At 38.9% G+C, this 71,547-nt stretch overlaps 5 protein-coding genes across 6 annotated transcripts in view; 1 reads left to right on the forward strand and 4 right to left on the reverse strand.

Annotated features, from left to right (window-relative positions):
- The window catches only part of tomm40 (translocase of outer mitochondrial membrane 40 homolog (yeast)), a 7,260-nt gene extending 1,059 nt beyond the window's left edge, over positions 1-6,201 (reverse strand). Inside the window, exons 1-7 of the mRNA XM_059339375.1 lie at positions 6,127-6,201; positions 3,822-4,054; positions 2,828-2,988; positions 2,376-2,477; positions 2,152-2,257; positions 1,105-1,227; positions 840-916 (exon numbers count right to left, since the gene is read on the reverse strand). Of these exons, the coding sequence (XP_059195358.1) occupies positions 840-916; positions 1,105-1,227; positions 2,152-2,257; positions 2,376-2,477; positions 2,828-2,988; positions 3,822-4,035 (783 nt within the window). The 5' untranslated portion in view covers positions 4,036-4,054; positions 6,127-6,201. The remainder of the gene's footprint in view (positions 1-839; positions 917-1,104; positions 1,228-2,151; positions 2,258-2,375; positions 2,478-2,827; positions 2,989-3,821; positions 4,055-6,126) is intronic.
- Positions 6,202-7,245: 1,044 nt separating this feature from the next.
- On the reverse strand, positions 7,246-18,178 carry ddx61 (DEAD (Asp-Glu-Ala-Asp) box helicase 61). Its single transcript, XM_059339342.1, has 13 exons — positions 17,994-18,178; positions 15,692-16,497; positions 15,222-15,285; positions 14,935-15,039; positions 14,135-14,264; positions 13,607-13,753; positions 13,223-13,317; positions 13,014-13,136; positions 12,796-12,924; positions 12,075-12,255; positions 11,883-11,984; positions 11,112-11,333; positions 7,246-9,337 (listed from the first exon to the last, which is right to left on the reverse strand). Exons 2-12 carry the CDS (start codon positions 15,847-15,849, stop codon positions 11,119-11,121), a joined length of 1,449 nt encoding a protein of 482 aa, XP_059195325.1. The 5' UTR covers positions 15,850-16,497; positions 17,994-18,178; the 3' UTR covers positions 7,246-9,337; positions 11,112-11,118.
- Positions 18,179-18,301: 123 nt separating this feature from the next.
- On the reverse strand, positions 18,302-40,782 carry bcl3 (BCL3 transcription coactivator). The gene is made up of 9 exons (XM_059339577.1): positions 39,807-40,782; positions 37,838-37,955; positions 28,590-28,698; positions 22,500-22,701; positions 21,137-21,225; positions 20,938-21,015; positions 20,369-20,536; positions 19,879-19,978; positions 18,302-19,791 (listed from the first exon to the last, which is right to left on the reverse strand). The coding sequence occupies exons 1-9, from the start codon at positions 40,306-40,308 to the stop codon at positions 19,673-19,675; spliced, it is 1,485 nt and encodes a 494-aa protein (XP_059195560.1). The 5' UTR covers positions 40,309-40,782; the 3' UTR covers positions 18,302-19,672.
- Positions 40,783-45,073: 4,291 nt separating this feature from the next.
- cblc (Cbl proto-oncogene C, E3 ubiquitin protein ligase) lies at positions 45,074-67,730 on the forward strand. Of its 2 annotated transcripts, none has more exons than XM_059338779.1 (13): positions 45,074-45,215; positions 45,453-46,259; positions 53,942-54,088; positions 54,196-54,352; positions 55,290-55,411; positions 58,204-58,341; positions 58,430-58,517; positions 58,666-58,797; positions 60,730-60,912; positions 62,625-62,777; positions 64,576-64,631; positions 65,301-65,356; positions 67,280-67,730. In XM_059338779.1, the coding sequence occupies exons 2-13, from the start codon at positions 45,883-45,885 to the stop codon at positions 67,399-67,401; spliced, it is 1,731 nt and encodes a 576-aa protein (XP_059194762.1). In that variant the 5' UTR covers positions 45,074-45,215; positions 45,453-45,882; the 3' UTR covers positions 67,402-67,730. The 2 variants fall into 2 exon arrangements, with proteins under 2 accessions (XP_059194762.1, XP_059194763.1); XM_059338780.1 differs by having other exon boundaries at positions 60,733-60,912.
- A 435-nt stretch (positions 67,731-68,165) lies between these two features.
- Positions 68,166-71,060, reverse strand: LOC131975944 (trypsin-like). Its single transcript, XM_059338781.1, has 6 exons — positions 71,018-71,060; positions 70,734-70,890; positions 70,202-70,300; positions 69,899-70,062; positions 68,424-68,560; positions 68,166-68,333 (listed from the first exon to the last, which is right to left on the reverse strand). Exons 1-6 carry the CDS (start codon positions 71,055-71,057, stop codon positions 68,181-68,183), a joined length of 750 nt encoding a protein of 249 aa, XP_059194764.1. The 5' UTR covers positions 71,058-71,060; the 3' UTR covers positions 68,166-68,180.
- Between the last annotated feature and the right edge of the window lie 487 nt (positions 71,061-71,547).

Raw genomic sequence — 71,547 nt, forward strand, 5'->3', positions numbered from 1 at the left:
TTTTCCAGTATCTTACACCTGTTGTACATTGCATGTTTTAGATGAGTACTTACATACTAAAAGGGGGAGATTTCACTTAACCATACCAACAGCGATGGTATTACACTTTTAGGAGGAACGGTCTTCATTTCAGATAGGCTACTCATTGTTTTTTACATTGAACTTGTGATTATCTATAGTCTATAGATGGATATAGTCAGATTGCAAGAGAAATACAGTTAGCATTTCAAGCATTTACAAGCACTTTATCCAAAATCCAAGCACTTTTTAAACCTTGAAAATACAACATTTAAATTCAAGCATTTTCAAGGATTTCAAGCACCCGTACGAACCCTGTACTACTTATAGAATCAGATACCAGAGGTTGCTGCATTGGATTGTTTCTGACTCGCTCCCCGTCGTCAGGTGACTTCACTGGGACGACATTAAGATGGTAGCTCAGGAAAACAAACTTTCAGTTAGCTGCTTTAGCAACTCAGATTCAGCCATTGCAAACACTGGGGGTCTGATCCAAACTCTAAGTCAGATCAGTAAACTTTCTATTGCTTGTAATACCCAGCGCTGCTGCTGGCCACCAACCTGTTGAGACCCCTGCCATGAGATCTGCAGAGGCTAAATTTGAGTTGATACAGCGAAGTCTCCTGGGGGTCTAATCATTTTTCAATGACTGTACATACGGGGAAGTGAGGACTGTTATAAGACAGACTTTAAATGACGTATCTTTTAAGTTAATAATCTGAATTTTAACCAAAATGCTGCATTTGAGCTGTCTTGGAAGATGAACCAAGACAGATAAACCTAAATACTTCCACACACACACAATTACAAATGTTAGGTACCTGATCATTGGCTTTGTGATAGTAGGTAGCATGAGCTCCTGCTCCTCCCAAAGTCAATGTAGCAACGTAGTTTTCACCTGAGGAGAGAAAAGAGATTTTAACACCTATCAAACAGAAAACAGCGAGGTGGAATTGGGCACACACAACAGAATTGTTATTAAAGTGAGTATAATGTTGGAAATTGATAGCCAAATATTACATTATGAAGATAAATTGTAATACATGCATTTAGTAATGTTTCAATAAGCACACAGTGGAGATTTACCTGTGTACCTGCCCAAGAGGGAGGTGACCGCTCCTTCCTCCCCTGGTCTTCTGTGGTACACTAGCTCACCACCCAGAGCCAGAGCTGGTGTGATAGACTGGAGGTAGTGGCCCACCAAAATGCCTGAAAGAAAATATTTAAACAGCTTCTATTATTTACTCAGTACGATCCCTTATCATACATATTTGTAGTAAAGATATCTCCCCCTCCATTTCTCCAGCTTTTCAAATATTTTCAAGGTACTGGAAGCAATATGCCCTGAGCACTGTATTAAACATGGTCATTTAAAATCTGGCCAGATTCATATTGTTATACTCATTCATTAGAATTTAAATAATTTAAATTTGACGAAATTTAGATTATTATATTAGGCATTAATATAATGTTGGTTTAACATTGAAAAAACGTTGCGTCTTTTGTTAAAGAAAAGCACATGTAAAACTATGGTATTGTTACAGAAACTCGGGTTTTTATATGAGCACCATTCCAAAACAATTTCAAACAAAACTCAGCCACACTTTAACTGTGGGGATCACTTTCTGTGTTTTCTATTTACTATCTTAGAGGGTCTCTTTTGAAACATGTTTAGTTCAGTCTTTTAGACAAAGTATTTTTAATGCATAACAGAAGAAAGCAATTAATTTGATTAATAGTTTACTTTATCTTATTAACATGTAAAAACCTAAAGATCTTCAGCTTGCTATTAGTTAATTATTAGTTAAAATATGTTTGTTATATAGTTAACATACTGCATTTCTGCTTGAAACATGGCAAAAGACCTTGTCCTGCCAAACGACAAATCAACTGATTGTTTCAGGTCTAACTGGATTAAACATCTACTTCAGTATTTTATATCTAATTTGGCATACATTTCCTACAAAAAGATGTTGATTGATGGCCTAAAAAACAATCCTTATTAATATTAAATATAATATATCAAATTCAGAGGGCTACCTCAGGCCACTTTGTCAGACTTAGAATCAGTTATAAGAAATTACTAACATCAACAACAAAACCTCCACTGCAATTTTGCTACATAAAGCCTACCAGATCCAACAAGTACGTCTGGATTTCCAAGCGTCACGGCAGCAGTGTAGTCTTCACCGCGACACTCCAAGTCACACTGCCAGTTCACAAACTTATGCTGCTGAGTCTGCAACAAAAAGTATCACAAGAAACGTTTTGAGACTCAATGACAATGTCAGTGATACAAAAAAATGGCAGAAAAAAGACAATATCAGAGAGGACGTTACCTCAGCAAGTCTACATACCTGGATGGCTATTTTGGAGCGCAAAGAAGACGTGAGCTGGTGGATGATTTGGGCATTCAGACTACCAGTATTGTCCATGTCTCCAACCATGACTGGGAATGACTATGGAGAACAAAAACAGACATGCATCAGCTTTCCAGTCATGTGGATAACATCTGAAACCTGATTGCCAAGAACAAAGGTGCAGAGCCTTTGGCTGTATAGCTTATTGACCATCAGTTTAAATTTTGGGGAGCTGTATTTACTTGCTTGTGTGGTTCTTGTGGTGCTTCAAAATGCATTTGTCACATTAACATAGAATATATTTATTGTTTTTTTACCCCCATTCATGGATCAATGGAGCAACTAAGAGACAACATTCAATCTCCTATGAGAGGAGGAGGATTTACAACTCAAAGTCCCAAGTCAACATCAATTAAGTCATTTTAAAAAGATGGGAAAAGGATCATTACCTCTGCTGGTCCAGTCTGTTTGCTGCCCACATAGGTGGAACCAAATCGATAACCAGAATCACCAAGAGTGCTGAGGGTAACAGTATGGCTGACCTGGAAGTGGTTACTCAGGCCCTTGTTGACCACTAACCGCACCCCTTCCATCTGCAGAGGAAAAACCTCTGAAACAGAGAAAGAACAAAAAAAGATCTATGTAGCATAATATCAAACAAAGATATAAGCCAATAACAATATGACAATGATATTTTTTTGACATACTATAATTATTACTTCAAAGTAGGGCCAGGACTTTAACGCGTTAATTAAGATTAATTAATTACACAAAAATTAATGTGTTTTAAAAAATTTACGCATTTTAATCACACTTATTTTTGCACCGCGGAACGTTTCTCACTGGATGAGTTTCAGGCAGACCGATTATACTGGAGCACCAACTAGCGTTCATGAGTTCAGACAACAAACCACAGTGAACATGAAGGAAGAAGCTGATGAGACCACTTTGGTTGGCCCCGTGGATGATGGGACATTTTGTTACTGGTCTGTTGGACTTGAACAAAAATAAACAATATTTTTGTTGCTTAAGCTTATGTATTCAGTCATTATTCAATGGTATACAAAAAATCCATGTGAAAAAAATTACTTCTCACTTTTCTCAGGTCAAATATTTATATGCGATTAATTAATTACAAAGCCTCTAATTAATTAGATTTTTTTTTTTTTTTTTTTTTTTTTTTTTTAAATCGAGTCCCGGCCCTATTTCAAAGCTAAACAAATATGAACAATACTTCATAAATTACTGAAAGCACCTCTATTCAATTCAATTTAGTTTGATTTATATATCCTGAAGTCACAAATTTGCCTCAGACGGCTGTATACAGCATTGTCTGTCCTTTGACTGTCACTATGGATCAGGAAAAACTCAGTCAGAGCAACAGAGGAGGGATCCGCCTCCCAGGACAGAAAGACATCACAGTGTAATGGCTGGTTTACTAACCTTTGCATTTGCGGTGGCACTCTTCATATGTGCCTGGATTTGGGAGTGCATCTGCATCTTCTGTCTGCTGGTCAGATCCAGATGTTGCAGGGACGGAAGACACTGAGGGCATACCAAACCCTGGAGGGACGGACAGCAACCCTGGGGCCCCTTGACTACCTCCAGCTGCAGCTGGGGCAGGACTGGGGGAGGCGGCAGCCAACACACTGCCCATACTCTGAGACTGTAACAGACTAGGACAGAGATACAACAGTGGATGAATAATTAATTAATTTAATCACACAACTGCAGGTTACTGGCTGTTAACATAATCCTGAGGAGATGAAAGTCAAAACTGGACAAGTATTTACAATATGATTGAGGTTTAATATAAAGAAATTAGTGCTCTGCTGAGCCTATAATCCCTGTTAGAAATAATCTGTTATTCTGTCTCTGTGCATGGGGATCACTATCTAATTGACTAGGTCACTATCTATGCATGCATAATTCACTAACTGTGTGTGTGTGTGTGTGTGTGTGTGTGTGTGTCTCATTTATAGATTAATTATGGGAAATGCTTTTGATACAATGATCACGTACTAATATTGTTTTAAAACTATGATTACTCTAGATAAATTTATTTGATCTGCCTAAACTTTCTGTGTCCTATAGATTAAGATTCTATAATCACAAAAATATATACTTTTTGTTTTATATCTTATGTGAACATTGCAAAATCTGTCCCCCCACTATCATCTCTGCAAGTCCTAACAAGGCAGGAGGTTGTGTCTTAAAAATTGTTCCAGGTCAAGGTCACGGACTGGGTGTGCTGAAGCTGAAAGATAACAGTCTTCTCTGCTTGGTGACATGACGTGCCTACAATATTGATTAAAACTGACAAATCAAGGGTTCGAGAGGGACGCACCTTCTGGAGGTGCACCTTCTACCTACATTCTTAGTAAAACCTCTGTTAGGTTATAAAAGAAGGTTCAAGGGACAGAACTTCATGAACTGATCCGCATTTTTTGTGTAAATCAGGGAAGTGTAGTTTGAACCTTGAGACTCTGTAACAGCACATATCTTTACGTATCATAATAAAATTATGTTAAACTACTTGCTTGTTATCTGTTGGAGTCAGATAATTTAATTTGAAAGGTTTCCTCAATGCATTTCTCAACATCCCCCACTCCTCATGCAACGCATTTGGGAACAGTTAGAACCAAAAATGTTAGCTGAATACTTGGAAGTGAGCTGTCATTAACTTGACTAGCTACAGCGGGGATGGGCAACTGGAGGCCTGTGGGCCGCATACAGCCCGCACCCTCACTTGAAGTGGCCCTCAGTACAACTACATGCATTTGAGCATGAAATCTTAAAAGTGCAGTGTAAAAATGCACAAAATGACTTCTTGCAATTAATGTTGGTCTGCTGTACTGAAAAAGAAATCACAGTAAGTGGTTATTTTTTATTTGCTTCAAACCTTTTGTATTCCTATTTATAGTTATACACTGCAAATTATTTGGTTCTTCAGATAAAACAAACTTAGATTTAGAAGTGTTGGATGATTTATCTTGTTTAAGAGTTAATTTCTTATTTTAAGTGTTCAACATGCTTATTTCTAGATTTAACAATCTTAATTTAAGAAATCTTGTCAAGTGAAATTATCTGTCCATGCAGCAAGATCATTTCCCTCAGATTTCGTGTTTTTTAATCTTGTTTTTAGACACCGCTTTTTTGCAATGTACATGCATTTGAGCATGATATATGTTAAGTTACTGCACTGTAAACATATTTAAAATTGCGGTTTCATCATATCTGGTGAAGTGCCCGGTCCTATATGTGGCCCTGTGGTAGTTTCGATGAAAAATTGTGGCCCCCTCCAGGATTTAAGTTGCCCATCCCTGAGCTACAGTGATCTCCCCTAGTGTCCTGGCAGTACAGCAGGTTGGCTGGTTGTAGCTCAGGCCCAGTTTGGTCAGACTCTTGTATATAACGTTATCAAATTGCCATGCAATCTGGCAACCACATGATTTATACAACTGCAACGTGTGGTTTCGTACAGGGGCCACATTTGGAGATAAACCAGCTGCAGGCAAAACTATCCGCTAGCAGCGTTTAACCTGTGAAGGCTAATGCAAGCTAACAGGGTCGGCTGGCTGGCTAGCTAAGTTAGCTTGCTAGGTAGCCATGTGGAGTCGACCACGAGATCTATTCGTCTTCATAGAGAAAACGCGATAAGTGGGACTACGATATATAGCTTGTTAGCATTCTCAACCATCCTCTTCTTCAACAAGAACTCGTGTAATTTAATGGTTTAGCTACTCACGCTGACGGTTTGGGCTCCAGGGGTAGTTCAACACCGGCAAAGTTAACCACAACGTCCGTGACCGTAGTTGACAAGTATCCGCCTATTTCCCATAACTCGCCCACCGATTGGCTAATGTATATCTCATGTCGTCCGCCATTGGCTGAGACGACACCTGGGACAGCCCTCTCTCGATGACGTTTCACGGGGTTCATTCGCTTTGCACTCTTTTCATTCAATCTCCTGCTGAATGACATTCCAAGGGTACACCTATTTTAGGGGCCGTAGCGTATGATAACATTTACAAAATGTATGTACAGTCATGGGAAACAATATTAGGCCACCATTGTTTTCTCCTTGCTTTCTTGTTCAGTTAATGCCTGGTACAACTAAAGGTACATTGTTTTGGACAAATATGACAACTCTTCAGGCCATCTGCAGTGGCTCCCTGTGGCTGTAATAAAAAAATAAAAATGTTTATTTACTTTACATTTAATTAACTAAAATGTGCTTCATAGCTCATAAGCCTACAGGCCTGCCCCGTTACCTCTAAATTATGCCAAATTCAAGTCTAGTTTTGAGTTTGGCCAGCTTTAAATACCAAATCTCCTGAAATATTTCTTTGGTTTCCAGCCTCTGATTTGCACTTGGGTCCTCGCTTCATTTTGACAAAATCATATAAACAAATGCTCATTATGACCTATTATTAGTGTTAATTTAGACTTAGTAGACTGTTTAATGTCCATTCTAAGGCACCATATTTTATATTAATAAATGCATGTACATTTTTGTGGACATGAAATAGCCAGAAATACACTAACCATATTTGGCAAATGTTCTAAACCATAAAACACAATATTACATTTCATGCAATTAATATCTCACCTGTGGTTTAAAACTGGGTCATGTCTCAACAAGTAATAACATGAAGTTAGCAGGATAAAAAAAATTGGAGAAAAGCCGAACCACACCCAAACTTGCAACATGGATCAAACTCAAAAAAAATAGAACTAGGTTGCAAGTTTGGATTACACATTATAGTATCCTGCTGAGACAGCAAGACTCCTGACTAGCAGTGTATGAGACCAATCCAATCACCACTTTGTGTACATGAATAAAACACAAAAAAAATCAAACAAAGTAATTCAGTTGGACTTTAATTGGGTTTCGATCACTGGCATTGACACATTTAACAGAAAATTTTTGCCTGTCTGTAATGACGGTATTCATTTCTTCAGAATACAGTGATGGGACAAAATGGTCTCAAGTTATAAACCCACTAAGAAAATAGTAATGTTTTGATTCAAGTGTTGCCTGGTCTGAGGCTAAAAAATTGGGGAACCAAAATCAATCAACAAGGGAACTCCAGAGTCAGACATGAAGGAAAGTTAGGGATAATTACTACTTCAGATGCTTTAGAGAGGGCACACACAAACAGGTTCTTTCCCTGCTGGTGCTCGGCAGTAATGTAATAAGCTGGAAATTTCACAGTATTAATGATTTAAATTTTAAATGCATATCTTTTGTGACATTGTGCTGAAGTCAAGAAGTCCAAGGCTGCAATATATTCAGACAGTCGTATTTACAATTCCTCATAAGACAAATGCATTTCTTACAAATAATGAAAAAAATGCAAACCCCTTCAGACGGCTTCTGTGCTTTAAAAACTAAAAGAATTGTTGGGGTGCCATTTTACCACCGATACAAACTTGGGATGAGCCTCAGCAAAAGTAGAGGTTTGACAGAAGGCACTTGGAGGGAAAAGGGGACACAGAATCGACAAATGACAGAAAAAGTTGGCCGGTTTCAACAAGGCCCGCCTCATCCTGTCTTGTTTATAACCCATAACCCCAAGACCTGAGAAAATACTGCCTGCTGCTATGACTTTAAAGGGATCAAAAAAAAATTTTCACAAATACTGACCGACTGGATGTGTGCTTGGACAACATGCACTATAGTGTCACTGACAACGCACTGTCATCTTTACACATCTCATTTCAACAATAAACACTTTAATATAAAAGTAGTAAGTTCACCATAAGCGACAAAGTTTCAGGTGCTCTGTACTGGAGCACCATAGCAGCCCTCTTTAAACATCTTTTAGAACAAAGTGGTCATTTTGGTTTCTGAAGCAATCTTATTTTTTACTTTTTGCAATTATTTGTCTACTCTTCCACCTTTGGTTCCCCTTTGAAAGATGGTAATTTGGTTACACTATGGATATGTGTAAAAATCTGCCTTATTTTACCAGCCAGATGTCAGCAATTAAGTTGGTGGGCGAAGGATTTTTATAACCAACCTGGAATGATGGCAAAAGTTACAAAAAAAAAAAACTACACTCAGTGGCCACAATATTAGGTACACCTGCTTATTAGTATAACTTTCTGAAGGAGAAAAAAAAATGGTCCGACTGGTTCAAGCTGACAGGAAGACAGCTGTAACAGCTAATCATGTGTCACAGCAGAGGTATGCCGACAAAAAAACTGAGGCTCGAAGAAACAAGTTCACCAACATTGCAGATGATTGGAAAAATGTCACCTGGTCTTCAGAATCTCAATTTTAGCAGCAAAATGCAAATTCTGGTGAATCAAAAACATGAATCCATCAACATCTCAGTCTGACAGCAACTGTATGAGCCCATCATGTCAACATGAACCAGTCTCTCAGGAATGTTTCCACTACCGTTTTCATTTCAGACCACTAGGGTCTGATCCAGCACGAGAAAGGTGCAGCTAGTATAGTAGCCACTGAGTGTGGGTTGTTAAAAAGGATAGGTTTCCTTTAAAGCATCTGCTCAAAAAGGCATGTCAGCAGGATGTGCACAGTGCCATATGTAGTTCATCTGCACAGCAAGGATGTGAGCTGGGCTCCTTCCTCTCAGTCTACCTTTGGTTTCACATTTTCATTCTTACAGCAAAGTAGAAAAAAAAGTCAATGGCAATGTTGGTCTATTGTTGAGAGTTCAATGACAGACTTAAGCAATAGCCCAAATCACATGTACAATGAAGAGAGCCGGCAGAAAGCTCAACTGATTGAAGTGGCAGTGGGATGATACCAGTTTACAAACATATACACAGACGAACAGAAGACGGCTGTAAACTCAAACTGGAAAATGAAAAATCTAAAATTGACCATTTTGGTGGTGAAATGGACAACAGAAATCTCCATCACTTGGAATCTTGTGTGATACGTAGCTCGTTTTGTGTGATGAATGCCAGTCGCTGTATTTCTTCTGAAATGAAACAGAAAGGCTGTGTTAAAAAAAAAAAACAACCATGAGTGAATGAGTCGCTGCTGTAGCAAACCTGCAGAGCAGACAGCTGGCTGCGGGTGCTGAGCCGCTCTGTGCAAATCTATGTTGACTGCTGTTGTTCAGCCTGAGGACGACAATCCTTATGCCCTTCACCTTTAAATCCTGTAAAACTTCCGTTAATCTTCTTGATGAAACAGGATATTATCCATTAGTAAGGTTGCTAGTATTTGCTCTTCTGCAAGCTGCAGGGCTCAGACGTTTCCAGCTCTATGAATACACCATGTACTCATTTATTGTCTACCAAAGTGCTCTCACTCTAGTGTTTCCATTGTGTGTGTGTGAGTGTGGATATGAATAGTTTGATTTTAATCTGCAACTATTTACCTGTTTACCAAATACAATAATTTGAATGGTTGTATAAAAAACATTGGTTTATGACCCACAAAATGCCACCAGTCAATCCCTGGACTGATCATTTAAAGCTGGGCAGTGAAGTACATAGTGAGAACTAGCCTCTTCTACGTTGGCCATAGATGAGAGGGCTTTACACCTTCTTAAGTCCAGACCCACACATGGCTAATGCTACCTATACATCAGAAGACTTTGAAAAGATTTGGAAAACAGTCCCGGAAAACTAGAAGCTCACACCTGCTCACATCTAAAGACAAGTGTTAACAGTTTTTAGTCTCAGCCTAGTCTCACACTGAGATTTTACAAAGACTCCAAATCTTGCAGGGTAACTACAACTAGAATCTTTTTTCCTACCATGCTCTTAGTAAAAACTTACAAAATGGAGGAGAAGCAGCTTTTGGCTCTAGTGTGTGCAGTGGTTTGTGTTGAAAACAAAAAGAAGAGGAGAAGATGCCACAAAATGCCCCCTCACAAAGCTGAAAAGGGGTGTTTTTCTGACATGAAAAGTTGCCTTTTTTTTTTACCATAAAAATAGATATAAGGAAGAATAAAAGGAAAATTTAGAAATTAATTTAAGATATACATTTGTCCTATTTAATTGTGTTTAATTGAATAATTATATTAATCAACTCTATTAACTTTCATTGACTTAATCATACATTAATCGTCAATTATTTATTACTTATTTATGTATACATTTATTCATACATTTTAACTGCGTCTCCTTACTGTTCTCTTTACTAAGAAACAGCACACCGAAAAATCCAGCGTGTGGTCGTAAATATATGACATCACTATATTTTTTATTTAGGACTGAGCTTACTAACATTATTGTGATGTTACTTTTTCCTGTGGAAGTGGTTTTACTGGCCGGTCTGGAACCGGGCACCTTTCCCCCGCTCATCTATTGGTTGTTGATTGTGTTACGTCACTGCGACTTGAGATAATATCAAACGTGTTTGATATGATCGGAAAACCCAAGACTAGGAAAAGACTGATAGGAAACTGCAGATTACTACCTTAAACTTAACGATGGAGATGACGGGAACGCCGTGACTCCAGTAAAACTCCTAGATTTACTAAAGACTTTCAGTTTTTAGTCTGGGACTGTGAAAATCTTTTGGTGTAAGCCCAGTATAAGGCATCAACACCCAATACTACTTTGGTGACCAACTTAAAAAGAAGTTGAAAATGTGATCCGTGTAGTCAGTGTTAAGAAGAGCAGAGAAACCCCCAGCTGTGGACCAGCACTGAACACTAAACTGGTTTCACTGGGTTTATAAAGCAAAACATTTTATCCATTTCCAAACATGACTGCTTTTGAGGTGTTCAAAGAACTGACCGTTTACTCAGATGTCTAACAGATCCTTGTTTTTGGCTTCGGTGTCGTTGTCCATGTCATCATCTGGGTCGACCGAGTGGAACTCTGCCACATACAGACTCTTGTCAATGCTGCCGGGGATGGGCTTAATGTCAGTGATGAGTTGATCCTCAATGTTCTTCAGGTTGTAGCGGTCATCTGAGGTTATCAGATTGATGGCCAGACCCAGATGACCAAAACGCCCTGTGAAAGAGATATTGTTTAGCTAGTGTGCACTGTATGCAGTAGTTTTATGAAATTAAGCTGGGCGTGGTGGATTTTGACAATGGTAACTGCAAACAAAACCTATTCAGGGTTCGTACACTTTAGCAGTGGTCAAATTCAAGCATTTTTCAAGGACTTTCAAGGTAAATTTTCAAGCTTTTCCAGTATCTTACTGTTGTAAATTGCATGTTTTAGATGAGTACTTGCATACTAAAAAGGGGGAGATTTCACTTAACCATACCAACAGCGATGGTGTTACACTTTTAGGAGGAACGGTCTTCATTTCAGATAGGCTACTCGTTATTTTTTATGTTGAACATGTGATTATCTATAGTCTATAGATGGATATGGTCAGATTGCAAGAGAAATACAGTAAGAATTTCAAGCATTTACAAGCACTTTATCCAAAATCCAAGCACTTAACCCTTAAAAATACAACATTAAAATTCAAGCATTTTCAAGGATTTCAAGCACCCGTATGAACCCTGCTATTGTTGAGTGTGAGAATTTATAAATGGGTCATCTTACCTGATCTGCCGATGCGATGCAGGTAGGTCTCTGCATTTTTGGGGAAGTCGAAGTTGATGACAACGTTTACTGCCTGGATGTCGATTCCCCTGGTGAACAGGTCTACAAGAAAATATGTATATTAGTCAACCATAACCATTAGTAATTTAAATTTCCACTTTGCATTTTAAAATTAGAACTCTCTTGACCTACCTGTGCAGACCAAGTTTCTGCACAATCCATTCCTGAAGTCATGGAACACGCGGTTCCTGTATTCCTGCATCATCTTTGCATGAATGTAGAAGCACGAATAACCCAGTTGGGTGATTTTCTTGGCCAGAAGCTCGACCCTCTGGGTGGAGTTACAGAAGATGATGGACTGGTTGATCTGAAGCTGTAATAGAAATTTGTTGTTGTTGTTATTATTATTATTATTGATGACTAAAGGTAGTAACCCATTTTTAAAATCTTAGATATTGTATGGGTATAACTAAGCTACAGTTAATTCTTGGGGGGGAAAAACTGCAGCTTGCAAGCTTCATGTAGCTCTCCTGTTCTTTGTCTGTTTACATGTGGCTTTTGTTTTCTTATCCAATATCTTTGATTTTTTGGAAATAATATTGTATGTTAATAATTGGCAGAATATAAAAGCAGATCTCTTAAATTACTGGGGAAAAAATGCACACTTCAGAGAACTAATCACAAACTCTAACTGATGGTTTGCTATTAGCAATGTTGATAAGATCCTTGACCAAAATATAGCTAAATCAATACTTACCTTATAGGTTTCAATATACATATGATAACATAGTACATTTTCTGTCAAATCAGCTGTAAAACTATCAGTCTTGAATCTTTCAACCAGTGACGCCAGAGCAACACAATATTTCAGCCAAACGTATCTAAGCCTTAGCATCGAACAGGTCATACTCACCCTAGAAAAGAGTGTGTTGAGACAGTGGACCTTCTGTCTTTCAGTCACATAGGCATAGTACTGAGTGATGCCCTTCAAGGTCAGTTCCTCCATCAGGTTGATTTCATAAGGCTTCTTTAGGTGCTTGTTCTGGAAAAGACATTCACAGAGTTTTATGAAACAATGATCTAAATTTCTTTAATTCTTCAGAAAAACAAATGGCTGTTTTGAGTTCTCACCATGAATTTCTGCACACTGATGGGGAAAGTAGCCGAGTAAAGAAGGATCTGTCGATCCCTTGGCATGAAGCTGATTATATCTTCAATCAGGACCACAAAGTCCTGGGAGAGCAGCTTATCTGCCTGAAGAACGACACAAAGAAAGCCAATTTATACACACTGTGAACCAAATGGAAAAGTTAATTCAGAAATGAAAGCGCCAAACTTACCTCATCCATCACAACCATTTGGATCTTATCCATTTTGGCCACACCCTTCTTCATCAGGTCAAGAATCCTGCCTGGTGTCGCAATCACTAAATGCACTGTTGGGAGAAGAGGAGGAAAAAACAGCACATCACAACAAGTTCTACTGAGAAAAGCTGCAAAAAGGACATTGCCAAACCGGGATGAACAGAAGTGTTTTACTCAACTTTGGACATATTTTTGAAAAAAAAAAAAAAAGGTAAGGTCTTTTAGAGTATAAATCTCATGTGCAAATTGGTCATGACTTTATAGTGACAGGATCAAAAAAGTCCCATTAAATACTAGCCAGTTAAGAATTACATATTGATAATCTCCTCTCATTATCTTGAACAATAACAGCACAAGTACCTGTTTCATCAAGACGCATGATGTCATCCCTCAAGTTGGTGCCGCCTGTGGTAGCCATGACTTTGACCCCTCCGAGGTGCTTGCTGATCTGAATGCTGATCTGGCTCACCTGCAGGGCCAACTCTCTTGTTGGCACCAATACTATGGCTGGATTGAGACGGACACAGGAAGCGTTGATGAGAAATTTAAAGTGATGTATACAAAGATGTAGATATTCAGACCAAAAACATGGATTTGTACATAATGCCCAGAGAATTTGAACCAAAAAAGGAGCCCGAGACAGCTGATATTTGTGCAAAACAACTAAATGTGTGGATGACAAACCAGCAGACCGAGGCTTTCCTTAAAAATCTGCTTCAGTTTAAAACTGAGTTTATCGTTTATTGAGCATATTACAAAATAGAAACTCTAGAACTTCACTATAATTCTGTAAAAATACAGTGTACAAAATCAATGTCTTCATATACTGTATCTGTAAAAAAAAAAAAAAAAAAACAGCACTGTCAAGCAGATGCAGCAGAAACTCACCCTGTATATGATCCTTCTTCAGGTCTAACCTCTCCAGGAGAGGGATGAGGTAGGCTCCACTTTTTCCTGTGCCATTCTTGGCCCGGGCCAAAATATCTCTGCCTGACAAAGCAATGGGGATGCTTTCCTCCTTTTGACAGGAAAGACAAGTCCGATCAGTACAATGGACAAGATTCATGTAACTTACTTGAAAATAAGAAAAATAATAATGAGAAACAACATGCAGAAGACCATCCTATTCCTAACCACTCTGAATCCACAATGGGGCTGCATCACCATCATTTCACAGTATACACTACTGGGAAAAACATCTATGGCTACAATTACACAGGCTAAAATTGAGCAATCTGTTGTCCAGATATTGCAGGGAAAATGAGACAAAAACATTTTTTTGCCACCACACCCACTCAGACTGAGGAGTGGGTTGTAGAAGTGCAAGTAACATGATCCTGTGGCTGGTTAGAGGGGGATCCAATACACGCCTAAAACTCTTTCATTAGCATGCACTTGCAAGAAGACAAGGTCAGCTGTTGGCATTGTCAAATGTCTTCGTCAGAGCAGAAAATAATCTGGAATGAAATTGCCTGAGGTGAATGACCAGATCGTTTTTGTCAGTGAAATCTGGAACCTTCTTAAATTTCATGTTAGGACCGGAGTAACAAACAACTCTTCTTTTATAATGCTGATTCACAACAAAGGTCTGTGGGGACAGTTTAAAACAGCCTAAAGGTGATTTATATATATTAAAACAGAAACATTTAAATTTCAATTCACATAAAAAGGCACAATGTCTTCATTACCTGGACAGGGGAAGGTTTCTCCCATCCCATTTCAAAGATTCCCATTAGTAGTTCTCGCTTTAGGCAGTAGTCTTCAAATTCATTTCCCTTAGTTGATGTCACATCCTAGTAAGGACAGAATAGAAACACGAGATCACAGTTTAATAAGATCCAGAGGTTGATGTGACAGCAATTGAGAAGCAACATTCAGTGAGTCTAAAACATGTCAAATTCTACAGAAAATGTGACTCAGAGTTATAAAAATGGGTGTGATGAATTACATCCGCCAACACTAATGGTTACCGTACCGAAGTTTTCATCCTGGTGTCTCTTGGAGGAAGTTCCAGGCACTTTTTCCAGTCATCACCAAACCTAATTGTGAGAATTTGCATTGTTATTTCTGAATAAATTACACACACACAAAAAGGAGGGCCTTGAAATACAGTCAGCCCCAGAACTGTTATTCCATGTATAATACTCAGACTAGGGAAAAAAAATATGTATTTTACGAATAATGGAATTCTGAAATGTCCAATAAATTGCACAATAATAACATAAATATGACCAGACATGAACTCATATCTCTTAACAAAAGCAGTTTGTGGTCAACTTTATTGTGCAAGACATACATATCAATAGGCATTGCGTTTTTTGGATTCTAGTCACCAGTGTAGCGGTTAATCACTTCTGTAGTCAAGCTACATAATTAATTAACTGACACAAATACAAATATTTCTTTCAATGCAAAATTGAGTGAATATATGGAACTGGATCTTACTTGATGCCCCCACTGCTTTGGGGAATGCTGGTCCTTTTCTGGAGGGCATTGGGCTGTTGTGCAGGAGCAAGGAGTCCTGGCTGTGCTCTCAGCTGCCCATTTGCTGGTTTAGTCAATCCAATCATTGGTGCTTGGTTTGCTGTTCTTGCCGTCGCCATGGGTTCAACAGTGACTGGGAGTTTTCCACAGTTGCTTCTTTTTCACTGATCGGTTTTGCTTAATGCACCGTGTGTAAAATTTGAAAAACTAAAAATTCTTCTCTTTTTCTTAAAGAATGTATTGTGTACACAATCTGACAGTCAGGCCTCTTGAAAAGAAGAGACCTGCGTATGAATTATGTCTATTTACAAGACAACTCTCCAAAAAAGGGAGAAATTAACATTCATATGAATAAATAAATCAAATATGTGACCAAAACATACTCTCTTCATTCAAAATGGATGTGTGAGTACTCTTGTCCTTGCTGTATTGATGATCCAGATTTTTCTTTTTGTATTCTTCAAGTTTCTTGGCTTTTCAAGTCCAAGTGCTATGTTTGTACATTCAAAATGGCCAGTAGTAAAAAAAAAAAAAAAAGATCTGCTTGGTCAGGTCCACAGTATGGTCACCTCTCAAGACTATTCTTGTGAAAAGTCTTTGCTGGGGCTCAATGCTGGCTCAAAAAAAATTATCACAGATATTCTGTCCTTAATGGTCAGTCCACTTTGTCTGTGGTTATCTTGCTCCGGTTTCCTTTACTTCTTAGTTGAGATGACAGTCTGCAAAGTGCTTGGGAATTGCCGATCAACAAAAAAAATCCAGGTTACCTGCCAGGCAGCAAACAATGGTGGGTGATTATTTTAGATCATTAACAAAAATAACATAGTTTTCAGATGTTATAAACAGCTATCTTTGATAAGCTGTAACACAAACAATGCCATGTTACACAAAACCACCAAATACCAGCAATAACAGCTAACGTCTGACGCAAATCTACTTTCTAAAAGATCACTGGTAAAAAATTAATCATAATCCAAATTAAGTACATAATCCAAGCGAAGGGCGACAATATGGAGTCAACCGCATATTTTTTTGACATCGTCACACTGTTAAAATAATCGCCAAAGTCATTTTCTGTCAAAATTGTTTTTTTGGCCTAAATCATCTCCTCATGACGCCGGCCACCTATGGTAAAATCGCCTACATCCTCAGTTGATCAGATCATGTGATTTTACCCCTTTAAGATAATGGCCTATGTCAAGTGTGTGACTTAAACGGATTTATTATGCCTAAATCGAAATAAAATGTGACTTATGCAATTTTTTGAACATGCCTTTGTGACTTAAGCAACATATGGTAACACTTTATTTTGAAGGTGTCTACATAAGAGTGACATGAGCGTGTCATAAACATGACATGGGATGCGTCATGAACATTATTGACACTGAAGTAACATTAATGCTCATGATACTTGTCATGTCATGTTTCTGACAGGCTCGTGTGACTCTTATGTAGAAACCTTCAAAATAAAGTGTTATCATATCTTGCTTAAGTCACAAAGGCATGTTCAAAAAAATGCCCAAGTCATTTATTTCTCTTAAGTTACATCATTTACACACAGTGTTATTACTATGCCAATAGCCATCCTTTGTTACATCCTTTTTGAGTGAAATGATCAATAAATGTCATATGTTACACTTTTGGTTTAGTTTTTTTGTGTTTCATCCAACACTTGAAAAATAAATTCGGCGATTATTGCAACAGGGTGACGACATGAAACTGCAGTTACCTGTGCCAAGTGCGGCTTTGTTGTGATGCCATAATTAAGAGCTAGCCTAATGCTAATTTAAGCTAACGTAGTTGCGAGCTAAAATCAACGGACGGACAAAGTTATGTTCAAAGTTAGCCAGTTAGCCACTCGACTCTTTAACCTTATTGATCAAATACAAAGTAACGCCAAACACCAGGGTACTGTCCCGTGTGTATCAAACACTTCGTTTGAAATGTCGACAGCAAAGTTAGCTCGAAAGAAGTTAAACAGGTCGCCTGCCTGTGAGCAGCGTTAAAACTTTAAGCATAGCAACGTGGCTTTGGTTATTTAGCTAGCAGGCTAACGTTAAGTCTTTTGCCCGTTTTGTGAGAGGGATCCTATTTCGTAATTGCTTCGAGAAATAATAAGCACAAAGCAAACCTGTCTGTATCGTTTCAGTTCACACCAACACTTTTATACAACCTAAACCAATCGATTAAGTTAGCGCGCTACGTGTTAGCTTAGCCAGACGCTGTTAACATACACGGTAATGTTTATGAAATAATTCTTTACCCAGTCGGAGAAAGATGCTACTTTCACTTTGCTACATCTACCATTTGTCTTCTCCGTTGTTCTGTTCTTTAACGTTTCATCGACAGTTTAATTAAGTTTGGTAAATAATAGTCGCTTTTTCGAGAAATCCACCGAGTTTCACTCTTTTGTCTTTTTCTTTCGGGATATTGACAATTCAACATGGCCGCGCGCTCGTTTTTGGGCTGGTTGTTTGCCCCAAAGGCCCTCCCACCGACCAATCAGATCACAGCTTTCAAACTCACAACTGTTGCTGTGGGACAAGCTCACAAAACCAGCACAAACATTAATCTGTTGGACTTATTTTATATAAAAAAATATACAACTTTTGACAGTGAAGAAACAACAAACACATATGCATACAAACATGTGAAGGTACTATGGACATTGATTAAAATAGAAGGAATTAAACTGTGCAACATCAAACCCCCCCCCCTCCAGTTTATTTTATAATATTTCATATTGTACTGAGTTACTTTGTGACAATAATGATGAGCCACACTGTTTGCAAAATATTTCTGCACAAAGAATATAAATTTGGGCTCATAATTGCAAAAAGACATTCATTCATCTTAAACGCTCATCTGCACTCGGGTCGCGGGGGTCTGGAGCCGACCCCAGCTGACATTGGGCGAGAAGCGGGGTACACCCTGAACAGGTCGCCAGACTATCACAGGGCTGACATATAGATATAGCTCTCATTCACACCAACAGGCAATTTAGAGTGCATGTTTTTGGACTGTGGGAGGAAACCGGAGTACCCGGTGAGAACCCACGCTGACACGGGGAGAACATGCAAACTCCACACAGAGGAGCCGCAGGCGGGAGGCGAACCCTCTTGCTGTAAGGCGAGAGTGCTAACCACTACACCACCGTGTAGCCCCCCCTGCAAAAAGACAGGGAGATGACCTATGACTACAGTACTCCAAGTCACACGTTTCTCTAAGTGTAACTGTCATAAAGGTAATGCTAAGTCACATACATCTATGAGTTAGCTTCGTGTTAGCTCCTGTATCTTACTGCATTAGGTAACTTGGGGTCTCATGCCTTCAGTAAACTATTAAATATCATAAAAATGCCAAAATACACTGGAAGGGTCTTTAAGCAGGTCAAGTTACATTGTCAAGCCTTATAGTAAGCAAACTGAATACAATCTTTGAAAGACATAGGGTGTCAAAATACTCTATTTGTTGCCCTTCATTTCCTGCCATCTATCTACAGTCCTCTTAAAGAAAAAAAAAGAAAAATACTCAGAGTTCACTGAGCCCATGTCCATCATTTACTGACATCAGGCAGTTTTAAAACAGTCCTTTATGTCAGCCTTGATTGCATGCAGTGGCACGTTTCTGTCCTGCTGATCACTGCAGCAGCTTGTCAGTTGCCAGCTCATTATGTGGATGCCCGAAACAGCAGCTGGGTGAGCAGAGTGGTTGCAGGGACTCCGTCCAGGCAATGAAACCCAAGGAGGGATGCCAACTTTAACTGTCCTTTGTCATGGAGTCCAGGAAAAGAAGGCCAGCCTTGAGGGAAGACTAAATTCAGATGCCCTCCTTTTTGCTGGTCTGTTCGCTGAACCTTCTGGATATCCTTCTGGGCACTGAAGTCTTTTGTTGGTTGGCTATGTGGAGGTAGTTGCAAGTCGCTCTGGACCATAACTTTAGCTAGTAAAATGGAAATACAAGCGTAGATGGAGTCTTTGGAGAATGGGAGGTGCTATTATAAGGGGTGTGTGGTGTAGTTGAAGGTGAACATCCACGACTGTGGTTGGAGGATGGGGACCCTAAAGGAGGGGCAAAGAGAACAAATGAAACACTGATTTAAGTAGCTGTGTGTACTTGCATGTGTGAACCTGTGTGCAATTTCTTACCATTTTCTGTTAAACTGCTGCCATGTGGTGAGACGGACAAAGAGCGTTGATCTAGAGCTCTTATCTGATTGGAGCCTCTCCCTCGTAAAACATCTGCTATCTGCAAAAGATTCACAGTCTCTTAAAAACTTGTGGGCACAAGTGAGAATATTATATTGGCTGATAAGACACTGCACCATTCAGGTCTGTCCTCTAGAGGGAAGGATACACACATTTACTTCCCATTTCGAGCTCCAACCATTCCTTCCTACTGTACTAACAAGAGCTGAGTCAAGTAGATTTAGCAGTTGTTTGCATTTTCTGACGTAACTAAAATATAGGTGGGATTTTCCATTGTAAAATTACAGTGACTAAGTAAAAATTTGGACAAATTACAAGAAATCTTCCACAGTCAAATTGGCAATCTTTCTTCTTGATTGTCTTAGTTGTCTTAAACAACAACATCAGCAAAGTCTGGATAATTATACACATTTTCATCTGTAATCCTCACCTTCTTGTTTTTGGCCACCATGACAGGTGTGTCGTTATGGTAGTTCTTGAGGCTGCTGTCTGCGCCGCTCTTCAGCAGAAGCCTCACCGTGTCCACCTGACCTCTGCCACAGGCGCTGTGCAGGGCTGTGTTCCCACTGTATGACTGGCTGTTGACATCACAGCCACTCTGCAAGAGAAAAACAGCAGAAGTTGACACAGATGTGATTCATAAAGAAACTTAGAAGAGACTCAGTTAATCATAGATAGTGAAACAGAAGTTAGATCCATGGAGAGGGTGAGTTAGATCAGATAGGAGAGATGAAGAGAAGAGAAAATGTTTAAAAGGGAGTGATTAAGGAAGGAAAAAAGATAATTCTGCCTCTGTAAAGAGATGCTAATCTCTGATAATAAAGCAAAACTATGAATATGTTGCTCCAATCCTTTAAAGGTCTTATCTATAAGCTAGAAAAGAATGGGAAACTCAGTATGTAGCTTACGAGTTGGAAAAAGAAAACAAGACTCATCAAATACAGCTGAGTCACAACCCTTCTCTCCCCTCCTTCCTCTCAGCCCACACACCAACTTTACCTCAATGAGGAAGTGGACCATGTCTGCATTATTGCTCTCCACCGCGTGCATGAGAGGACTCTGGCCACTTTTAATGTCCTGGTTAAAGGGAGAAAGAAAACACCATGGGAAAAGTCAGAGGATGCACAGACGGTAAATGTAAAATTTGTGATGTCATGAAACTTAGTCAGTGCTGAATCAGTGCAGCACGCAGACTGACCATAGCATTGATGTCAGCACCTGCATCCAGCAGCATTCTGGCCAAAACTCTATGGCCGCGCAGCACCGCCAGATGGAGAGGGCTCAAACCTGAAACAGGGACCAAGTAGAACCTTAGTTTAGAGTGACAAAATGCAGACATAGATATATAAACACATACAGTGTGCACAGATCCAGGTGAATGCATGTACACACTCCTGCATGAACCTGTTTGTACACATAGAGACGTAGGCAGTATAGCACATTTTCTACACAAAAGTATTAAATGATGTTACCCAGGAAGATGTGTTTAAGACATTTAAAACACATAAAAGGACTACAACACTTTAAAGCAATTAAAAACATGAAATAAATAGACAATGCAAGATGCAAGGACATCTTCTGGAAGTGTTTTTCCAGCAATGCGAAGCAAAATTGCTAAATGCTGCTTCTCTTTGCTTTGCTGGGACTGGTTCACAGACTTTCACCAGATGACCTGAGAGGCCGAGAGGTTTTTTTCCACTGAAAGATTTGTAGACCAGCAGGAGCATGTTAAACTCAATCATGTGGCACACAGGAAGCCAGTGGAGAGACATGATCATTGTTGTGATATTTTCACTTTTTGTAATCTTTGTTGGGACTTTTGAAGCTGTGTTAGAGTTGCTCAAGAGCATTTTTTTGGAATAAACCTGAGAATATGCATTTAAAATAGTCAAACCAGTTAGACATACAATTGGTTTGTTGTTCAGTTGCTGTTATCTTGTTAGATCAGATCCCTACATACACACACAGCTCCACTAACAGGCCTACTCACTGTAGGAAGAGGAGTCTGTGTGTATTTTGGGGGCTTTTTCCTGTACCCAGACTTGTTAGTTTCACACAAAAACTGTCTGCCGTGCTGTGACATCACATACATACTGTGGAGATGTGGCAATGTGACAGACCAAAGAGAAAGGACATGTCCTTTTCTCTTTCCGCCCACATACACACACCTACTACCAGCAACTCCACCCCTACCAAACAAGAGTTCACATTTCTCATATCCCCCGACAAACTAGCAAGGTTTTTTGTGTGGGTGTTTGGTTATTTCACCATGTTTCTGCTTGCCCATGTATTGCAAATTACTCTATATCACATTGTCTGTAATACCTTGATGTAAACTGGGTCACAAACATAGCAATTTATTAGATCCAAATGTATCAAATACTCTTAATTTGATAATGACTTGAATTCATTAAATTAAACACAGAAAGGAAGAAATGGTCAATCACAAGGCTTTATCAGATTAAATAACTCAATAAGAAGAGCTAATGACTCATCCTTGATGTTTCATTGTTGAGAACTACTTCATACAGACCAAAGAGCTTCCGTAGTCTAGAACTCACCCTCATAGTTTCTGATCTCCAGACATGTGGAGGCTGAGGAGTGCGAGAGAACAACTGACAGACAGTCACACTGGTCATATTCACAGCAGAGGTGAAGTGCCGTTTGGCCGTTACGGTCCAAGGCAGCAGGGTCAGCTCCATCCCTCAACAGAGCCTCCACCATGTTTGCCTGCTGGGTGATCACTGCCAGATGAAGGGGAGTCTGAGAGGGAAGATGAGAGCAAAAGTGATAGTTTAGACAAAACAGTGTATTCAAGGTCCATAACCACAAAAGGCAATATACTGTCTTTTAAAATAGTTTGGATTTTTCACACAGCAGCTTACACTAGGAAGCATTCAGAGAGCGTGAACCCCCCACTAAAGCTGAACAATGCCCCCACTCTCCACTATCCTCAAGGCATCCTTACTACTTCTTAAAATTGGAGATGAATAGATGTCTTACCATGTATAGATGGCATTATTTCAAAACAAGTATCTACTGTATTTTACGTCATTGTTTGAGTAAATATGCTTGTCTAATAGTGGAAATCCCATAGCTTGATCTCCATTAAATGCAATAAAGTCGTCCATCCCAAAAGGCTTTTTTTTGTTGACAATCTCTGAATTGGAAATCCTTAAAAGGAACAGTGGGGCTTTTTTGGAAGTCCACTTATGTCTGTTTGTTGAACAGGAAGCAAGAGCCAGGAGACAGTTAGTGTAGCTTAGTATAAAGACTGAAAACAGGGGTAAAACAGTTAGCATGACTCTGTCTGAAAGTAACAAACCCACCTAACAGCCACTCCTGAAGCCAACACAGAAGTGGAAAAAACTGCAATTCCTTGAATGACCTCTTGAGGCTGACTGCAAAAGTGAGTCGCTCCCCATAGACCCCCACGTTAAAATGCCCGCCTTTACAGCATGAATAAAAATGTTAACAGCCTGGGACAAAAAAAATGGTTTTGGTCTCAATAGCTAATATTATCTTAGATTAGATTCAACTTTACTGCCATTGCACAGAGTACAGGTACTGATACAACGAAATGCAGTTTAGCTAGAAGTCTAACCAGAAGTGCAAAAAGGCAGTAAAGTGCATATGTACAGTAATATATGTGAATATCATATAATATTTCCATTTCTGACAGCTGTGCATGGGTTCAATTGAAGTTTGAAATATACTGAATCTTAAAGTTTTGCTTAATCAAGTCCATGACCACTTTTAGTAATAGGTGGATGCTGTCGCAGGCTGTATGTTTTATCAAACAGCCTTAATTCGTCCTGCCTCAGCTCACCCAAGCTCCACCTCTTTACCCATTGTTGGATACCCGGAATGAGGTGGGTCTCACTTGCCGAAATGCCCCTAATTTGAATATGACAACAAGCACCGGACAGTCTGTGCACAGTTGGCGATGCCGGTTAATTCATGATCACGATGTTTGTGATCAGCGGAGACGCTGTGCATAATTAGCCATGCTGCTTTGTTTATGATCAGCTGCTGACGTTGTGCACAGTTAGCGACGGCTGCCACAGTTGCGTCTCCCGTGTTTAATCTGTCGCATATGTGATCACGGTCGAAACTGTTGCTAAGCGATTACGCGACCATTGAAAACCATACGTCACCTCCGGAGTCTCCTAAATCCCTCTGGGGGCCTTTTTGTAATGGAGACACGCAGAGTGAGCGGACATTTGAGAGGGTGGCCTGAGACTTTCCCGTTGGCCACTCTTCCCCCTAAACGGCTATATACTGGCAAGATGGAAACGGCCGGAGCCACCACACTGAGCTTCACAATGGCTCTTTAAAAACCAATAGGTGACATCATGGAGACTGCATCCATGCATCCCAAGGCAGGTTTTCTGAGACATTAATTCTTCTGCCATAAGAGAAAATTAAGACCAGAAAACCAGACAGGAAAAATGACATGATAAGGTATTTAAAAAATGTCCAATCCCTACATGTTGGTAAGGGAGGTTGGAGGAAGAGTTCTATTATTTCTAGTAAAGGCCTCCTTTCATCTCGAACCAGTTTGACAGGTTAAAGGTCAAAGGAACAATAGACACAGTGCCCGTAAGGACGCGCCAACGCCTCACATAAGTAAACAAGGAACCATAAGATTATTGTTATTACACATCATGTGATACAGGCACGTGTGTTATGCACTTATACCCGTAAATACACAAACACAACCATCCCATGCATGCACACACACAAGGCCTGAATTCATAGTTGTCAGCAATCAAATCAAAGTCCAAAAAAACAGCTGGCAAAGTTGAGACCTTTGCACCATACATCACAGAGCAAACAACAACAACCCTAGCATGAGACTGTGTGATTAATCCAGAATGAGGAGGAACCTGTTCCAAGAGACAAACAGCCTGAGAAGGCAGGAAAAACTAAAATTACACAGAGTTCACCAGGTGTTTGCCAGGATGAAACTACTATGTACTGAATGGAGCAATCTAGGATGTTCCATTGGGTGAGGTCAGCATGTATCATCCTGTTGATAATTATGTCAACTCTTGTCAGAGAGGGCACTGCACTGATAATGGTCTTAAATAAATAAATAAAATAAAGCAACAGTTCAGTCATAAAGGGAAGGGAAGTATTTGAACCTGGAATTTTTAGCTGCTATTAATGTTACACAATAAACTCAGCAATCAGGAACAGATTGTTGTTCTGAGTTTCACTTTTGCTGCATTGTTACTGTACTGTTGTCTGTGTGTGTGTGTGTGTGTGTGTGTGTGTGTGAGTGTGTGTGTGTGTGTGCGCACTAGGGGGTTGTTCCAGTAAAGACTATTAAAAAAAAATAGTCTAGCAGTGGGAGAGCGTCTTTGTGGAATTCCTCCAGTGTGTCAATGCCAGTGTTCCTCCCTTACGCTCCCGTTTCCCTGAATTCTGTGACTCACACACACACACACACACACACGCGCACGTACGCATACATATGCAAACACACACGCACACTCACACACACACACACATACATACAAACACACACACCACGCACCATATTCCCCAGTAAACTTTTTTTTAAATCCTTTAATCAGTAAGAACATTGTAAAAAAGCATCAGTAATACTATTCTGATGCCACACAGCACGTAAGAAACGTGTTTGGTAGAATAACTTTCCGCACTAAGGCCTTTTAAGGCCTTAAAAATAGACCTCTGAGAGTTGGCACAGTATAGCTGTGGCTTCCTGTAAAGGAATTCAGAGTGACTAAAACAAAAATCCAGCAAAGATAAGAGGAAGGGTGGGCAGGGAGTTGAGGGGGGAGAGACGGAGGAATGAGGAAGAAATGGAAGCAGCAGAGGGGAGTCCAGGGGAAAGACAGGATAACAAGGGAAAATCCCTTCTCTTTCCCTTGGGTTTGTCCTTGCACACTTGCATTCCTGCAAAATGAGCGGATCAACATGAAGGAGGTGAAAAGATGAGAGGAGTTTTGTGGGCATGAAGAACAGCCCCGGGCTGTAGGCAGTGCCCAACACAAACAAAAGGTGCAAGGGAACACTAAGACGCACAGACTGCTCTTCTGTGGTGAACACTCAAGGCTAAAGCCAGCACTTTTAATAATAAACATCACAGAGTTTTACGTCAGTGTTGTTGACAGTTATACTGATAGCATCAGTTATGGTTAAACCCTGAATTCTCTTAAGATAAATGTAGCGTGATATGTGAAAAAAGACGGCAGTGAGAGCGAGACCGATAGAGACAGCACGAGAGAGAGAGAGAGAGAGAGAGAGAGAGAGAGAGAGAGAGAGAGACACGCGCAGTAAGGGAAAGTCCCTGCAAACTACCCTCTGAACCAAGGTATGTAGAGAAACAGCCCAGAGCAAGAGAGGGGGGGTTGGTCATGTGACTTCTCGGAACAAGGATACTAAAGTGCACACAAACACACACACACAGATGTCTTACTTGTGCACACTCACATTAAAAAAAATTAAATGGCACGTTAACGGCATGCACATAAACAAAGTGAAAATGAAAAAACAGTTTTAACATTATATTACAACATTACATTAATTGTGACCATTTGGAGGCCCCTTTAAAAGAGACTATTTTTGACTTGTTACAGATCACCTGCATACTGCATGGTAGAAGTAACACATGCACTTTAGTGGATGTCTCTAATCTAAAGCACATGACCGTTAGTGCATGCTTTAGCGTGGGTGGCCCCAGGAGATTCAGTCCCCAAATCCCGCTAGTTTCAGTGCCACTCAATGCACCATCAGCTGTGGAGAGAGCAGCGAAAAGTTTTACTACTATAGCGTGTGTTTGTGCATGCCCTGATAGCATTGCCGGTGTGGGAGTATCAAACAGCTGTGTCTACCATCATAGTAGTTCATGTAGTGGAAGGCAAGTCAAGCACTGACACTTGCACTATTGTTCAATTACGGTACTGATAGTAACACTCTGTCAAAAAGTTCCATATACAAAACCACAGAAACTCAGGATTTGTCATCAATATAGGAAAAGCTGTATTTTTTTCTTTGTCTTTGGGAAGTAAACCAATGCCAGAAAATGTGTTCGGATCTGTCTGGTAAACTTTATGTTTTGAAATATAAAAAGTTCCCTTTTGAAGTGAGTTCTTTATGCCTGGTTTTCAGTTAAAACCACACAATCTGGTAGGCAAATGACTGTGACGGGACCTGTGCCTGAGAATCTCCCCTTTTGGTTGTAATTACAAGTGGCATTATACATGCGAGTGTGTGAAAAGAGAGTTTGTGTGTGTGTGTGTGTGTGTGTGTGTGTGTGTCGCGTGCATGCATTTTCAAACACAGGGTACAGGATATCACAAAACCTATGCTGACAAGCCTCAGCGATGAGGAAAGACAACAGCCGATGATAGCACCAGCGTTATTTCTGGTAAGCGGGCCTGTGGTGTCCTGTGTGGTGTGAAACCCCAGTCTTGAGAACTAAAGCTCTGCACGTCTCAGGTGCTTTCTCTGCTGAAGGATGAAAAAGAGAAAGCTGGCAGAATGCAGAGCAGGAGGAGGGTGAGGAGGTGGAGACAACTGAGCGGAAGAGTGTTGGCTTGAGGCCAGTGGCTGGGACAGCCCTGGATTGGGAAACACTAAAATAATATTCCTTGTACACATTCCAGTAAAGTACACCGTAGTTTGCCCTTTATTGTTGAGGTTACTATGCAGGAAGTTGAAAGACAGTCACTTTTTCAAGAAATACTGGTCAACCCTGTGGGAGTTCATTGAGTTCATTTGCCCTAAACAAAAGAGTGTCAGTCAGACTCTTTATGTGCAAGAAAAGCAAATTATGCGCTGGAATACTAGTTAAAGGTGACAAGTTTTCAAGTTTGTCATTTTTCCCCAGCTTGTTAATGGGTTTTAGTTCAGGCCAGCCATGAGATATGAGAGCAGGTTTCAGGAGAGTTTACGAGAGTAACACTTTGCTTCTCTCAGTCATCTTGGCTCCCGCTTCTAAGTTTCACAACACGGTAAACCCAACATGCAAACTGAAAATCCCTTACTATAAGGAAACCGAACACTAGAAAACCATGCATTAAATAAAGCAAAAATACTGGAAAGCAAATGCAGTCCTTCCCAGCATGTGCATGACTTTGGCTTGTGGCAAGAACAGGTGGAGAAACCAGGAAGGGTGAATTCCAATGCATAACCAGAGGTGGCCATGACTGAGAGAGTATGCGATAATACGGTGCAAAGCAAAGAGGAAACCAAGGAACTTCCTCTTTCATTCTTTTCCATGTAACTGTTATCAGAAGGGTGAGGCAGCAGGGGAATGTGTTATACATGCTGTGGTTGTCAGGGCAGAAAACCCCATCGCATTTCAAGTCTTCGTCTATCTTTCATGATGTTATACTGACTGATGATGACGCATTTTCATATGTGCAATGAAATACAACTAAAAACACACACACACACACACACATATATATATATATATATATATATATATATATATATATATATATATATATATATATATATATATATATATATATATATATGGATTGGATGGCTGCCACATTTTAAAGGACCACAATATTTTCTCTCAAATGTAAAACTATTGATTAGAATTCTGTATTTGCAAAAGCAGCTGTTCGTGCATGCATGTGGGCATCTAAAATGTGCATTTGTTTTACCTGGCGGAGGTTGTTGTAGACATCGAGGCTTCTGCGTGCCAACAGCAAGAGTTGGATCAGATTGCAGACGATGGCGTACTGCCCCTGCACCACAGCTATATGAAGAGCTCTGTAATGAATGGGACAAATACACATATAACGTTTTGAAAGAGAAATGTTGCAGAAGAGTTCAAACAGTATTTAAGTGTGCCATGGGTTTTTACCAGACATTGTGACCCACTGACACTCAACACTTCTTCTTCATCTGATAACTAATCAGAACTTAAACCCAATGGTTCTGCAATAGATACTAGCGTAACTGTATCCCAAATCGGACACCGTTCGGCTAAGATTCTATCAAAATGTCACATTAACTACTAATATATAATGATCATATTATGCTTCCAACTAATTAAATTGTGTGAAAAACGAGTCTAACTTCTTATCTTTCAAACCGTATATTGTTTTAACCATGTACGCTAGCCTTGGGTTTACCAGAGTCAGCAAAAAGATGCTAACGACGGTGAATTAGCTGTGCGCTAACTGTATCCCAAATCGGACACTTGGATCTCCTCGCTGTAAAACAATCAGACTATATCACAAATGAGATATAGTCTGGAGACCACCTATTCATTTTTCCGTAGAGGAGGCGTGGTTTAAGATCGTCTAGAGACGCTTATTGGGCGGTAGGAATGTCTATCATAAGCATCTGTAAGTAGCTCTTAGCCAGCCAATTATACCAGATGACGTATGTAGAGCGACAGAAACGACCACAGCAACCGCTAAACCCCATTAGCTAAGCCACTAACGGGGCTAGTTGGTAGATTGGGCTTTTGCCAAATCCTATTGGAAGCAAGGCTAAAACATCCTTTTTGGTGGTGATAAAGGAGTGTAAAGCTAAACGTTGTTCTTCTTTTAAAATAAACTTTCGCTCTAAACTAGCTAGAACACTGTCTACAGCTAGGAACAAAGAGAGCTTCGCGTCTGCTGCAGCCATGTTGGATCCGTAATCAAACTACAAGCTTCCATCTGTCGAACAGTACGCGTCATCGTCTTGCTGTCCCTCCCCGTTCTGTGATTGGATACCAAAAGCAGCGCCAAGGAATCGGCCATGGACACCATGCCGCCTTGCAGTTCGAAACGAAATTGAGCATGCAAGGCAGCATGGGTATAGATGTTTCTGGGTAAGCCAAATAAATAACCATCTTTATCAACATAGCCGAACGTACCATGTATTTGACAAGGAGGTGCAGGTGCAAAAAAAACAAAAAATGCCTAGGCATGAGTCTTGTTGATGACATTCTTATGGAAACAGACAAATCTATTGTATGATATATTAACATGACCTCAATAACTTTTTCTGAGCTCGATAAGTTGTTATTTTAATTATAGTAACAAGCCTTGTAGGCAGATTTTGTCCCTTTTGGTCAAAGTCAGGTTAACTTTGCTCTAATCTAATTTAAACAACTATCAAACTATGGCTTTAAATAAATGAATACAGTCTGTAAAAGTCATTTGGGATGAAAAATCACACATTCTCTTTACAGCATTCAAATCTAACCTTCGAACGACTTTCGTTTTTTTTTTTGTCATCATAAGTAGCTTCTACTTGCTCCCTTGAGCTAAAGTATCTCACAGGCAGTTGTACCAAGGAGCTCCTTAGATGTACAGGCATGACTCACACCCCTCTTATCACACCCTTATCAAGACTAAAGGGGAAACCACTATCTGTGGTCTCTATGTAAAGTGAAAGAACAAACGCAGGCCAAAGTTTAGGACATGGAAAGGCAGGAAACTAAGCGAGGGGGGAGGGGCATGTTATAGAAAAAACATATACTAGTTTTCACATATTTCTTTCTCATGCTGTCAGAAGTAGCAACTTCCAGTAAGAGCCAGACAGGTTTTATGTCACTTCCTGTTGTCAGTAACAATGGCTGCATTCTTTATCTTGCTCTGTGTGCTGTGAAATTCAGCCATTAAGCTGTATGGTTTCTAACAGGGGCTTTCTGTAGGTTCACTCAGTCAGCTTTATCCATTGGATAAGTCATAATCAGACTTACAGTACAACAGTGCGACAGGAAACAGTGGCGCTTCTTTAGAAGCTACCCTTGCACAGAATTTGAGGTCAGAAAATAACTTCTTACAATGACAAAAGCACTTGCAAAACTTCCTCTCAGAGATGTGTCCCACTGAAATGGAGCCATTAATGACGATAATTTCCTGCCTAAAAAAATAGATTGAAGAACTCTCTGAGCAAACAACAGACACTCCGACATATAGTGCTAACTTCAACAGTTGCACACAAAAACAACACTTTCATGCACATTTTATTGAAACTGGTGTGTGGTTCAGGGAATCTATCTATCTACTTTATTGCAGTTTCATATTACTCTTTTTATCTCTTCTAACCAAACATAAACCAGGCAGCTTACATAATCTCTATGTTCACAGTCGAAACATTCTTTGACAACTTGATGAAGGCATGTACGAACAGAATAATGCCTGTGGTCTGTTAAACTGAAGGATAAGCATGTGCCAACCTTGACTTGGTGATTGCAGGGGAAAAGTCATTATCTTTAATGTCTGTGTCTATAATTTTACAAATTGTGGATAAAATGTGTGTGCATGTGCACATATACATACATAATTGCATATGCATGAGCCAGCATGAACATCAACTAGCAAACTAAATGTTGCTGTGCAAGAGCATGTTGGAACTGCAACTGTAAAAACAATCAGATGATGTGCTCCTGACATCAAACACGAGAAAAAGCAGAAGTGTATGTTGGAACAGGAGCCTGGTGGTTCTTTCCTCAGCTGGTCCCTGTTCCTGTAACTGAACACAGTGTACAAATATATGCCAGCAAAGATATATTAATCATATTTACTGTACATGCTACTGTATCATCATCTCCAATCACTTGCCTTAAAAATCCCCTGCAGTGGCTCAGCAATAAATCTTACAGTGATTGGAGGAACCGATCATGCTACAGCATCCACAGTCAGAAACAGCTACTCATCTCTCTAAGCATTAAGCCCCACTAATGTATCAATAGGTGTCTCCATATGGGCCTAAAGTGGCTTTATCTATCTTGTTAAACTCTTTTCAGTCTGCATCCATCTCTCTCTTTTTCTCTTAAGATGAAACTGTACTGTTTCTAGTTCCTGGAAGTGGGGCAGACCACAGCCCCAGATAACCCCAGGCACAGTAACACTGACGCAGGCAGGAGTCCCAAGCCTCTTGCATTAACACTGACAGTCCCTGTGTGTGTGTGAGAAAGAGAGAAAAAAAAAAAAATTATACGAGAAAAAAAGAGAAGGCAGCACCGTGCGGTATCCTGTTTGGTATGGAGGGTGAGGACGCAGCCAAACTGAATGATCCGACTGAAGCCTGACATGTCCTGTGGTCTGTGGACCAGCTGAGCAATGAGGTGATGTGTCGGTGTGTGAGAATAGTAAACAAAAGAAAAGCAGAGACACGCCACAGTCCAGTTAACAATAAATTACGTCTGACATCACATCTTCAAAGGTATTTATGGGGGAAACCAGGATGAACAAACACTAAGTTGTTTTGTGGGATCTGTTTTTTTTCGCCCAGAGCTTTTCTACATTCATCAAAAGGGCATCATCGACCTGTCAAAATCCATCCTTTCACAGCAATGCACTCAGTTTTAACCTTGAGTCAGTCAGAGGTTATCTCTTGCATGAAATAAACTGTCTGTACAGTACATTATTCTGTGCAGATATCAGGTCATCAGCGTACATAGAAAACTTGGCCTTGCAAATGTAGTTCACAGCACAATCTCACAGATAGTATTCACTCTATAGATCTGTGTTGGACAATAGTAAAACAGGCCGAAGGAGGACTGTGGACCCAGGTCATATAACCTACAGTAACCTATTCACACCCTAAGCAAACACTGTATTTTCTGACTACAGCGTAAAAAGGGAATAAGTGACTGCCTGTCTGAGTCAATACCATTACGTATGTAATGAACAAAAATAATGTTATTACTGTCATTACTAAGAGTAGATGGTTAGATTAGTGTCCTGAGGGAGGTGTGAAAGCAGTCAGAACAGACACTACACAAATATACAGATAATGGTGTTTTCATGGTCATAATAGTTTTGTAACTCCACGGATGGCAATGCTGAGATGAATCCTGATTACTTTGGTGATCAACTGACTTGTCATCCAAAACCACCATGAAGTCATGGAGCTATTGTGTCAGATGTCTCCATGACTTTGAAATGAATTGCCATGACAATTGGGAGACACATTCATGTCCCCCTCGTAGGTGAATTGCAATAACTTTTTTGCATCATGTCAATTTCATTATTTGTTTGTTACGACAAAACACCTAAAAACAAATTACATTTCCATTAACCTGAACTGATTTTATGTTAATTACCAGTTAGCAGATGCTAACTATAGGGCTGGGAATCGGCAGGCAGTATTGAAACTTCTCCAGTCAAATGCATTTCTTTTTTTGTTTGTTTGTTTGTTTGTTTTTGTTTTTTGAAAAAAAAAAATGACTATGGAATGGGATGCTTCATACTACACACTACATACTCAGGGTATTATTTACTACATGCTGCATACTCAAATAATGATACTATGAAACTATGCTATTCTCACACTGAAGTATTTTCGAGCGCCACCATGTCCGGCACAAGGTCAGCTACAGGCAGCAATGAATTAGTTAGCCCCCTCACCCGGAAAGTCGGGACAAAATTTTTAATAAGGCCGTCTAGATCTAATAAAGGCCACAAGTCAGCAGCTGGGTTGTCTAATTCCGGCCATAAATGAATATCAGAAGTACATTTTGTTTGACTGTTAACATTTAATAAGGGAAAGTTCAATACAAACCAGCCACCGTGTTATTATGTTTCAGATTGGGGAAACAGCAGCAATGCATTATGGGATATCTTGAGTGTGTGAAGTCTCATGGCCAGCAGTGTAAACACACTACGTACTTGTTTCACGCTACATGTAGCATGATTAGTATGTGTAGTACCTGATTCCGAACACTTGTTTGTATGGTATTGCTTCTTCTTTTTTTATACCCAGCCATAATGCTAGCACACTGAGCTATGTTGTTGAGCATGGTAAACATTACTCACTAAACAGCTGCAGGTTAGCGCTGTAATTAGGATCATGTTGTCATGCCAATATTAGCTTTTCATTCAAAGCATGTGTAGCCTTGCAGATCAAGTGGTGTGGCTGCAGACTTTAAATCTAGTTTTGTGTTTATGAATGTTTACGTCAGGTTCAAGGCATGTGCAGAATCAAAAAGTTTATATGTTGTGTCTGGATGCCATAGTAATGTGGTGTGATCTAAGTCAGGTAAGTAAGATAACATTTAAAGTTAGGTGTTTACATGACAGTTGCAATAATCCGAGTACTGCTAAACTCTGCATAGAATGGTGCTATTGTGCAGTTAAATGCACTGACTGACTGACTGACTGACTGAAAGGACGTAGGAATTCATTTGTAGGTATGAGCTGTACAACAATCAGCACATCTACAAATTTCATGTACGAATGATAGTGGGGATAAGTAGTGACGCATAACACAGAAAGAGAGAGAGAAAGAAAGAGAGAGAGAGAGAGAGAGATGAAGCCGATAGAAAGAAAGCGGTAAATGAGGAAGTGAGAAGCGGATGTTTGGGTTTTTTGAGACCATTCATTTAAAAACACAGAGAAGAGAAGAGAGAGACACAGAGACACCTGAGAAAAACCGCAATCATGTTTTAAACAGAGCACTCACTGGTTTTCCCGAAACTAAGGGGTTCAGAGGCGTTGCGAACAGACCCCATTGACGTAAGAGCAGGCGCATGCTCGCCATCACTCACATTGTGCATACACACACACACGCACACACACACACACACACACACACACACACACACATACAGATACAGACAGTGTGAAAAGGATAGGGGGGCTGAGAATGTTTCTTTCTGCAGAATTCACACAAAGTTTCAAACAACCACAGAGCAACAAAGTACGACACAAGCCAGACAAGATCTCAGCTTCATTATCAAGGGGTTAAAAGTCTCTGCACTGCTGGTTTCTCACTGATAGTGTTAAGATGATGTTCATATCAGTTCTTCTTCTTGGTTTTTGTCTACACTGCACATTTTGATGACATGGATGCTTCAGAAAGGCGTGTCAGCAAATTATTATAATGACAAGTAAAGGTGAAAAAAAAAAATACTTTGCAACAATAAAAAAGAAAAAGTACTTTTTCTCATGGTTATTGTCAGTCAACGTACATTGCATTGTCTTTTTATTTCCTTGATGCTATCTGTTCATAATATGTGTCAGTGTGATAATGAGTCTCTGAAGCAGATGTGGAACAATAAGCAGCTGTTGCATGTCACGGGACTTATGGCTCCGCAGCATGGTGGTCATCACGAGTTTTGTTTCGAATGGATGCAAATGATGCTGATATTTTTTGAAACCGCATCAAAGTCATTTAATTCTTGGACATGCTTTCACGTGTTCAGTCATATGAGTCTGTTTGTGTTCTCGTATGAGTTTGACATTTCAGTTAGTGTGTGGGTGGGTAGGTGTAAAGACTTTACACAAAGTAAAGTAACCATGCGTTAAAGTTTTATAATTTGCATGTGGTGTTGTGAACTCCTCCAGTGTCCTGTGTGCAGTATTCACATTCCCAACCCCCTATCCTGCACCCCAGGAGACTCAAATTATAGGTTGTTCTACACATATTATACATGCAATTTCTATTTATCCAAGCAGCTTGGCCCCAGGTGCTATAGTTTCCAGGTTAGTGTGTTAGATCAAAGTCTCATTACCACTGTGAATCATTCCTGATCTACACTAAACCAGTTTCCATTACAGGAAGTGAAACAACAGCAAAGAATTTCGTTGGATATGGGGGGTGCACTGGCGGTACCTGTTCAATACGTACAACCAGGTGAGTCACATAGAGCATAACAAATAAAGCCAGATGATATTACAAGCTTCTCGCAAACCACATCCAGGTTGCGCAACACTAAAAGTTTTCTGTGTCACTTGTTAAAGCTGGAGTTGTTTGGGTCCAGCCCAGTGAATCACTTGTATCAGCTTGTTATTTATGGGGCCATCTCAATTTCACTTTTATGACAAAATTTCCCTTTGAAAAAGAGTCAAGTAGTCAAGTAGTAAAAGTACCAGGCCTGCAGAGAGGCTTCGTGCAGCTCTGCAGCCTGTCTTTGGCTGGTAAGGAGCTATGCTGCAGAGTGAAATGTCAGAGGACTTTTTCATGCAAGACATTTTTAACATTTAGGTAAAAGCTGAGGGGTAAATGATAATATCGCTTATTCCTTTTGTTTTAGGCAGGGGTGTTGGACGGGGGAACAGAAGATTAGAATGAATAGCCAGTGGAGCAGGATAGACCTTAGACCACTGGTAAGCTTCACAGAGGGCCGCAAGAACTGTAAACTGAACCCATAGGTGGTTTTCATTCAGTCCAATGAGAGTTGCACACCTGTCGCATATGCCAAAAAAAGATTTCTAGCTTCCAGGTTTACTTCCTGTGGTATGCAGCCCACTGAATATGCACAGCAGTGTTTCTCTCACTGGCCCCACCCAGGAGTTCTGACACGGCCCATTACTGACCAATTATTTGCATACAAACATTCACAGTGTGCAAAAAACGGTCCGCCAATAAGAACACTGCGATCGCGAAGATTAAAAAGATTATTTTCTCTCTGACTTTTACCTTTATTTTACTTTTCACTTTGGGATATCCAAGTATGAAAAAATGTACATGTAAAAGTATTAAAAATAATAATGTAAAGTATATGTATAAAGATTTAAGATAAAGACTTATTATTACCTTTTCGGTTTTGGTAGCCCACAGCACAACACAGCATGTTCAGTTTTTTTTTTTAGAGTTTTCAGTTGTGACAGTTTTCTCATGTATTTAAGCTTCTGATTATTATCGTATTGACTTCTTCTTTCTGCAACTGGCATGCATGTGCAATTGCATGTGACGACAGACTGACGATAAGGGGTCGATTGACCTACTTTTGAAAAGTCACAATTTTTATTTATAATGGTGGTCTGTGGTAAAAAGTGTTTATTTTAGGTCGTAGAGGGAATTTTTGCTCCAATACCACAAGTGACGACCGAACAAAACTGGCTGCAAGGCTGAGCGGTAACACTGTACTATCATGCATCTATGGTTGCGAGGCCTTCTTTATTCTAAGGATGTAAGACAAATGTCGGCTTATATCTCATTTCATTGATTTCTGTGATAAAACTGAATTAAATTGTTTAGGATAGAAACTTAAAAGAAATCTCACAGGATAAGAGCACTATCGAGACCTTTGTTCACGGAGCCTTCGCTCTCTGCTAAACAGCCTCTTCCCGCATTAACAAAGTATGAAGTTAATGAATGAGTCAGAAAAGAGGTTTCTTCTCTCTATCATAGATAACGTCTTTGTACAGGGTCCATAAATTTGTTCTACGTCCCTGTTTTTAAGGTCCTGGTATTGCACAGTACTTGCTGGCTCACTCTCACATGGTGAAGGCTTATTTGATTATTTGAATCCCAACTCCTACAAGTTAAAACGTCTGCTGTGGAAAAGGCTTGTTGGTCCACGAAAAGATACATTTGAGAATTTAGCTCTCAAGTCAGATATATCAGATCCATGAATCAGTTACTCACACTTTCTATCATCTGAAGGTTTAAATGTTGCCGGAGGTTATGATATGTTTGAACTTGCTGTCTATTTATTACAGAAACAATAAAAAAACACAACATGCATCTCGTTTAGACATTGCAATTGTTCTTTCTGTGGAGCATTTCACTTTTTATAAGTTTAAACTGAGAGTCTGACTCTCTATTTGGCAAGTCTGCAATGGACGAGTCACCACTTCCAAGAAGCTATTGGAATGTTTTGCATATTAAACTATAAATCTCAGGCTCATAATAATATTACAGTTGGTCGTTAGTTCAAACATTTGGTCTCTTCAGGTGAAGATGTGAGTCTGTGTCTGCTCAGTCTAAAGAAAATTTAAATGAATTCTCTCAATACGCTGGAAACCCCATGAATATTTATGAATGTGGTAAGACTTCAAATCTGAGAATTGTGCCAAGTTTCGACAATCAGCACAGCTGTCTGACTAACAAGGCTGATTATGAAATGTGTGAGGAAGATGAATCATAGCAATCTTTTAAGTTCACTGAACGCATCAGTGGCTTAGATATGTGACACGATTCCCAACCTAAGCCACTTAAAAAATCATCAACATACGTGTCTCCATCTTCATCTTGACGTGTAGCCAGATGGATAGCAGCCAGCAGGTTCTCGGCGTGGTGGGTCGGGTGGTGTGGCTCTGGGACGGGGGGCAAACAGTACACTGGGTATTGACCTGAATGACACAGAGAAATATAGAAATATAACAGAGAGGAGAGGGGAGGGGGAAACAATAGAAACTGATGAAGATATCTTATCTCTATAAAGCAAGAAGTGTTTGTGTGTGTGCGTGTGTGTGTGTGTGTGTGTGTGTGTGTGTGTGTGTGGGCATATCTCTCTAACCGTTAGTCAGACTGACCTCAGATTTCGTATGTGGCTTTCGCATGGCACGAAGGTGTGCATCCTCGATTTTGAAGATTTTTGAATTCATTTTTCAAAATATCATTATTTACGTAGGACGTGCTGCGGCATTGCACTGTTTCCAATTGGACGCCTTTTAGCTCCGCCCCATTGTGTGATAGGCCTAAACCTGGTCAGTAACACAATTCACTCTGGATTTCCACCCTGACTCATCTCATCTGTAAATCTATTTAGCCTACCTATCTTTCAGAGTTTTAAAGTGTGCTACAAGGTTCGATTTTCCAATAATATTGGAATAGTTTCCAGGGAATATGAATGTTCAATGTGTATGTGCTGGATGGTGTGCGTACCTTATGAAAAGTAAGTGTTTTATGGAGTTGCAGACGTTGTAATGGTTTGCATGTAATGTGCAAATTCTGTTATTCGTGATTTGCATGCTAAGCGGAGATTTAGGTTTATTCACTTGGTAGTGGTACTTTGGCATCAGTGGAATGGGGTTCAACTCCCTGCGGTGTCCTAGCCTGGCTAACGCCAGACTGTATCACAAATGAGATATAGTCTGGAGACCACCTATTCATTTTTCTGTAGAGGAGGCGTGGTTTACGATCGTCCAGAGCCATTTATTGGGCGGTCTATCATAAGCGTCTGTACGTAACTCTTAGCCAAACGTATCAACGGCCGTCCATGTCAATACATCCATGTATTACCCAATATACACTTTGTATATTAACACTACGCAAGAGTATTACACCTTATTGTACATCCCACTTTCACACACAACCTCATTTGGCCATAATTGAAAAATCTACTTAATCTCCCACTATAAGAATACATACTTTCTACAGGCACTGCACTACTATATGAAAAAGGAAAATGCTGCAATGGCAAACAAGTCATTTTTTATAATAGGGAAGTAAGACTGTGCATGTAGGTGCGTTATGAGTTGACCCAGTGAGCTACTTTTGTCAGTACAGGGGAATAGCTGCAGAATAGCTGAGTGGATATTTTCTCATTGATTCAGCTGTTGAATCAAGTCCTCTGCCTTTTCTTTCACCTGTGACACAAAAATATTGTCGGGGGAGTGTTCATGGCTGCTGCAACCAAAAATAACATAATTTATGTAATACAAAAAATAATACTTTGGAGAAGAGCTACTTTGCACCAAGCTCTGCCTTTGAAACCGAGATTGTGTGTCTGTCAGTCTAACCTTCAACAGAGTTCCTGTATACACAGACAGTGTGATTATTTTGACCCTATAAAGAAATGGCTTCCTCATAAAACACATACTTTAGATGTAGAAATCACAGCAAAAATGTAAAGTGTCACAAAGTTCATCATTATAATATATCAATTATTATTTTTATATATATGAGTAAACAAATTAAAGGGACACGTCACCCCAAAATTTAAAAAAATAAAGTTTTTTCCCAACATAGCGCTATTTATCAAGGTTGTTTTGGGTGCTGGAGATGGAGATGCCATATTGCTTATCGTGCTAAAAAAAAAAAAAAAATTAAGAAAAATCAGGAAAAAAAAAAAAACAAACTGTGTAGCCTGTTTTTTTATTTGGGGGTAAACTGTCCCTTTTTTTAAAATAAGATTAAAAAAAATAAAAATACGTTATAGTGCTGGGATAATAGACTAAAAGTTGGCCAGAAACTCTTACCGTAATCAATCGGGTGCAAAAATCGGAAGGGGTATCCATGTGGACTCTGTCCTGGCGCTTCAAGAAGCCTGGGAGTCACCGGCGCTGCGCCCACTCTGCTGTTCTCCTCCGGGGATCTTTCCAAACGACCGGCGACCCTCTCGGGTAATGTGAAGTCCGTCGCAGGGGAGAAGCGGTCTCCATTCTCCGGTTGAGTCGGAGACTGCCTCTGGGTCTCCGGCTCCACAAGAATCGGGCGTTTCCTAAAAGGAAGACTGGAGGAGGATTTGTCCGCTGGCCGTTTGCGGCTAGGGCCGGTTTCTGCGCCCCTGACCGCGGGGCACTGTATCTCCAAACTGTCCGTCCCTGTGCATGCTGGGGGTGCAGGTGAGCCGCCTGTCCCCCCAGCGTCCCTGGCGCGACCTTTACAGTCTGGAGTCCTGGACCCACGCTCTCGGTTCGTGGTGCGCAGATCCAGCGGCGCGGTGGCAGGGTCACTGTTCATGGTCATGATCCTCGGCATCAACCGGGGCGAGGGTCTGGAGAAGTTTCAGGTGCGTTTAGAAGAAAAAAACCTGTCGACGTTCAGTGACAGTTTGGTGGGATCATCCAAAGTGCGCTTTTCCCATCAGCAAACAGGCAGCGATCAACTCATCACTCTGTTTCCTTTTGTGTCACAGCTATATTTTAGATAAGCGTTCAAAGTAATTGACTCGTCATGCAAATGTATTTTCGGAGAAGAGCCAATAGTAGTTTGGTGTAGATGTGAATCCCAGCGCACCTACAGAAAAAACTGCAGGTAGTGCAGCTGATTTAGCGCTCATCTCCTTTTAATGAACTCAATCAGTGACACTTGACTGGTGCTTTCCCTTAAACCGAAACAAAACGATTGAATTAAAGTGGCGGAGGGAAAGAGAAAACACTTCGCTGAATTCAGAATAATTTCTGCATTTCCGACCTCTCTAACATCTGCCTGTTTTGCATGCAAGTTCAAAACATCTAAAGCTGAATTTCTCAAGAAGTTCAAGGATCGATGCTTTTCTCGGTTCGGGTGCTTTGTGCACACACACCGTTGTGCAAGATGTGACTAAGTCTGGGTCACTGTCTCAAACAGTAACTGACTATCCTACCTGCATTATAATGCACTTACTGTTTAACATGGGCAACATGCATTTATTACTGGAAATGATCACAAGTCATACTTTTTTATTTTCTTTATTATACTTTCTTTTTTCCTTGAATAGTTTTTTTTCCGTTTTGAATTGGTTAGTCATGCTAATAATGAAAGCTTTTAAAAAAGATCAAATTTATTTCAAATAGCAGTTATTTTCCAACTGGAGTAGTTAACACTTTAATGTAACAATATGAGAACTTAACATTTTGCATATACAGTATAGTCTATTCAAAGTCAGCCCTTGTTATAAATGCATTTTCTGTATTGCTAAAGCTGAACAGATGAGTGCAATGAGGAAAGTCTGACTTTAACTACTTGCAACCTGCAGAAGCATATGCTTTTATTATGAAATTCTGGGTTTTTATGACTGTTATGATGTGTTAATGCCAGGTCCATGTAAAAATAGAAAGAATAGTAACAAAAACAGAAAGACTTTGAAAGGTAAACTTCCCTTCTGTGCCCTCACATTGATGTCATGGAAAGGATGTTTTTAAAAAGTTATTTTGTTCATGTTACAGTGCCTCAAGACAGCAGACACAATTTCACGAGAACATGATTTTCACACCTCTTTCTCAGTATAGAACAGACAATATTGTCTCAGTCGTGGTACATTAGAGCAGATTCTACAAATTAAAGCTTTCTGGTGATAGCATGCTGCACTCATAAAGGCTCAATATTCTGTATTTCTGCAAATATGTGAAATCATAACATGCAAATAAAGAAGATATGATCGTTAGAGTAAACCTAATGTTCAATTTATGGATTGTTTAACACAGATTTTTCAAGTTGCAGTCCATTGAAGTCCACTTTGAGCTGAACCTGAATCCCAAAAGCAGGAATATGGCAACTAATGGAGAAGAAAATTATCCAGATTCAAACCGTTTTACTGATCGCCATGTCACTGCTGCACTGCATGCGGCCATCTTACAAGATCAAGAACACTCATACAAACCATAAATGTGCCTACACAAGCTTTTACATGCACCCACACACACAAATCACACCTCATCTCCTTGTCTTTAATCTTATCCTACCCCACCCTCAGACCAGGGTCTGATTACCAGGGTCAATTTGGGACTTTCCTCTTTCCACTCAAGTGTGGAGCTGGCAACGGAAAGTCAAGCTTGGTGTCTAAAGTCCCTAAAACACCCTTACACTACACAAACATGCTCTGCAGCTGTCAAGGCACTCAACCATTATTGTCTCTGGCATTAAGTATCACTGTTTATTAAAAAAAATAAGGACCAACCTCTTTAACGGCCAGTCTCATGCAGAACACACACCTGACAGAGCTCATTGCTTAATGACCGAGACAGTGATTGAGGTTTCTTGTTCTGTAAGAACATGAACTTATGTGTAAACATAAAAAATCCCCTTTTAATATTTAGGGGTTCAGTAATATTCTGAGACACTGCATCATGATGAATGTAGAGAGCAGTCATCAGCAGCCTCCATCATGATACTGTATAACATGAGGCCCCCTTGTGCCAGGAGAGTGAAAGTGCAATTAGTCTACACTAAGCATTTAGAAATACATCTACAGAGAAATAACCTCAACAGGAACAATACTGTACAAACTACTGCTCTCTTTCGCTGCTTTGTAATTGGCTTTAACATTTAACAACAGCTGTTTTAGGATTCTAAAGCACTTTTAAAACATATATATACCAGGGATGGGCAACTGGAGGCCCGGGGGCCGCATAATGCCTGCACCCTCACTTGAAGTGGCCCTCAGTACAACTACATGCATTTGAGCATGAAATCTTAAAAGTGCAGTGTAAAAAGGCAAAAATGTACTTCTTGCAATTAATGTTGGTCTGCTGTTCTTGCACTGGAAAAAAAAAGAAATCACAGTAAGTGTTTTTTTTTATTTGCTTCAAACCTTTTGTATTCCTATTTATACTGTTATACATGCATTTGAGCATGAAATATGTTAAGTTACTGCACTGTAAACATATTTAAAATTGCAGTTTCATCATATCTGTGCACAGTCCTATATGTGGCCCTTTTGGTAGTGTCCATGAAAAATTGTGGCCCCCTCCAGCATTTAAGTTGCCCATCCCTGATATATGCAGTCATGGAAAATGTATTTTATTTCATTATTTAATTATTTAATGCCTGGTACAACTAAAGGTACATTTGTTTGGACAAATATAATGATAACAACAAAAATAGCTCAAGAGTTTAATTTAAGAGCTGATATCCAAACATTTTCCATGGTTTTCTTGATAATAACCAAAATCATGATCAAGAAAACCATTGAAAATGGCTTTTTTGTTGTTATCATCATATTAGTCCAAACGAATGTAAGTTGTACCAGGCATTAAAATTAACAAGAAAGCAAGGAGACAACAAGAGTGGTCTAATATTTTTTTCTATGACTGTATGCACTTAAGTTAAGGCGAATTAACCTTGAAACTGACATTAAAATGGATAAAAAAATAAAACCAGATTTCACAAAAATGGGTGTGCAGTATCTGAGTTAGTGTCTCCCTCTTGTGGATGTTAAATCAGAGGTTGGTAGTTTTCACATTCTGATGTTGCAGAGTGTGACATGTGATGTTTAGCACCACAAAAAATACACAAAATAAACATAAAAATGTTTACTTTTACTAAAAAAATGTTTTAGTATGTAATTAGTATGAATTCATCCATTGCAATGTTTAAACACCTTGTTATGTGTATAAAGCTATGATTAATGCATCATTTTATATAAAATATGGCATTATTCATTAAGTTTATCAGTTCAGTTACTTTCTATATGTTGTATTTGTAGTGACTAAAAGTTTTGTTATTATTTTATCAGATTTTACTTTGCTTCTCTTATGTTTATATAGCCTACAGTAAGTTAAGAGCCTGAGCTTCTAGTAGTTTATATACAGTCTATGAGTAGAACTGACTGTGGATAGAGACAAGACTATTCATCTCACTTTTACACATTCGAAAATATAAAAGGCAGAAAATGGAAGAGCAGCTTTTCCTTCTTCAAAGTGAGACACATAATTATACTTGTTGACCTGACGATGGCGCTAAAGGAAAAGTTATTAAAGAGCTATTTGTTTAAAGGTACAATAAGAAGGATTTGCCCTTTATGGTTTGAAAACATACCATTTAAAGTAACCAAAGTTATCCAATTATCTTAACCAGTAATCAGTCATTTCACAAGAGTCATGTACTGTTACATGTGAAACCATGGGTATAAAAATAATTATTGTTTCACTTGTTTATTACAGTAAAAATACTGGTTTAAGCTTCTTAAGTTTGAGGATTTGCTGTTTTTTGGTGTGTTTTGTAAATTGGATATCATGGGGTTCTGTTTGCATGTTCGCATGAATGTCATTAGTGTTTCATTACAAAACAAATTTATCGGATTCATAAAAAATTGGCCTAAAACATCTCTAAAGAAAAAGTTAAGTAATCACCAAAGTAATAAGAATTCCTCCTGAGAACGATGTGAATGCGTATTAAATTTAATAGCAATCCATCCAGTAGTTAATGAGACATTTCACTCAAAACCGTTAATGTCAACCTAATAATGATACTGGAGGCAAAGTCAGAGTTCCACCACAGTCATTTAGATTCATCCTGTGGGGTCCATCAACGTCAGTACCAAAATTTTGTTGCAATTCATCCAACAGCTTGTAAAATATTTCAGTGTGAAGCAAAGTGGTGGCTGTACTGACAGGCCCCTTCTGCAGCAGGAATTCTAATGGCATGCTGACAAAATCCATTTTATTATGCAATAAACATTGTTCCCTGCTGACGAATATAATCCTTCCTTTTATATCCCAACTGTTGGAGCTGCTGAACTTTGACCCTTACTTTGAATACACAAGCATACTGTCTGTTAGTAAGGCTACCTGTCAGGATAAGACGTGTCACTCAGGTTTTGCTTTCATTCTTAGCAAATGTTTAATTTTTGAGTTCACACCTATTTACTTCCCTCCCTTTTTTCTCACTTTTCTCTTTTTCAACCTCTCTCTCTCTCTCTCTGCTTGCCTTCCTGAGCAGCAGAGCAAAGAAAACAAACCTGTTTGGCTGGCTGCAACCAGGAAACCAATCAAAGGGTGCACCGAGAAAAGAGAGAGAGAAAAAAAGAGAGAGAGGACATCAAGAAAGAGAGACAAAGAAGAAGCCGCAATGTTTCAGCCAATGACAGGGGACATGTTTCCGCTGTGCCGTGGGTAGATGTCTCTGCTCTGTTGACCCTGACAATGTGGGACTGCTGTGCTGCTAAGAAGTGCACATGAATACTGGTAAGCAGAGCACTGTGTCAGATACGAAAGGCTGAATGTGTTGTGGTGGAGAGAGTTGGGATGGTAGAAGTTGAAACTGTTGCAAAGGTTGAGTATCAGTGTCTTGCCCTCCCTTCCTTTGTTTTCACTTCACTTTTCTAATGCTTAGGTTGTGCTGTATTTGTAGTATTGTGAAAATAATTTTGAAAGAAACAGCCTCTGTGTTGACAGACTTTGTATTTTTACCTTTTTCTGAAGATCTGAATGAGAAGAGAGAGGCTACAAACGCACCGGAGTGGCTGATTTGAAAGGAAATGCATTGCTTTGAGTGCATTGTAAGAGATGCTGTAATCGAACGTGCTATCCATTGTTGGATAATGTAACGCTGTTGGATTACTTCATGGATCAAGGATGGATACTGTCTGAGGCAGCTAAGATGTGCGCTTTCCAGATGAAGCTGGGAACTCAGAAAAATCATCGTAAGAATATTAAATGCCAGCTAAAACACTCAAAAACTTGAGCCAGTAGGAACAGCTGCTCCTATTTTAGCCAGTAAACATTTACATATTCAAACGAGAGCTCTGACATTTCTTAAAAGGACCATTATTATTTATTGTCACGCCCCCTGACAGAGAGACAGCCTGACATTTGAGGTCATTTTTGACTCACATCACTTCACAACAGTGGAATGATGGCAGCAGCAGGTTCAGGAGCCTCCCTGAGCCCCAAATCAAACTCCCAGGCTCCTACCAGTGGAGACCGGCGCCTGGTGGAAAAGGCCCTCAAAAGACTGGATAGGCTCCACGAGCTGTGCACTAACCCCCGGCTGGGCCTGAAGAACAGTCCACCATACCTGCCAGAGCTGGTATCTGAGACAACAGCGCTGATCACGCAGGTTTGGGAGCCCTACTGGGGCCCCAAGGTGACGGGCAGCCAGGTGCCCCGGGGGGACGAGGTCAAGTACCTGAGGGTCCATGTGAGAAACCTGCTGGATAAGACGGAGAGGGCTTTGCTGCTGTTTAAAGAGGGGCGGGAGAAGATATTTGAGGAGACATCCAGTTACAGGTAAGAGGACCTCTGGCTCACATCTACATCTACACACAAGAAAGAAATGTACCAAGGGTTTCTTTCCTAAATGCATATTAAACGCTTTGTGATTTCATCCTTTCTCCTTGAGATAACTTACAATAAATAATCAATCATTTCATCAGAGTCATGGACTGCAACATGCTTCATTTTGGTAAAACATTTTTACAATTTTTGCTTGAGATTAATTGGTCAGCAAAAATTTAAAAAATTGATTTAGCATTTCAGTCATTTATCCAACTAAAAATGCCGAAATGTGCTGCTATAAGCGCCTTAAATATGAGAATTTGGAGTTTTTCTGTGTTTTGTTGTTTCATTAGAAATTGAATATTTGTTTTTTTTTTACACTATTGTTAGAAAAAAACTAAACATCTGAAGACATCATATTGGTTTTTCAGAACTTGTGATGGGCATTTTTCCCCTTTTTTTGGACACTTCATTGAGTGAAACCCCAAAACTCACGATCTGTCTATTCTAAAAAGGGTTGGTTCACACAAATTAAAAAGACAAAAAAAAAAAACATATTTTCTCATTTTCGTGTAACACTATGTAACCATTATTATTTATTTATTTCTGTTAAGTTTTGAGCTTTTTGTTGCTGACTTCTGCTGCCCGCTTGCTTTATAACAATAGACTGTTGAATGAAACCAGCGCTCACAGCATTAAAAAAAATGTAAGTAAAAAAAATCAACACCAACATTTTTTCCAGAAACAGTGTCCTGGTAAAAAAGTTTCTACAATGTCATTTTTAGCAGTTGTTTTATCCGATTACTCTCCACAAATTAATAATTCGGAGTAACAGGAAACTTTTTCTGGAAAAATATTATCCTTTTCCATTTTTTTAAATTCCATGAGTGCCCCAAATAAAGTTTAATTCAAACAAACAAAATGTCCAAGACCTCAGAACAAATAAAACTCCATCTATCTCCATGTCCGGGAGGTGACTGACCATTTACTGATAGGCTTATCTTGTAGTCACCATTTTCTTTCCGACTCAAGCAGATGTTCTAAAACTAAAAACATGATATTTTTCCAGCAGAATTCCTCTCTGTAAACTGACTACAGGGTCACAAAGAGGCCACACATCTATCAAATCTTTATCCGGTACCATGGGACCAGAGTTTGGGCTCTTTACTCAGCTCATGCTCTTTAAAAAGGACAATAATCCAAAAGTAGTCTTCTTTAGTATCATGACTAAAAGTCCTTACTTGGCAGTTATGATAAAGGCTGCGACCACTCCCCGAACACACTAAAATAACTGTTTTACAAAATAGTTAGAAGCTGCAGTGAAATAAAATAACCTGGCCGGTTCGGACATGTCGAATATAGACTTCATTGTGTGCCAGAGGAAAAAAATGACCACGTTCAGTAAGTTTGCAGTTTGGCTAAAGTGGATATTCTGGAACATCTTAAAAAAGAGTGACTTCTTTTTTAGTCGGAGTTTGGGCTGCGCCAGCTGCTCCTGTTGGGACTACTAATGACGAAGGTGGAAAAGGGGCCAAACCTGCATCTTTGTGATGCTAATAATGTGGAGAAAACTTGGCAAAAGCAAACCTCAGTATGTGAGCAGCTTGAGAGAGAGAGAGAGCGCCTGGCCTTGAACAGAGTATTTTCTTTCTGTTTATGTCTATACAGTTGTATCCACAGGGTATTTACAGATATCCACTGCCTTTTACTGTCTTCTAACCTGCATGTGACCTATATTCAGAACAGGATGAGCACTCAGCTCCTCTGCTGTACTTACTCCAAATGTATACTATCCATCATATAGGATGGATAGGACCTGGAGCACATGGGTATAAGTGAAGCTTTTACTGAAATAAAAGGCAGAAAAAAACAGTTTTTCTTTTATCCTCTACTTTTAATACATTTCACCCTCCAAATGTACCAGGTTTAACTGAAAGCAAGGTTTACTATGTAATCCCTAATATGCACATAAAGGTCACATGAGTCAGTTGAACAGCCTGCAAACTAAAACATTGCAGATAATTAAATATAAAATGATTTTTAGGCCATCAAGCTTGCTAACTTAGCTAGCTCGAACCCCCTGGGCTCATTTGTACTTACATGTCCTCAATTTGGAAATGCACAAATTGAAATTCGTAAACTGAAATCGACGATGAAAGAACGGTTTTGAAATAGCAGCGCAACACACACACACACATCCTGAGTGGAGTACCTGAGTTCCTCGGAGCGGGAGTCGAACCCACGATGCCTCGTCACCAGTCAGAGCCCCTGACCACTGGACAAGAAAGAAAGAAAGAAAGAAAGAAAGAAAGAAAGAAAAAAAAATGCGTATCATCCAGAAGGCCTGGTTCAGAAACTAAAACATGTTCACGTTGAGTAACTAACAAAGTCTAATTCTTCTCTGTGTGAGAAGAAGCGCATGACTTGACAGAGACCTGATGGCTCAACTGATAGAGCACCATGTCTGAAGTCTGAAGGTTGTAGTTTCAAGTCCCAATGACTTTTTTTTTCTTCTTTCTTTTATCCAACACTCAGACTGTTTCATAAAGATTGAGAAAATGTATTTGGAGTGGGAACATTACTGCAGGTCTCATTAAAACTTCCAACAGCTTCACTTAAATATATAAAAGACCATAGATAACGATATAGATATAGATATAGATATAGATATAGATATAGATATAGATATAGATATAGATATAGATATAGACAGATAAATAAAAACCAAACCAGCGGTTTCAGTTTGTGAGGCTCATTCAAGACAGGTTCTTCACAATTTAAGATATCTTTATGAAAAAGTCATCTGAAGGTTGGATAGAGGAAAAAACTGTGTCATTGGGACTTGAACCCATAACCTTCAGACTGCAGAGCTGGTGCTTTACCAGTTAAGCTCTCTGCAGTGTATGATCACATATGTTCATGCCATGACTTGTCACTAATAAAAGCTATATTTGAAGTCTAAACTGCACAGGAGTTCAGTCCAGCAGTACACTGTGGTCATCAAGAGACATGTTTATGAAGCAGTCCTCTGAGGGTTTGAAAGAAGAAAAAAGACTAATGTGGATCGGACTTGAACCCACAACCTTCAGACTGCTCTCCCAGTTGATCTTTCAGGCCTGCGGAAAGATTTGTTTCTCACACAGAGAAGAATTAGACTTTGTCAGTTGCTCTTTCTTTCTGCTTATTTCTCTCTGGTTCTTTGATGCAGTAGTAAGGATCTCCGCCTGGGTTCGACTCCCGCTTCTAGGATCACAGGTACGACATGAATGTTGTGATTTGAAGGCCGTGTTGTTTACTTCTTTTTTTTAAATGCTCAAAACTTTGGGTTGGACATAACAGATAAAAACAACACAGGTGGGATTTGATCCCACAATTTTAGAACACAAAGCTGGTGTTTTACCAGTTAAGCTTTCAGGACAATGTCAAAGTAAGTGTTTCTCACACAGAGAAGAATATAACTTTGTCAGTTTGTCACTGAGAACATTTTTCAGACTGTAAACTATGATTTCCTGCAGGTTAATGAGCATCTTTCTCTATCTATCTATCTATCTATCTATCTATCTATCTATCTATCTATCTATCTATCTATCTATCTATCTATCTATCTAATCAATTGTCACTGACAATTTGACTCTACTTCTGTAAATGTATGCAAATTGTTACAGTTTTATTAGAGATTAGATAAGGCCATATTTTAAAGTATATTGTGTCGTCTTGCACACACAATTGTGACTGACAATTTGACTCTACTTCTGTAAAAGTATGCAAATTGTTACAGCTTTATCATTTCTCAGATTTAACTTCAGTGGAATCTGGAAATCAGATAAGACCATTTTTAAAAGCTTATTGTGTCATCTTGCACACACAGGATAGCAGATGTCCTTTGCACCGCAACCAGGTCTGCATGGGCAGTCATGTGGCACGTTGACAGTGTTATGTGTAATGCGGCTTAGATATCAGCACAAATATCATCTTTTGTGTTGTTGGAACATCCTGTTATAGTCTCACAATGTTCTTTTGCAGCTTGTTTTCTCATAGACTGGGACCAGTGAGCTGCAGATACAGTCACTGTTAGTTTCTAAAGACACTGGATAAAATAATAGTCTCCCTTTAGTAAGAGAAATTGATATCATGTGACGCTAAAAAACAGAAGTAGGAGATAAGAGGAGGCAACAGACAGTGAAAGGTTTTAGGGGCTGGGAGATTATTGTCTGTGACACACTATTGACTTCTCAAGAACTCTTCTGACTGGAATTTGTGAAACACATGCAAATTTGCAAACTCTGTTAAACACGCAACTAGAACTGTGAGCAGAAACAAAGACAGGACTTATGCAGTTATTAGTCAGTTATGTATATGACCAGTTTATGTAATTCTTAAATTATACATTTCACATTAAAAATAACTATATCCTGGAACACTTAAATTTGTGTTGAACTTTGACACAGACTAATATTTGATCAGCTTGTATTATCTTGGTGTACTCATCATGTGCAGGGTGTGGTTTCTGAATGTGTAATTCAATAGGAATTTGTAGTAATAGCAACTTTTAAGTGAACACTCATAATAGAAATAGTTGATTTTATGATACAGAATTTCACAAACCTGGGTTTTAAAATGGACTATTATTTTAAACTGGGCCGCCAAATTAGTGCAATAGAGAAATCTTGTTTCTTTCACCTCAGGCAGCTTTCGAAGGTGAAATCTTTTTTTGCACAGAAACACTTTGAGACAGTAATCCATGCTTTACCTCTCGGTTGGATTAATGCAATGCACTTTATTTCAGAGTTAGCCAGTCGTCCCTTGCACATCTCCAGTTAGTTCAGAACAATGCCGTCTGTCTGCTAACTGGAGTACGTAAGAGGCAGCACATTACACCTATCCTGGCCTCCCTCCACTGGCTGCCGGTGCACTTTAGGGTTCATTTTAAGATTATTTTATTTGTTTTTAAGTCTTTAAATGGCCTCGCCCCGCCCTACCTGTCTGAGCTCCTCCACCCCTACGCCCCTGCACGATTCCTCTCTGGTCTCTCCGATCAGCTACTCCTTAGGGAACTGAGGTCCAGGCGTAAGCTCAGAGGGGACCGGGCTTTCTCTGTCGCTGCTCCCAGCCTTTATAGCATTTTATCCTTGCACATCAGGCAGGCCTCCTCACTGTCCGTTTTTAAAAGTAATCTTTTAAAATCCCATTTTTATTCACTGGCTTTTAACTCATCATGAGCCTTTGCTCTCTTTTATTTGTTTTTATCTGTTCTTTGGGGTTTTTTAAATTAAAATTAATTTTAAAACCCACTTTTATTTACTGGTTTTCACATGAGACTCGCTCTGATTTAGTTGTTTTTATTTGTTCTCTTTTTTATTTATTGTTGGTCTGTCCTGCCATGTACAGCACTTCGTATCAGCTGTGGCTGTTTTAAAGGGCTCTATAAATAGACTTGATTTGATTTGATTTGTCCGTCACCTGCAGTGTCTGCTTAGAAAAAGTCTGGCCCTTGGACAAATGTAGTTGATGACCCCTGACATACACTCTTATAACTGCATCACCTGACTTCCTCCTTTGCTCCTGTCATCATTACTACAACAACTAAAGACCAAACAACAAACATCAATATGTTATATAATCTAAACAGCACTTCCTGGCCTACAATTACGTTAGATACAAATTATAGTGCATTGCTTTTTGTAGTACACAACAATCTATATTATGTTAAGAATGTACTGAGAAGTTTTCTTTCATCGAATGCTGGTAGAGTGCAGAAGGTCAAATGTCAAAGATATTTAGAAGTTATTCTCTATTTCTGTACAAGATAAAGAAGCAATCAACACATTTGACATCAAGCTTTTTTTCTTTTTTTTTTTTACAGCAAATGAGAATCAACCAGGGTTTACCGTTATGTAACAGGGCGGGTCCACTGTCACTGCTGCATACAACACCAGCCGTTTGTACTAAAACAACATCTGCACTGGTGTGACTGCTCTTAATTTAACACCACCATCTTTTTTATATATATATTCCTATGCATACGAGGCCAGCCAGAGCAAGAGATGTGGCTTACACATTTCCTCCCACATTACTCTACCCTCCTCAACACCGCTGAGGTTTTATTCTCCTAATTGAGGTGGAAAGTCTGTGACCACCAACGACACGGTCAAATGTCCGTCTTGTGAATTTGAAACGCCTGGACAGATCTGCAGAAGATCTACAGAGATGCTTCAAAATGTCTCGCAAAAGAGGAGATATACTTTAAAGAAGATAAGAAGTCTTTTGCCAAATTCAATAGATATTATTGACTAGTATTGTTATATTCAGGTACCAGAGTTGTACAATTTTAACTGCATTTGTATTGAAATAGTAGTAATATTTCACTTTAATTGGAAATGTGCAGTACATTAAAGCATATTGCAGTATATTTGATTATATACTGCATGTTTGATGCCTATAGTTTATGTAAAAAGTTGAAGTCCTCTTCACTCAAACATTTATTTTGCTTATTATTATTAGAAACAGCTTGTATCCAATAGTTAATATCTTTTGAAACAAAAACAATATCCATAATAAGCTCTTGATTGTTCAATGATAGAAGATGTGCTGGAATCATTTTTAACTAGTTACTATTACTAATTATTATGTATGACATCATCCAAAAGTGTTATTGCTGATATTGCCAGCATGTCTTCTGCTGGTGTTACAGTCAATGGAATTAATTTTAAATAGCGATGTGCAAGTTTTTACCTGCTGCACAAAGCTGCATGTTTGCAGAGAGATATATGTGAAGAGTATTATCTATAAAGTACACTCAAGAGTTGAGAAATGTGTAAATATAAATATAAATATAAATATAAAATCAAATTGATTAATGCTCCTCAAAATAAATAGAATATACACTTATAAAGACTGTCCTGAAGTGACACACTGGCCACTGGAACATTCTGTGGTATTTACAGACAAGCATGCAGCAGAGAGCATCCTGTTTGCTAGCTGGACTACCTGTTGCTTGTGTTTGCGTGTGTGTGTGTGTGTGAGTGTGTGTGTGTGTGTATGTGTGTGTGTGTGTGTGTGTGTATGTGTGTGTGTGTGGAAAGTATCAGCATGCTTGTTTCAACTGAGAAGAAGCAGTAGAGTATCAAATGTACAACAGTTAGACCTACTGTGTGTCTCCACATTAAAAGTGTTTTATTTTTATCATTTCATGGCCAACTGCCAGTGTTTACCACATCTGTCTCCTCTGAGCATGCCCGTCAGCTTATACACCCACGACTGTTTCTAAATTGTCAATACTTTTATATTTCTTGTTAATATTACTTGTTTCAATTTCTCGTTATTTTATTGATACTTCTTTCTATTTTTGCTCTACATTTGTTGCTGCTTACACTGAAAACATCCCCATTGTGGGACCAATCTAATCTAATCTAATCTAATCTTCACACACCTACACCTTACCACATTACGCTGCTTCTAGAAAACACATTTTTAAATAGTCGCAAAAGTTGAATGCAAGAGATAAACATGATACAAAAACATTTTTCTTTGCAGACACAAATAGTTTAAGAATATTATAAAGAGTCAGTTTTAGGTAATGGTTAAAAAGATGATGAGCACAAGGCCATTCAAACACTGACATTTTCAAGCAAAGTAGACCTATTTCTATTTCTGGATCTGAAAGTCTGACTGACGGGCTGTGGTTTTATTCTCAGGAGGAACCTGACCAAACTGTCCTTGCTGTTCAGCCACATGCTCTGGGAGCTGAGGGCCATGTTTCCAGGGGGCGGTTTCCAAGGTGACACCTACAGGGTGACTAAAACAGAGGCTGAGGAGTTTTGGATGCGTTCATTTGGAAACAAGTGAGTGTGGGGGAATTTTCATGACGAGACAATGTTTAAAAAATATATTTGACGTGGTGTGTTGTTTGTGTTTAGGTTCGCCACATATTAATGACTTGTTCTCACAGGTGTATCGTGCAGTGGAAGAGCTTCAAAGAGCAGCTGCAGACTGTGCACAAGTTTGAGGAAGGGATGGAGTCCATGGCTCTGAAGTCAACTATAGATCTGACCTGTAACGACCACATCTCTGTGTTTGAGTTTGACATCTTCACAAGACTGTTTCAGGTATGGTGAAATATTACAATCAAGAAGAATAAACTGATTACTTAAAGGTCACAAGGATGCCACAGTGCCTTAGTTTATATCTTATAATATAATATCTGATTAACGTCCTGTCGACTATGTGGTCCTCAGGGGTCAAAAAGGACCCCATGACATAAGACTGGCTTTAGGACATGTAGAAAAAAATTATTACCAAAATTGATATATAATTTTCCTATTTTTTTTCCATTATTATTGGTCAATTTTAGTCAAATATACAAAATTAGCCCTCATTTCAAGAGAAAAATAATACTAAAACCTGAATTTTTTTTTCAATAGTAATAGTGGGGGGGGGGAAGTATTGATGGGAATGCACTGAGTGGGATATGTCAACTTTTAGTGAGGCTTATGTTTTGAAAACATTGTACATTTTTAGATGACAGAGAATTAAAAAAATATCACACCTGTGGTCTAAACTTTGCAAACTTTTTTTTTCACGCTTTACATCAACTCAAGGCCAACACATACAAAATTAGGCCTCATTTTCAAGTTTGACTATGTGTGCATGTATGTATACTTGAGAGTGTGTGTTTGCGCGTCCTTGTGAGAAGATATGTACCTGTGAGTGTGTGTTTATCTGTGTGTGTGTGTGTGTGTGTGTGTGTGTGTGTGTGTTTGTGTCTTTATATGCATAACAGACAACATGTGCAAATATACATTTTGACCTCGACCTCTTGCTCGCTGTCCTCCTCAGCCTTTTTGTAAAACACGTAAAAACGTATTTGAAGTTGAAATTTATTTTATGTATAAATGATGCAGAGGGGCACATATGCTGAAAATTATATGAGTGTTAACTGATATTAATGGTATGATGAAAATGATTTGGGGTCAAAAAAGACCCCAAGGACCACTGGAGGGTTTATGCTGTTCACATCCTGAGTCTCTTCTCTTCTCATTTCAGCCTTGGAGGTCACTAATAAGAAACTGGAACCAGCTAGCAGTGACTCATCCGGGCTACATGGCTTTCCTCACCTATGACCAGGTTATAGGTCGGCTGGAACACTACCTGCACAGACCTGGGAGGTGAGGTCAAGCACATCGACAAACTCCGACTGATGCAGTTCCCAGAGAAGCTGATTTATGTTGCAGACGTCTCAAAACTCGCACCGTGGAGGTTGTTCAGTGTTTGATTTCAAACCTGGCAAATGATTTTAAGAAATGAGATCTGTGAAGCAACACAAAACAGCACTCCAGTTTTAAGTACCTGGCTATTCATTATGAAAAGTTTAAAAACTGGTCAGGGGAAAGAAGCGTCATTTATAACTTTTAATCTATTTTGAAGTACCATGCATTTCTTTTCCTCTTGAGTTTTTGGCATTATTTTCATAGTGCATCATCTCAAGCTTTCCAGCTTACCGTCTGGCATTCAAGAAATACTGCTTCTGTTATGAACTCAGGTAGGCAGTTTTGTAGGGTTTTCTTTTGATTCATTGGGCAAAAATCCCATTATAACCATTTAGCATATTTTAAATTTAAGTAGTGTGAGTGGAAACTAGACTCCTGCACCTCCTCCTGGCTCTGTATACAGACTTTAAAATCTAGCTTGTGACAGGCGACTTTGGCAAATCACAGGTCACTGCAGAGAGAAGCCGTAACAATTGGCTCCTCTACAAATGCAGATGAGCATGCACGTCCCTTCACACAGTGAAAGCCCTGATCCAACGGCAGGGAATCATGCAGAAAATGTTACAATTTCAGCATTGGCAGTAACTGCCTACAAGTACAAAGCAAGCCAAAAAACTAAACCAAACTCATCCTAAATAGACTAAAAACGGGACTGACTATAAAACAAATAAAACACATGTCAATATCAGTGAAGCCTTTTAGAGATGGAGAGAAAATTGTGCTTATGGCTGCTGCTTATGCTTAGTGTTGTGATGCCACATTCAGGAGCCTTTGGCTACAGTTAGCAGAAGGTTTAACTATTAACATTTATTTCCTTCTCTGTAACAGATTGCTGTCAGCAAATGATTTCAACTCAATGAGTAATTTCAGAGTAATTCCACTCCATGCCTTAACCCAAATATGTTGTATTTAAAAAAGTAGTGTAAACAACAACCAACATATTTACATAAATAAAAGACGTTTGTACATGAAATTCCCAGTGCAGCCAAACAAATTAACTGACTTGAAACTGACTCAGTGAAGTATACAAAAACATCTCTCCTCCTTTCATTCCCCTCAACATACTGCTGGGAAATTTCTTATCTGTCCAGTCTGTCAAGCCTGTAGAAACAGTGTCTCCCACAAGATTTTCTGAGACTATGGGGGCCCCAAAAAAAGTAGGGCGGGTCCCCAGAGAACATTTTTGCCCTCAAGGCCTAAATTTGGTGCCTCTCGCACATTCTAATGCCACTATTCCATCTTAGTCATTGCATATTTTAATTAATTATTGTAAAAGAGAATAGGGGTTCTTTTTTTATTTAAGGCATCATTTTTGACAGTCTTCTTGTAAATTCTGTGGTGGACTCTGCTAACACATCCATGTGCTCTTGTTTCTTTTTTTTGAAGGCGGGTCTAACACGTTCTTACCGTAACGCCTTATAGTGTGTTTAATTTACACTGACAGTTGGAACTTCAAAGTCAGAACTTGTAGCTCGGAACAATGTCGAAAATTGACATTCGTGTAGGCTTGAACGCATCATTAGCCGTAGCACACAAACGCCGGACTCTCTATGTGTGCTGCAATGTAAATTAGTCTAACTATCGGAACATTAATCCTTTGTTATACCTGCGATGTTTGTTGCCTTATGTAGGGACAGTGGGGGGAACAGATTGGGATCACTATGAATCTGGGAGGGACATATCCCCCCGTCCCTAATGCCGTTTCCGTGCATGCATGTAATAGCCACCAAACCGGCACAAAAAACAACAATTAGCAAACCACTATCTTAAACAGACATTACAAACACTAACGTACATGGAACATAAAACATCAACAAGTCAGTTTCTCACACATCACCACTCCTCCGCTCCTTCCACTGGTTATGCTTCAAGACTCTAGCTCTGGCATACTCCGCTGCTAATGGCTCAGGCCCAACTTACATTCAGGATCCTGTCAAACCCTACACTCCTGCCTGTCCCCTCCGATCTGCATCAGTCAAACAGCTGGCGACTCCCACCCTGCACGGGTCTACTTGCCTCAAAACCACTTCCAGACTTTTCTCTGTCTTGGCACCCAAATGGTGGAGCGAGCTCCCCACCCACATCAGGGCCTCAGACAGCCTGGACATCTTCCGCCGCAGGCTAAAGACCTACATCTTCCAACAATACCTCGGTTAAGTCATGGTCGCCTAAATTAATTATAAAAAAAATAAAAAAAAACTCATCTCCTTCAGCTTATAGCACTCCTGTAGCGGTTAGAGTTGGCTCTCAAAGTTATGTACTTACTTGATTCCTGTGGTCTAAGGCTAGTACCACCAGGCTGAATGCACTTATTGTAAGTCGCTTTGGACAAAAGCGTCAGCTAAATGACATGTAATGTAAAGTAAAAGTCAGAGGGGAGCTGCAGGAAGAGGGCTGTATTTTCAAATTCTGGCTTTTATTTTGGTCCCTTTTCTAGAAAAATGTCTACCCCAGCTTTAAGTGCAGCTTCATGAACAATAAGCATGGCCTATACTGTAGAATCAATAGTATAGCTGTTTTAAGAATGGGAGGCATTTTACTGGAATCCATCGTACAAATAAAGAACTAGACAGAAGCAACTCTATTTGAGAGAGACTCAGTATCATCCCAAAACAAACTAATGCTCATCTGTGAACTTTCATGGCTACATGTAAACAAATGGGATTTTCAAGACTCTCTTTCCCTCCTAGCTACATCTTTCGCCTGAGCTGCACCAGAATGGGCCAGTGGGCAATCGGCCATGTGACTAACGAAGGTGGCATCGTCCAGACCATCCCCCAGAACACACCTCTCTTCCAGGCACTCATTCAGGGCTTCAAAGAAGGCTGGTGAGGACGAACACACACAGCTCTCTGGTTTATTTATTTCGTTTGTTTGTGTCTTTTCTTTAAGTGCTGTGTGTTTGTGCACCTGCAGCTACCTGTACCCAGACGGCCGTGAAGTGAACCCCGACCTGACAAGCTTGTGTGAACCGGCCCAGAAGGGAAAAGTCAAAGTTACAGAAGTAAGTGGATGCACTTTGTACCTCTTTATCAATTTATCAAACTGCCAGTAGCATCCTGAGGCTTCACCATCACAAAACACAGATCATATACTGAGATCTATCGTTTTTTCTGTCTCATCCCTCTTGTCTACCCACCAACACCTAACAGGAGCAGTATGAGCTTTACTGTGACATCGGCAGCACCTTCCAGCTGTGCAAGATCTGTGCAGAGAGGGATAAGGACACTCGTATCCAGCCCTGTGGGCATCTCCTGTGCAGACCCTGCCTCACAGGCTGGCAGGTATGAACCCCCACCCATTTACTCACACATTAGCCCAATGTACAGGATTCTAATTCAATACATATGCAAATTTTTTGGCTTCTGGTTGCTAAATACTGATGGTAAACCATGGCAAATTTCCGTAAAAAGTTCTGATTCTTCAGTGGAGTGAAACAGTCTGGTTTGACAATTTTTTTTTAGATTTATCTCTGTCTGCCAGAATGAATATAAGCCCTCCCATGGGTTGGTTGAGGGTTGAAGCCCCGCTGTACTGTAACAATGCTGGTTATTTGAATGTGGTTTGGGGTTGACATCAGAAATAGACTCGTGTTTAACACAGCGTGTGAGTGATTTTCACATGCCTTGTTATACAAAATAACCAGCATGAATCAATGTCATGATTCATTTAATCATTTCAAAGTAAAACAATCAAATTTCTCATAATTTCTGTATATGTTGCATTGAATTGTAGAATTGCTATAGAAGAATTTTAGCTGTACAAAAACTAAAGTTCATTTCATAAGGTAACTTTTATGTCATGCATTTGTTTTTATAGCTGGATATTCACATTCAAAGTTAATGCTGAACTATTGCACTGCCTTTGTAAGGACACCAGAACACTTTTTTTTTTTAAATCCCACTTTAGTCACATTGCATCAGTCAGCCTTGTTGACACAACACAACTATATTCAGTACACCATGCTAGTGAAATGTGTCACATTGCATCAATAAGTACGTCAACTCTCCTGTTCTCTCAGGCCACAAAAAGAGCGATGGACTTCACACTTGAAGTCTCTTAAATCAATTCTTTGCTTGAGAAAACAGTTTAATAACTCACCCGAAGACAAGAACAAAGCTCTGTTCAAAGGTTCAATGGTTCAAAAGGAAAAGGGCTGTGAAATGAACCATTACTATAAATGACAGATGTCATCAATATGTAAAATGACAACTGAAGATGAGGTTTTTTTTAAATAAATGTCAGAGAAGGACGTACAGAATATTATCGCTGGCCTATAAAAGAATTAAATTACATTTTGAAATTTAAACATCATTTAAAATGGCACAGAAATCCCAAAAGTCGGCAAATCATCATGTGGACAGCATGTCCCGTGTGCACTTCCTACTTCTTCTTTCAATCACAGAGTGACATTGAAAACTTCCTGTCAGAATAAAAGCTGCTGCTGGAAATATTAGAGCTTTATGCTTTACTACTATTTATTTCAGTCAGCCAGCCAGTAGCCTCCCATCTGCTCTGGAGGTGCTTACGTGGCGAGGTGCAGAGCAGCATGTCCTGACATTTGGCTGATGACTTCCTGTGTGAGCAAAGGCTCACATCCTCCTCAAACTGAATTGGCCACATTCACTTTGAGAAAAAGAAAAAGAGAAGAAAGAGAGAGTGGAGGGGGGGGGGCAGACAGGAAAAGAAAATAATGCTTCATGGACGTCAGACCACAATGGAAAAGTTGTAAGTCTAGAATTGTGGTCAACCAAACTTCCTCATCAACACTTAGTTTACAACAATACGATAACCATCAAACATAGTTACACTTTGACGTAACTGAATCACAAAATCACATTTTCAAAGGCATCTTCACACTTTTGCAGCTGACAACCAACAGTTATAAAAAAAATAATACCAAAGTTTCCGAAGACTTTCAAAGAACTGTGGCGAGAGAAAGATTTTGAAATAGGCCAAAAAATAGTTGCAGGTATGTCAGTTAGACAAACGTTACTGTAGTTTAATCTTCTGCTGCTCTACAGTCTGTTGAACCTGGTATTTTCCACTTCCTTTATCTCTTGAATAAACTGCTGGCTCCACTCTTTGAAGACAAGTCCAAGACATTCCACTACACACACTTCAAAAGACAAGAAGCTGTTGTCAAGACAATGGGTAGTAAGTGGTCTCTACATTCATATAGTGTTTCCGTTACGCTGTCGTTGAAAACTATCTAGCAGAAGTCAGCAGGCCACACCTGCCCATACTGTCGCTGCGACATCAGAGGAACAGAGTCCATCCTGGTGGAGCCCTACCTGGCAGGCAGCGGTCAGCTGGAGGAGGACGCCGACGACGACCAAGAGGAGGACGACCATGAGGACATTGAACTGGTGGTGAAGGAAATGGCTGCCATGAGGAAGGTGTGTGATTTATTTTCTATTTATGTTTTTAACAGTTGTGAAAAGGACATTTACTCAAGTACTGTACTTAAGTATCATTTTGAGGTACTTTACTTGAGTATTTCCATTTAATGTAACTTTGTACTTCTACTTCACTACATGTTGATGCTTTGTACAGGTGTTTATTTAGTGTTTGTTTATTGTTGCTTTTATGCATGTATTTATTATTTCTATATATACATTTGAACCTTTATCTATGTTTTTACAACCTAAACAACTTTTATTTTATTTTGCTGTTTTATTTTTTATTTTATTTTATTTTTTTGTTGCTATTTGTATTTTAGTTCACATCAATATCTAAGCAGTCTGGACCTAAAGAACTTTTAAATTAAATTAAATTTCATTTTTATTTAATTTGCCATTTCTTAACTCCCACTGTCTTAAATTGAATGATGTGTGATATGTGCCTCTTTTGTGTGTGTGTGTGTGTGTGTGTGTGTGTGTGTGTGTGTGTATGAGGACTCTGCAAACAAAATCTACCTCCGTGTACAAATAAAGTAACTTGAACTTGAACTTTAACTTTTTATTCCACTACATTTAGCTGACAACTTCAGTTACTTTTCACATCAATATTTAACATAAAAAAACATGAGACATTTAAAGTGATTAGATATTTTTAATTAAACCCCATAACAATATATTAAGTAATTTAAATGAGCCCAACCTGGACAAAAGTAAAATGCTGCTTGCATGAATGCATCAATAATAACAATCCAACAATAGACAGAATGGGGTCATTCTGCATAAGAAGTACTTTAACTTTTGATACTTTAAGTACACTTTGTTGCTGATACTTTTGTACTTTTACTTCAGTGATTTTTGAATGCAGGACTTTTACTTACAGTGGAGTAATTTCACAGTGTTGTATTAGTACTTTTACTTAAGTAAAGGATCTGAATGCTTCTTCCAACACTGATGTTTACCACTTTGGTTCAGACTGAAATACCTGCAACATTCAGCTTCAGCTGTACATTGTTTTTAGTGCTACATGCTGATGTTCTAAACTAAGATGGTGAACCAGGCAAACATTACCTGCTTAACTCAGTATATTAGAATTGCCACTGTGAACATATGGACATTTGCATTAGCTCAAAGTCCTGCTGTGCTACTGCTAGCATGGCTGCAGCACCATGCAGTGCAAAATTGCCATTGCATGGTGCTGCACAGCTCGACTTAATTCAACTCACTCTTTTTTAGTTTTAAAATAGCAAAAGCTGTGAATACTACCTGGTACTTTTTGTTAGTACCACTTCCAAGCGAGCTGAGCCGATACTGGAAGGTGGAGTTAAATCACTGTACCGCTGATTGGTGAAAGACAATTATTACTAGTGCGACACAGGACATCCTGCACAAACCTGTTACTTTTAAATAGCCAAGCTGCTGTCAATAGTGACCACAATTTTTTTTTTTTTATTATTCACTTGATGCTGATTTTTTTAAATGGCAGCCTACAAATCCACATTAGGCCATACCACTGACAAAGTGCGGACATTTCTTTGTTTGGTACCAAAAGTGAGTGAAGTAGTTGAATCAAGCTGAACCATTCAGTGGAAATGACACATTAGTCTATTTTCTATTTGTCTCTATTTGAAATGTATTCAGTCTTTAAGTACTTGTACCACCAGGTTTCTTGTAATGGCCGGTAACTCACTGTCTACACTTTCTCTCCACAGTTCTCAAGTTTGGATTACCAGGTCCCCATGTCCCACCTCAGCGCTCCACCTCTGCCCCCAAAAAGCAGCTCACTCCCACGCTGTGCATCTCCCTCCAACCTGTTCCAGACACCTGAAACCAAGACTCCGGACAAAAACTCCCACTCCCGTGCTGTAAGTTCCTACAGCTGTTTGAATACTGTTGCTGTGTTACTTCTTTGCAGTTTAATGATTTAATTTGCCCTCCTGTCACTTTCTAAAAAACTGGCCTAAACTAAACCTTAAAACTAAAGCACTGAATAAACAATTGAGTACTAATTGACATTCATTTCTTGACTGCAGCCAACTTCATATCAGCAGATGTATGATGTTGTGTTATATGGAAGAAAAATATTTTGCATGTTTGAGGAAAATGATAAAAGGAAGTCAAAGTATTAATAGATTAAAAATGTTGGGTTTTATATGTTTTTGTTAGTTCAAGAAAAACAAACTGTGAGCAACACTGTGAGCACAAAAAGACCTGATGTATCAAATATGATACAAATTAGAATTCATATATGCCTATTCATATTGGATTTTTATTTATTTATTTATTTGTCAGCAGGTTCATTAAACACTTTTTTCATGGTTCAGGCTTTATAGGGTTAATTTCTTGACTGCTGTCATGAAACAGACAGAGTTTCACATTGTGTTTTAGTATAAGTGATGACCTCACATAGACGAACTTTGCTACTATCACAAAAATTAGCAAACTTTTATGAAATAAAAAATTAACCGAGAGGGAACTTGACAAGACAAGATGAAAAAAGATATTAGTTGCTTAGCACCTAGGGCTAGAGGAAACACTGTAGAAAGTAGCTAAAATAAATATTTTTGCAAGGGGAAACATACAACTCATACTCAACTTATGACCCACCAGACTTTTTCTAATTTACAGTGAAAATAAATGAATTCAGAAATAAAGAAAATATCTTTCTACTTTGAATGTAAATAAGGTACCAGAGTGCATACAAAATATCAAAATAGACTCAAAGAGCTTGTTATTTTTTTATTTTTAAGGGCCACAAGGCCTACTGTTAATCCTTGTGCCATTTTAATGTTGTTAACAGCTCAAATTACTCAAATTAATTGGACAAGAAATAAAAGAAATATGAGTTATAGGCCTTTGGCAATAACTAGCTGCTGGCCTCCTGTCATTTTGAAAAACTGGCCTCCGGGCAAAGCAGGTTGCATATCTCTGCTGTATAAAGTTTTTTTTATGTCTGACATATTTTCCTCACCAGATTTCTAGAAGTCTTTTTTAACCAGTACAACACCATTTAACTACCTGACCTTTGCTATGCCCCTTAATAACTCTTGGTACATCTCTGCACTTGACTATAATGATTTATCACTCCTTTTTTTTGTAGTTTTTGACACAATGGTTCTCTAGTTCAAAACACAACAGAACCTTTCTTACTTCAGAAATGAAAGACTGTCACTGGCCTATCAGATTTTAGTAGTTTATGCAATTACCTTGCTAATGTAGCATTAGCTAATGCTAACAACTCTGTTAATAAAAAACTGACTTTAATGTTTTCAGCTAATTTTTTAAAAGGGGTTTTAAACATGCACTTGATAGCTACTGGTAATAATGATAAAAGGAATTAAGATCCAAAGTTTCCCACTCCCGATCAGTAAGTTCAAGCTATTTGAATACTGTTTCTGTGTTACTTCTTTGCAGTTTGATGATTTAATTTGTTAAATGTTTCCATTTCTCACAACAAACTCACCAGGTAGTCACAAATTACATTTTATTTTGTTACTGTAACAAAGTTGTTGTTTTTTGTGAGCTTGTCATTTAGGGATATTTTAAAAAATCGGTCAGTTTACTTGTACTGAAGTATTCTTTTATCTCAAATATTGTACTCACCCACGTCTCTTGTCGTAGCCGATGGCTGCTTAATCTTTGTGACATGTTTCCTCTCTTCAGAAGGCTCATAGTGCTAATGAAGCACGTAGAAGACACAAACAGACAAACAAGAACGGGTAAGACGGGTTAATAAGTCTTGTTTTTGTTAAGATTATTAATAGTCACAGTTCAAATTTTCTATAAGGGAACAGAGGGAAGACTTTTCAACCATGTTACTATAACCTTTAACAAAGTAGAGGATATATAAATCCAGAAGCCAGATCATCTGTGCAAAGCTTCAGCATGTCATAGTCATTAACTGATTTTGCAGATTGTGTAGTTTCTGGTGTTGTTGTCATGTCTTTGTGCATATAAATATGTGTCTTATTCATTTGTCTTTTTAAATGAAAACCTTTTAAGAAGAAGATTATTTTAAAAACAAATAAGGGGTTCAACTGTGTACTTTGATGCTAATATAAAGATTCATATTGGAAAGACTATAAGAGACACAAATATGACAATTACATCTATGTTTTAATATAATTATGAAAATTATTGATTGTAATTCCCAAGACTGCATGTTTCTACATTGAATATTAGGTGATTGTTAATGTTTGTTAATTTAATTTCCTGATTTGATAAGGTTCCCCTGTCTATTGTTTATTGTATTATTATCCCATTAGCTTTTAACAAGGTTGCTGGTTCACGTATATACATGAGACAAGGTCGACACAGAAACAGTTTTTAGGTGGCGGGGGAAGAGCATTCACTTATGTTTCCATTTCATCTTGTTCTGTTATGTGCAGTACTGAAAACCTCCCAGAAGTGAAGGTTTCATCTTCCACGCAGCTGGGCGTCGACGGTAAGTTGTAGCATTTTATAACCTTGTATCTTGAAATGTGCAGATAAAGTTATAAATAACTAATAAGTGAGATTATTCGACACTTTGTAGATGATGTAGTCTTATAAATGCAAACGCTTATATTCCAGTGGTTCTCAAACTGTTTCTGTCATGCCTCTCTTTTGTCACATGATGCAGACATTGAAACTATTAACAGAAGAAGCCCACAATATTCAACTTTATTGATATAAAAGACTATGAACTGCATGTTTCTCTTTAATTTGGTTCCTTTAGATAGACAGATAAATGACTTTATTCATCCCCGAAGGGAAATTCAGTTGTCACAGCAGTCCGGTTTTTAAGTACAATAAAATACAACAGAATAAAATACTGAGGTAGAATAAATAAAAACAACAACAGAAAAAAAAACACAGAATAGAACAAGGACACTTAAGAAGTTAAAAAGAAGATAAGTTGGTAGGTGAGGTACAGTGGCAAGATGATGGTAATTGTACTAATGATATGATGGTAATAATGTTATAGTGACTAGACAGTATATAATATATATATATATATATATATATATATATATATATATATATATATATAATAAGTAATATATATATATATATATATATAATAAGTAGTATATAGTAGTGGCAGCATAAGTATATGTATATAAAAATAATAATAGCAGTAGTAGTAATAATAATAATAATAATAATAATAACATAGCAATGTGTCATATATTTAGCCTGTGCAGGGTATGCAGTGCATACATACATAACATAATATATAATATGTAAACATGTATAAACATATAACATATATAAACATATATATATATATATATATATATATATATATATGTTTATGCAATATTTAGGCAAGTTTTCTTCCCTCTCATAGTTTGTACATGTTGTTATGCTTTCTGAATAAATCTTGCAAACCTGAATCCTGTAAGCTTTTCTAACATCTTGTTATTTTATTGTCATCATATTAATTGACAAGTATAATTTGACACATCATTGCAGAGAAGCACATGTGGAACTATTACCACTAATGATCAGTTACCACAATTATTTTTTTAATGCAGTGCAGCGACTTATATTGCAATTAGTGGCACTTCTGTCTGATTGGCAAAATGTTGCTGTGAAAAAAGTATTTTCAACATCAGTTTCACTCAAGTTTTTGAGAGCTTTTTTCCCCCCTTGGGTCAAGCCCACTCTGCTTTGGCTCACTTTACAGTTTGAGTGCCAGTTATGTAAGCATTCAGTTTTATGTCTTTTATTGTAGTTAAACGTTGCTACACAAAATATACATTGGTAACAGACCTAGTACTAGTATCTAGGGCTGGGCGATATATCAATATATTTTTAAATTTGATATGGAATTAGACCCTATCACATATATTAATATATATATTTTTTAATTATTTATTTATATATAAATGCTCCCCTTACTAGAGTTTGTCATATTTAGTTCTTTTGTAATGTTCGTTATTCTTTTCTCATATAAATATATTTATTTCGGAAAAAGATTGGCCTATTTTATTTCATAGGCTATTTTTATTTAGGATATTTTTTTATTTAAATATGCACTTTATCAAACTTTGATAAAAATAAAAAAAGGTACTCCTGTTTTACAGTATTTATGGTCACTTAAATAAATGGTTTCAATGAAATTACTTGTGACATGTCGTATTTGTCTTTGACTGAACATTTGCTCTCATTTTGTGATAAAAATATCAGGTTATATATCGTATATTGATATTCAGCCTAAATATATCGGGATATGACTTTTGGCCCATATCACCCAGCCCTACTAGTATCATTAAATTTTAATTGATGTCAAAAGTTTATAGGTCTCACTTTAAAATATAACATGAGCACTTCACAGCAGAGCGTGACATTTTTTATGACCACATTTTGTGTTTGTGTGTAGGTGGAGCAGCATGGATTGGACCCTCCAGCCCAGTCAAACAGAGACGAAGACATAAAGAGAGGGCAGAACGGAGAGAGGACAAATGTGACCTGGGAGACGTGACAAGAACAATGTCGTCCTGACAGAAAAGCAACCTCTGCAAAATAAAGACTCTTTTACTAAAGTGCGAAATACTTGCCAACTAAAAAAAACGTATTTCCTGAGATCAGTCCGTCAGAGAATGTAAAAAATAGTTTGTGGTGTCATGTTTAACTGTAGATGACCGTGTGTCTGCTGCACTGCTGAGACTGTGATGAGTTGGTGGGACTGACAGGAAAATTGCTGACTGAGGCCTCCTACTGTTCAATAATCACACTGCCATTATCTTCACAGTAGGTCCTGATTCTTTATAATAAGTATTTTCTGAGCCTCCATGAAATAACAGAAATGAATGACAGGCTTGAAATTTGAAAATGTAATTATATAAAGAAATGAAGAGGGCAATCATACATCTAGAGCGAATATGTGAAGCAATAGAAAATGTGCTACCTCGTCATTTAACCCATGCCACAAGTGTGTTCTCATAAATAAGTTATGTGAGTAAATAAAGATTTCTGTGTAACTCCATCAAACAGTCTTATTATAATCAAACAAATAAACTCATACTTGAGCTTCTAAATAGTTTAATGTGTCTTTTACTCCCATAATGGACATGAACAGACAAACGAAATAGTGAATTATACACCAAGCGGGTTTTATTTTGTGCACATTTACTTTCTGGCACATGTGTTTTGAGCCTGGATATATGAGAGAGAAAACCAGAGAGTGACAGAAAAATAAAAGTCAGGGCTGTAAAAGAAAGGATCGAGCTGAACCAGTGGGAGAGGTGAAGAAAAATAAAGTGTAAAATGGGTTAAATTCTTCAGGGGTAGGCCGCCAGAGTGTCTTGAATCCAGTAAAGGAACTCGCACACTTTGACGTAGACTCCGGGGTAGTCGGGAAGGGCACATCCCTGACCCCATGACACCAGGCCGTGAAGCTCTCCTTCACACACCAGAGGGCTGCCAGAGTCACCCTGAAATACAGAGGGAGTGAGTGTGAGCATGTGTTTCATTCATACACACACACAGCTATAATTCCAGGCTGTCTTTACTGTAAAACTCACGTTGCATGCATCTCTGCCTCCATCCATGAATCCGGCACAGAACATCCTGGGTGAGATCATGCCAGGATAGGCGTTGTGACAGATGTTGTCATCTATTACGGGCACGTCCAAACACTGCAGAAGGGTGGGCATGTACACTGTAACAGACAGAGGAGAGACAGTCAAAGAAACCTCTGAGGCATCTTGAGAATCTTTTGAAAAATAATTCAACAGGAGAAGGCTGGCAATATTCTATATTGTTGAAAAAACCCAATACATTGCTCTCGATGATTCTCAGTCCAGAGCCTATTTCCTCCTACTGAATCTACCAGTAGAAACAGTTAATGTATACATATAGAGACCGCCATTGTTTCTCTAATTTCTTGTTCATGTTAATGGTACAACTAAAGGTACATTTGTTTGGATAAATATGTGATAACAACAAAAATAGCTCATATGATTTTAATTGATATATAGTTTTAACCATTTTCCATGGTTTTCTTGATAATGATTTTGGTTATTATCAAGAAAACCATGGAAAATGTCTAGATGTCAGCTCTTTAATCAAACTCTTATGAGATATTTGTGTTGTTATCATTTAATTTGTCCAAACAAATGTACCTTCAATTGTATCAGGCATTAAAATGAACAAGAAATTAGAGAAAACAATGGTCTAATATTTTTTTCAAAGACTATATATATACTGTATATACCATAGCCTATAAAAACTGTGTGTGTGTGTGTATTTCCTAAAACAGCTGGACAATGTTGGGTTTTTCCTCAAATATGAAAGGACTATTTTGAGCTGTGGATTATAACACATTTGGTGCTCTGGTGAGTATTAATGACAGCTGGTTGATGATGCAGGACAGTTTTTGGACAGTGGATAAAAAAATCTATATCAGACAATCAGACTTGTTTACAGGATCAATTCTGGTTTTGAGCTTCGCACAAGATTTGTTGACAGTAAACAAAAAACATATGGACTCACTAAACTTCCCTTCAAGCTGCTATCTATAGAATTTTAAAACAGCCAACATTTGGCACCCTCCAGTGGAAGCATAAATAAAAAAAAGACACTGTTGCGGACACAAATGCTTATATGCCATACTATACTATAAGTGAGTTTTATACTGTCTCACTACATTACATACCCTATTATATTTATATTTTGTTGCTATATTAATATGGACGACACACCATATTACTTTTCCTTGTAATTTATTTCTGTCCATTGGTTGGGTCGCTCCTGTATAGTTGCTATGTTTACCTAATTTCTATTCCTATTTTTTATTATTATTATTATGCATTTTACATTTTTACTTCTCTGTTTATCTGTACTTATTTCTCTCTTTGTGCTGCTGCATCACCCAACGCTCTACATTTTAATTTAGTTTAAAATAAGCTAAAATCATGTTCTGTGCTACAAACTATACACATACTGGCATTAGGCACGTTTTGGAGCTGTGCAATTTATAATATTATAATCAACCCACCCTCGTCACCAAGGGCAGTGTTGCCCCAGCCAGACACATGGCACTGCAGCCCCCCAATCGGGCACCCTGTGGGCAGTGGGACTGGTCGAACTACGTCGTTCACCTCCACCGGGTGGAAGAGCTTGATCAGCATGATGTCAAAATCCAGAGTTTGGTAGTCATACCTGCACACAGAGAAAGTGTAGTAAAATAAGCTGTAGACTTTAGCAGTTTGTCTGCACTGGAAGAACAAATCAGATGGAAATGGAGTCATGAAAAAGGTTGAGAACATTCTCAGGTGGGATTTTTCCATCTTTCACTCACTCAGGGTGCCAGATGATGGTATCGGTCTTCATGAGCTGCTCGGTGCCATCAAACGTTCGCAAATCATGTTCTCCCAGCATGACCTGCATGTAATAGGGACTGAGAGAGGAGGTGGAATATGTGAGAAAATGTGCGAGCAGAAAAACTATTGTTTTTATCTTATACTTCTACATCAGTCTGAATGTCTCCATTTACTCTATTTTGCAAAGACTACATTCATTTTATATTTAGATAAAGACAGGATAATGGCCCCCCTCTCCTATTGCAAGTCACAAGTTTTTCATGTTGTAAAGTGTATTGAGTATGTGCTATGTTGCTCCCCTATCCTCTTGTTATGCTGTATCTCTTTCATTCCTGCCTTCCTGTCCTGTCATATTGTATGTATGTTCATGTATATGTATGGACGGGTTGATGGTCATTTCGTTGTCCTAGTACGTGTTACTCTGTTCAATGACAATAAAATTGATTCTCATCTCATTTCATAAAGCATTTAATAATCTAAGTAATCTTTTTTTCATGAATGCATACTTACTTGTACCAACAGTGAGCAACGGAGAGCACCCACTGATCGTTGATGAGCACCCCACCGCAGAAGTGGTAACCATAGTTGAGGGAGGCCATGTATGGACGAGAGCCACGCGCACACTCCCACCCGCCAATGATCCTGCCATCTTCACGTGGAACTGCCGCTGTTACACACACAGGAAGGGATTCATTTGTGTTTTAAAGTTATCTTTAGCCACAAATACACATAGTACACATTTAGGGCAGTGTTTGTGTCTAGCCTTGTGCATGTGTGTATTTCTGAGTCTTTACCAGCAGCGCCGATCAGCAGCAGCAGAGCCAGCAGTCTCATGGTGTCAGGTGAATGATCAGAAGACACCTGATCACACCTCAGCTCACATTTATACCCCACAGGTCCCCCTGTGTTCAGCCCATCCCTTCCTCCCCCTCTCTTTCCTCTCTCCTCCCTCTTTCCATTGACCCCATCTGTCCTCAAACTCTTGGCACTATGTTTAAACCCAAATTTACACTCTTATCACGCTCCTATTTTCATGTTTGCCCACTTCCACCCCATCGTGGCACACCCCCTGTGGTTATGTCATCTGTGCACCTCATCTACAAATGTGGACCAAGGTCTCAACACATTTAACACCTGCTTAAGGTTCTCTCATGGGTCACTTATTGTTGGCAAGCTATAATACCAAATTCTGTTACAGTTATACAACCATCCTTAAGGAATGGGCCAATAGAGGTGGAAAAAAGAATAAAATTACAGCAATAGCTGTCGTCTTTCACCAAGAGACCCCATTGGCAAACATTTTATGATTCACAGTTGGGTTTAG

This window comes from Centropristis striata, chromosome 8 (genome assembly GCF_030273125.1).
Source record: "Centropristis striata isolate RG_2023a ecotype Rhode Island chromosome 8, C.striata_1.0, whole genome shotgun sequence".
Classification (NCBI taxonomy): domain Eukaryota; kingdom Metazoa; phylum Chordata; class Actinopteri; order Perciformes; family Serranidae; genus Centropristis; species Centropristis striata.

Bases quoted from the DNA above. Each gene is read 5' to 3' on its own strand.
- LOC131975944 (XM_059338781.1), bottom strand. From the start codon at position 71,057: ATGAGACTGCTGGCTCTGCTGCTGCTGATCGGCGCTGCTG. The intron at 70,891-71,017 runs GTAAAGACTCAG...TGTGTGTAACAG, and splicing joins GCTGCTGATCGGCGCTGCTG to CGGCAGTTCCACGTGAAGAT. The intron at 68,334-68,423 runs GTGAGTTTTACA...TCTGTATTTCAG, and splicing joins GAGGCAGAGATGCATGCAAC to GGTGACTCTGGCAGCCCTCT.
- cblc (XM_059338779.1), top strand. From the start codon at position 45,883: ATGATGGCAGCAGCAGGTTCAGGAGCCTCCCTGAGCCCCAAATCAAAC. The intron at 58,798-60,729 runs GTATGAACCCCC...AAAACTATCTAG, and splicing joins CCTGCCTCACAGGCTGGCAG to CAGAAGTCAGCAGGCCACAC. The intron at 60,913-62,624 runs GTGTGTGATTTA...TTCTCTCCACAG, and splicing joins AAATGGCTGCCATGAGGAAG to TTCTCAAGTTTGGATTACCA.
- ddx61 (XM_059339342.1), bottom strand. From the start codon at position 15,849: ATGGCGACGGCAAGAACAGCAAACCAAGCACCAATGATTGGATTGACT. The intron at 15,286-15,691 runs GTAAGATCCAGT...TCTCACAATTAG, and splicing joins CAAAGCAGTGGGGGCATCAA to GTTTGGTGATGACTGGAAAA. The intron at 13,318-13,606 runs GTACTTGTGCTG...TTCTCCCAACAG, and splicing joins CATGCGTCTTGATGAAACAG to TGCATTTAGTGATTGCGACA.
- bcl3 (XM_059339577.1), bottom strand. From the start codon at position 40,308: ATGCCGAGGATCATGACCATGAACAGTGACCCTGCCACCGCGCCGCTG. The intron at 37,956-39,806 runs GTAAGAGTTTCT...TGTGTCATTCAG, and splicing joins TTTGCACCCGATTGATTACG to GTCAATACCCAGTGTACTGT. The intron at 19,792-19,878 runs GTAAGAAATTGC...CCCCTCCTTTAG, and splicing joins CAGCAGTTTAACAGAAAATG to GGTCCCCATCCTCCAACCAC.